This window comes from Mercenaria mercenaria, chromosome 8 (genome assembly GCF_021730395.1).
Source record: "Mercenaria mercenaria strain notata chromosome 8, MADL_Memer_1, whole genome shotgun sequence".
NCBI classification, from domain to species: domain Eukaryota; kingdom Metazoa; phylum Mollusca; class Bivalvia; order Venerida; family Veneridae; genus Mercenaria; species Mercenaria mercenaria.
In genome coordinates this window covers 31,174,012-31,246,100 of record NC_069368.1, presented here as the reverse complement: position 1 = coordinate 31,246,100, position 72,089 = coordinate 31,174,012, and the positions used below count along the sequence as shown (strand labels likewise).

The following is a 72,089-nucleotide window of genomic DNA, read 5'->3' as shown; positions in this document are numbered from 1 at the left end:
AGTAGTTGTGGTAGTGGCAGTGGTAGTGGCAGTTGCAGTATCAGCAGCAGCAGCAGCAGTAGCAGCAGAGGAATAAGCGACAGCAACAACAGCAGCAGGAGAAGAAGAGGTAGATGTACAAGACGTATTAGTGGAAGCAGGTATAGTAGTATCAGTAGTAGCAGTTGTAGTAGTAGCAGTAGAAGTAGTAGCAGTAGTAGTAGAAGAAGAAGTACATGTAGTAATAGCAATAGAAGTAGCGGCACCAGTAGTAGTAGTACAATCAAAATGTTAACTATTGGCCTTGGAGGGTATTAGAGTTGTAGATCTAGTAAAATTGTCCGTTAGGTTTGGTGGGGATCACTTTTTAATAGATATTATCGTCGAAAGTCTTTTTAGGAGCCGGTGTTTTACACGGAAAGAGTAACTTTTTTAAATAGAATAATGTCCGGGAATCGATATTGTACGAGAGTTCGAATGTAGTAATTTCGGCAGTGAGTATTTTACATGGAAGGGGTCACTTTTTCTATAGAATAATAACCGGGGTCGTTATTCTATGAGATTCGAAGGGAGTCATCTTTAAGGAGTCAGTATTTTACTTGGAGGGGTCAGTTTTTCTATAGAATAATGACCGGGGGTCGTTATTCTATAGAGTTTTCAAAGGGAGTCAGTTTTTTATAAGGGGAGTCAATATTTTACAGGAAAGGAGTCACATTTTCTATAGAATAATGACCGGGGGGTCGTTATTCTATGGGGGTCGAAATACTTCATTACACCGGCACTTGCATTTAATTTAGTTTCATTAGTTATACAGTATTCACATCCGTGCAGTCAGATAAAGGTCTGCACTGTTCGCTAAGCAGTCAGTATCTTTTTGGAAAGCACCCCTTTTAACATTTAAAGGTACTGCTCAAATTGAAAAATGGACAAGTTCTTTGTAGAAATTTAGCATTTGGGGTTAAAACGAGCTAAAGATTGAAGTGCTAGTCCCTGTCTAAGCTAGTAATTCAAATTCACTAGAAAAGTGAAATATTTAAGCGAAGTGATTAAGCCATTTAACTTCAGGAACGCTAAAACTTGTATTCAATAACGTTTGTAAATTATTATTAAAGGTTGGGGAAGGAAATTGTCAAGTGGATAAATTTATTTCACAGGAAAGGGAAGTTATCTTGAGTATGTGAAAGTATGTGTATCTCGAAACAAAGATGCATACTGCGAAATATAAAATGTTAGCAATAAAATGGTTTCAGTTTACAGTTGAACCCGACTAAGTGACCACTTGAAAGAAGCAGTCACGTACCTTTAGCATTCAATCAGCCAACCTCCCAATTAATTTGTTCTAATTTTAGCTTGTCTTAAACAGCCACCTGCCTTTAGCAAGCACAATGTGTCACTCTCTTTTCTGGCTGCTTAATGCCAGTTTTACTGTATTCCCTTCCTCCCTGTTTTTTTTTGTTTTGTTTAGATGTTAATACTCTGAAGTCGTTGATTTACTATGGATTTTATAGCTTTTTCGTGTAATGGGAAGGGGATGAGAAAATATCTGCGTATGAAGGGAGATGCTTCTACTCAGAGGTATTGGTAAATGAGATTACATTTGTATTATAGTTCTGTTTAATATCCAGTTCTGCAGCACGAAATCCAAGTCGAGACAGCTTCATTTGTAGTTCTGATCTTTGTTCTGATTTGATGTATTCATTATATTGTTGTATCAGATATTTCTGAATGACAGGGGCTTCTTAAGGTCTCTGACCTGCAATCTTTTACCCCTCACCGACGTGGGTTCGAGCCTCACTCGGGGCCAAAAAATTTTCATGTGAGGAAGCCAGCTGGCTTAAAGGTCCGTGGTTCTATCCAGGTTCCCACTCATGATGAAATTATACACGAAGGGGCGCATGGGGTCTTCATTCACCAGCAAAGCTGGAAAGTCTCCATATGACTTATCAACAAAACAAAACAGAAAATTTCTACATGGCCAAAATGTGGCTAAATTTACAAACAGTCTAATTACGTGAGGTATAATGTTCACGTTAGCTGTAAACATTATGTTTAAACATAGCAAGATTAATTTAAACGAAGTAATTAAAGACTTTAACTTAATTAAGAAATAATAAATATGTGCCTACGCACTCGTGATTTAATTATTACGCATCCGAACTCCTGCCCATATTTTATTAACTGATAAAATTATTGGAACATATTTATTATTTCGATTCTAACCACGCAAATTCTTCGCATTTAACAGCACTATATTTTAGCTCGATATGTCATTCGGCTGGCCATATGCTATTATAAAAACCTCCCCACGAATGGAAAGCGTTGCATAAAACGGAATTTTCCGATATTCAGCAAATTTTAATTAAAGTATTAAGTAGTTACTGGTGTAAAAATGTTATTTTCAATAACGTTTAAGGTCGGATATAGAGATCAGAAGTAAATATTTCATTCAAAGTTTATATATGCAGTTTCTAAAAATAGTGCACGTCACCTATATGTCAGAAGGCACTGAAACATTCACGCCAGAACATTGCGGCGGCACATAAACACGTAAACACTTGAGTCTGGAAGATTGGAACATGAATATTATAATTTATTTACTGTCAAAGTAGAATCTAGTTGACATTTGTGGTGCCTACAACGCAGAAATTGTAAACTACACACACGACCAGACATAGATGCACTGGTGTTGAAGTTGAAACTTATCGGGCTGAAACATTTTCTTACGGTAAAAATATAAACAAATAAATTCATCAGTTAGAAAATTAATTGTTTGTTTAAGAAAATTTGATGTACTTTTTATTACTACTACATAGCACTGATAAAGGCGAGTATTTAGTCGGTATATAACAGAAGCAGAATAGAATCTCACAATCGTGTTACAATCGTAGGGTGGAATGGAAGAGCTATATTTTATCGTAGATTCATGTATAGGCGATTTCGCTATATGTTTATATAGCAACTGCTGCGGATCGTGTTAGAATGGTATATAATTACTTGTTGACAGTCAATGAATGTTTGATGTTTTATTTCAGGTCTGATTTGTTTCTGTGTTGGTTTCTCGATATTTCTCAGCAAGATGGGAAGCCGTGGCAAAATTACAATTGACTTCTCGTCATGAAACTCATTTTACTTGTTATGCGGTATTTGTTTCAAAAGTTTAAACTAACTGACAAACCTATAAAACGATCCACTCGGGAGAGTTTAAAGTTAGTCTTTATTTTGAGGTGGTCTTAGTTCACAGGTTATAGTTAACTGCAGATATCAGGATCAGAAATCTCGATTCATAGGTGGTCTTTAACATATTTATTTAACATTGAATGTAATGAAAGTTCTTACAATCTTTTGTTAAATAGGCTATATAACTGCTTCTTGGATTTTCTGACCTGTACTCATGACAGGATTTTTTGGGTTATGAAGCCGCGACCTGTGGGAAAGAAATCAGATTCTCAACCGCACCTCTACTGGCGAAAATCTTGCATTTGTGTTCATTTAGTAAAAGATATTTGGATCTTATGCTGAAACAGACAGATATCCTCTTTGAATTACAATATCTAAATCTTTCCCCAATTTTTCTATTGAAAAAAAAAAGAATATGCTCATTTTTTTTTTAACAAACAACGGCTTGAAAGTTTGAAAGCTACAAGAGCTTTTGCATTAGTGTTGGCCTTGGTATCGTGTAGACATCATGTTAGACACCTTGTAAACGATGAGTTTTCTTCTAGTTATGACAGCTTGAAGACCTGAACAAATTTGTCATCTTTGTCCTGTTCAGTAAGACAGCTGAAGTAGAGTTTACTTGTTTCAGCACACCAACAGACAAAGCGGGGACTATTGAGGCCCCTCAACACAACATTTCCTGTGGAACAGTCACCTGCTATCTCTTCTATAACGTTTCTGCCATAGTCACACACAAAAACAGAACCATCATCTGACAGTGCCATACCATAAGGTCTAGCCATACCACCATAACTACCAATCACCTCACCCTGCCAGTTTAACCTTGTAATTGTTCTCATTACCGAGTCAGATACATAGACAGAATGAGTGTTAGTGGTAAGATATTCTGGTTTCATTAAAATATCTTCTCTCCTGACTGTTGTCAGTATAGTACCATTGGTATCAAGAATTAGGAGTTTTGCAGGGTCAATAAATGACACAGCAAGTTTCCCCTGACAGCAACTTATACCATGACATTTTCCATCAACCTTGAAAATTTGTTTCTCCTTGAGTTTGTTTGAGGTGACTGATATGAACTGAATATTTTGTTTTTCAGGAAGTGTGACAGCAAGCTCTGTACTAGTAACTGAGGTGACATCCCTGGGCTCAGTATCTAGTTGTAACTGATCAGTAACTGTGTGACTGCAGGTATCCACTATTTTAACAGCACAGTTGTACCAGTCAGTGATGATAAGAAGATCAGGAAAAAGGAAAATCATTCCTGTTATCCCACATCTGACTTTATCTTTTGATGTCTTTACACAGATTTTACCCTGTTGTGAAGTTTGTCTGGATTTTATATTAACAGTTTGAGGTGGACTTTGTTGTTTTAATGATTTCTCTGTGATTGTACCCAGTGACCTTTCCTTGTCAAATAGGGTTGATATTGCTTTGTTTGGTTTAAAGATGTACTCTTTGATATCACATGCTGCTAGTTGGTGGACACATTTCTCATAATCTTTGATCATTTGCTCGGCTAATTTCAGCTCCATGAAAAGTTTGTCTGCTTGTTTGGTTGTGTTGAGATGTTTAATGGAGTCAGATGATGTCTTCAGAGATTTTGTTACATCATCACAAATTGTTTCTACTGTCTTCAGGTTCTTGTCTTTTTCTTGTTGGATTGTCTTTGCTGCATCTTCTGCTTGTCTTTCTAATTCATCTAGTCTTTGATTTATTTCTTTCCGAAACTTATTTATATCAGCCAGTACATCTGCCAAAGAATTGTTGAACTTTGCTGTAATGCTTTTAACATCTTTTGAAATCTTGTGATATTGCTCAGAAATGGTATCAATAGCTTTCAAGATATCTTGATGTTCTTTGCTGTTTATGACCTGGTCAGAAATATCAGGAATGTAGTTGACTTTGCAAGATGTGCCTATGTGTTCAAGGGTAACACATACACTGCAGAGTAGTGCTTCATGGTTCTGACAGTAGAACTTGATAATTTCTCTCATGTGCCTAGGGCAAGGTTTAGTAAGGCTGTCAGGCCGGCTTGGACGAATAGAGGCTGAAGACATAGTTTGTGGCATGTTGTTATCATCTAGAAGAGTATGGTGCCTTGAAAGGGTATGTCTCTTGTGAGCCGTCAAACAAATGTCGCACAAGTGCTCCCTGCAGTCAACACAGTAGCCATGGGCAGGGAGTCTAGGACCATCACGGTCACAAGGCTGACAATACACTTGAATGGTTTCATCAGAGCCCATTGTTGACGATGATGAAAATGTTTTGGGCGTCTTTTTGCCTGGGACAGCCATGTCTGAACTTAAAAGTAAAATAAACATGTTCCATTTTAATCATTTCAATACTTCATAGCTGTAGGTCCACTAGCTTTGGTAATAATCACCGTAGACAAATTTGACTATACATTTATAGACCTCTTTCAAGGGACTGGCGTCCAGATTTTGGCTAAAATGATTTTTCTTTAAAAACTGAAGTTTGGTAATTTTAGGAGCATCAGATCATGAGTCTTTGTTGCTAAACTATTAAAAAAGCTAAATCAAGAAGAAGAAGAAGAAGAAAAAAAAAACATGTCTGAGTCAGGAATTTAATACGAGTTGCCTTGGCAATAAAACTTCCCTACCATCTTGACCAATATGCCACGGAGGAATTCGTACTTATCAGTCGTTTATATGAAGCTCTATAACTAAGGCACTAAGGCACTTTACCTTTGGTACCCTGTGATAAATGCTTTTCATTTTTGAATGAAAAAAAAATAGTAAAACACCTAATTCTCCTGTGTTTCTATCATATATAATCTGTCAGTAACTAAGCTTTAAAGACTTCATAAGAAATATAGCAATAATTTCCTAATATCTTTTTTCTTTTTTTCCTTGTATTCATACGTTCTGGTCCTTCTGGAGGTCAGTCACTTAAACATTACATACAAAGGTTAACCACACTTACAGCCAAAGGTCTAACAAGTGTTGCAGAGATCGTTAATTATATCTGTGGTGCCAATTTCCAAAGCCCAGAGTTTTGTAGTCAATGTCCTAAAGTTTTGAACAAATGAAATTGTTTAAATAACTTGCTAGTAAAACATGTTAAAGGAACGTGGACAGTAATTTGTTCCAAAATTACTCTGTTATGTAGTATGAAAACAGTGCAAACAAATGAACCCTAAGTATTCTGATTTCAACCTTTACCCTGCCAAATTTCTAAAATAGGCTGGTCCATCATTGATTCTGTGTAGTACCATTTATTATTTAAAGGGGTGTTCACCGAAAATTTACTGACTGAATAGCGAACAGTGCAGATCATGATCAGGCTGCATGGATGTGTAGGCTGATCTTGGTCTACAAGAGTCGCAAAAGGCAGAATCACTTGTGGCCAGGAGGCTTAAGGTTAACGAATTATCTGTACCCTTGCAAACAAAGTAAGGATGGGTATAAAGGAAACATCTGACAGTTGGCTGGTTAATTAAAATAAATTTGCAGGAATAACTTTCTTACTTTTAAAGGGATTCCAAAAATACTACAGTAGTTAATACAAAATAAAGATTAGATGTGACTTTTTAGCTTAATTGACAAAGTATATGTCAGGAAAGTTATCCTGCTAACCCATGTGGCGGCATCCACATCTGAGTCCAAATACCTGATTAACGTTTTGATGTACTTTCACTTTATCTCTATTATTACAATTATATTCAATTCTAGGCAGCATTTCTTTATAATTTTTCATTCTTTCTCTTTTAATTTCTTGATGGTTTTGATTCAAACTAAAAGTAGTGCCACATCACGCACATCATATAACCCATTAATCACTCCCGTGATAGCTCTAGTTTCCCCAGATATGCTGTATTTCTCTATCCAGCATCTAAATAGTCTAGCCTGCCTTCTCCTCTCACATAATTTGTTATTCAGGATTGGTACAAGCATTGTAGAGTTACTTGCCAATAGACATAGACAAAATGTGTAAGCTGACACAAATTTGTAAATAAAATTGACATTAGTAGCACTTATGCATTTGTGATGCAAACTGGTTTCACAATTTTAGATGGATTCCAATAATGCTTTGTACACACGATAACCATAAAGTGTACATCTATGTAATTAATTAGTTCACCTGAACACAAAGTGCTAAAAGAAATTGTAATCGCCTTCTGTCCTGATCTTCTTGAAACTTTGTCAGAACTTTGGTCTTTGTAACTGCGACCGTTTCAAAGGTCAAATTATAGAAAACCTCGTTTACATGCAACATTTTTTATGATTTACATAAAAACATGTTCAGAATATTTGTCTTAAGTAAGTTTTTGGTCAAGTTGAACAGTGGGTTATTTTGCGTAAACAACTAGATCAGACAAGTGACTCAAAACCTTCACCATACCCTAGACAAGTGACTCAAAGCCTTCACCATACCCTAGACAAGTGACTCAAAGCCTTCACCATACCCTGTTTCTTACATTGTCATAAAATAAAACTGTTGCTCAAGTCTTAAGCTTAAACTTTGATCACTTGAACCTTGCCCTTGTTTAATTGGTATTTAATTATAAAGCATTGTTTTGTATTACATACCAGTAGAGAAACTTCCTGTTCTTCAAAGTTCATAATCCTCTTACTATTGATTATAATCATATCAGTTTACTTCCTTGTCATGTGACAGATTTACAATGTTATCTGCAGACTTCAGAGCAACAGCAATTTAGGTCATTGCAGTTAAGCAACAGTGGTTTAGGGCATTCATTGTAACAACAGTCGTAAAGGTTATTTCATTTTAGTAACAGTGGTTAAGGGCATTTCATTTTATCAACAGTGGTATATAGGAGATTGGAATTGAACAAGTGTTGTTTTGCTTATTTCTGTTAAGCAAAAAGGGTTAATGTTATTTCAGTTAAGCAACAGGGGCTTAGGTTATTTTAGCTAAGCAATAATGGTTTAGGTTACTTCACATAAGCTACAGTGGTTTAGGTTATTTCAGATAAGCAACAGTGGTTTAGGTTATTCAGTTAAACAACAGTGGTTTAGATTATTCAGTTAAACAACAGTGGTTTAGATTATTAATCCCCTATTGGCTGAAAACCAGTTTCGAGGACTAAAGGATTACGCCTTTTCGTCCGTCTGTCATTCCGAGCTTACATTTACATACTTAGGTGGCTATAGGAACAATAGGTAACTGTACTTTTTATACGCCCGTCTGAAAGACGGGTCGTATTATTGGAAAGCCCCTGGCGGGCCGGAAGGCGGACTTCCTCCATGGACTTTGTCCGTAGCATAGCTTCTTCATGCATGGAGGAATTTTGATGTAACTTGGCACAAATGTTCACCGTCATGAGTCGGAGTTTCATTCGCAAGAACAAGGTCCCCAAGTCTAAGGTCAAGGTCACATGTAGAGGCCAAAGATCAGATACAAGAATGACATTGTCTAGAGCATTTATTCTTTAAGCATGGAGGGATTTTGATGTAACTTGGTACTCATGTTCACCCCAATGAGACGGATTGTCATGCGCAAGAACCAGGCCACTAGTTTTAGAATTACTTTCCCTTGTTGTTTATATAAATAGCTTATATTATAACTTTTTTATTACTGGCCGTAGGAAAAATCGAGACCACTTTTCTGTGGTACAACATGCATGTTATATCCAATTTTTAGGTGCGTTTTGACCATCGTTACATTGTAAGGACTTTTGTGTGGACTTAGAGTTTTTAAAGATTATCTTCGCTTGATGTTTACTATAAATAACTTACATTGCAACTTTTTTTTATAATTGACCGTAGGGAAAAAAACAAGACCACTTTTCTGTGGTACAATATAGATATTACTTTCAAAGTTTGATCTCGGAGCTAGAGGTCTGGGTCTTGTGCATGACACGTAGTCTCATTATTGTGAACATTTATGCCAAGATATTTCAAATCACTTGCTCCTCATCGATGTAGGTTCGAGCCCCACTCGGGGCGTTGTGTTCTTCATGTGAGAAAGCCATTCAGCTGGCTTACGGAAGGTCGGTGGTTCTACCCAGGTGTTCGCTCGTGATGAAATAATGCACGGAGGGGCACCTGGGGTTTTTCTTAGTTAGTAAACCAATAATAAATAAATGTTTTAAGTTACATACCAGAAGAGAATTTATTTGATGTTTTTCATAAATATTTCCCTCTGTATTGGTGACAATATTGTCATTGTTTTCTTCCTTGTCATGTGACTGTGATTAAACAAGTTTAAGAAATTATTTTTTCGAAATAATTTCTACAGATTAAGATTTTGACTTGATCAGTTTATAACTTTTTTAAAGGATTGAAAAATATTATATAAGGGTTTAAAGACATGAAGTAAGCCTATTAAGATTTACACTACTAACTATACCGGCTGTTGGCTACACAAACGGCATACGACATTAAAACAATTGATGGTCGTTTAGTTCAAGACATACGACATACGTACGGAATTCCGTTAGGGCCTTTAAGGTCAGAGACCACCAATTCAAAAAAGTACAGGGAGCTTACTGGGAATGAGGTAAGTGTATACCTGGGAATAAGGTAACATATGTGCGTTCTGATTGGTAAGTCATGTAAACAAACCCAGGAAGTGATTATTTTTTCTAAATTGATATTTTTTTCACTGCATTTACAGTATTTTATTATACATTTTGACAAAATTTGCTATATTTTATGTGTATTGAAAAAATGTTTTATCAAACGAATTTCTCCCGCCATGTCAATGATGTAAACAGGGGGTCATCTCATTCACACGAAAATTACTTAAATAAAGTATCACTATTCATATGTGTTTCGGATGATATTTTGGTAGATCTAAGATAGTTTTTGAAAAACTTGTAATTAGATATACATGTTTCGATGTATGGAAGGCCGTACACGCCATAATGTTACAATGTAAGTCTATGGGAAAACAATTGGTGGTCTCTAACCTTAAATGAATTGATATAAAACGCGATATTCAATAGTACGATGATGAAAACTCGAAATAACGAAACTACGATAACGAAAACGCGACAACATGATGATGATAACGCGATATTACCATAACAAAAGCGCGATAATACGATAGTACGATGATGATAATGCAATATACTATCGCATTTTCACCATCGTACTGTCGCGTTTTCACCATCGTACTATCATATTATCGCGTTTTCGTTATCGTAGTATCGTGATTTCACAATTTCATTTTCGTACTATCGCGTTATCACCAACGTACTGTCGAGTTATCACCATCTTACTGTCGCATTATCACCATCGTACTGTCGCGGTATCACCATCAAACTGTCGCGTTATCACCATCGTACTGTCGCGTTATCATCATCGTACTGCCGCGTTATCATCATCGTACTAACGCGTTATCACCATCGATTTGTCGCGGTATCACCATCGTACGACCGCCTTATCATTATCGCACCATCATCTTCCGGTGCGCATGTGCATGCTTAAGATTAGAAGATTAGAAGGTATGGTTTTAGAACTACAGCTCCCGCTTTCGCGATAGGGCGATCAGTCCGGAATTCCGTTATATCCATCGCCTTTGAATGTGTTATCTGAAACGCAATACCCGAAAGTACGATGATGAAAACGCGAAATCACGAAACTACGATAACGAAAACTCGACAACACGATAATGATAACGTGATAGTACGATAATGAAATTGCGATAATACGATAGTACGATGATTATAAAGCGATCTATTGTCGCGTTTTGAATTATTGCCACTTATTTGTGACAAATGCACAAGTGGGGGGCGGGGGGGGGGGGGGCACACCCTGTGTCCTACACACACATTCTAGTTTAATTTTTTAAACCTTCCATGAATATTTATCAACAAGTAATGTTGTAAACCCCCACCCGAATCACAAACCACCTTCCAAATTTCTTACTTGATTGTGCTGTCTTCAGGACTCCTGCTCTTTTAAGTTCAAAGTGTAATGAAATGATTTGCTTCTTAGTAACATCCTTAACTTTCTGTTGGTATATTTCTTTTCCATTCCTCAACACAAACCTATTCGGCGGGGGATGCGAATTCATCGAATTTGCTTGTTTCACTTGTCATGACCACAGAGTTTTAATAAAAGCTTTTGTTTAAATTTCATTGTGGATGTATTTTTTGACATTTTGGTAGGAAAAAACGGGAGAGAAGATTGTATCTGGTGATCTTAAAGACACTTTTAGCATGAATCAAACTACCAGGTCACAGCAGTATGAATTTGCTGTAACTCTACACAAAGGAAATATGACAACAGAAACTTCTCTTAGGAAAATAAATGACCATTTTCCTCTTCAGTTTATTTCAGTTTTATTATAATTCCTTTAGATAAGTTAAGCATTTGTTCGGAATGACTACTGTGTCCTTTACGATAACGTGAGAACACTTCCACACAAGTAATTAATTTTAAAATTTTCAACGGAAGCTAAGAAGGCGCACAAGGTGGTGAGGAAATGTTTTCTCTCCATTGAAGAGAGAAAGAATGTCATCATACTTAATTGAGCCGTGCCATGGGAAAACCAACATAGTGGGTTTGCGACCAGTATGGATCCAGACCAGCCTGCGCATCCGCGCAGTCTGGTCAGGATCCATGCTGTTCGCTTTCAAAGCCTAGTGCAGTAGCGAACAGCATGGATCTTGACCAGACTGCGCGGATGCGCAGGCTGGTCTGGATCCATGCTGGTCGCAAACCCACTATGTTGGTTTTCTCACGGCGCGCCTCATTTATCATTTAAAAGTCCCACAAGAGAGTTTTCCAGCTAGATGGCATACTGATTGCACTCTTTTAAAAGATATTTTAGAAAAATATCATTAATATTCTTAGGACTCAACACCACTATATCCGGCTGTCTTTTATTTAATATAGAATCTACTTACTTGATAACGTTTTTATGACAGTTTCTCGCATATTAGAATTTCAGGGACTTATACGTATTTTCACAAAGAACTAAATAACTGTTATAGAAAAAGCAAATGGAACCGCCCCGGAAGCCTAGTGGTTGAGCGCCCGCTTCGGGTGCTCGGTCCCCGGTCGCGTCATACCAAAGACGAAAAAATGGTACTAGTAGCTTCCTCTCTTGGTGCTCAGCATTAAGAGGATAGTGCTAGGACTGGTCAGCCCGGTGTCAGTATAACTTGACTGCGTGGTATATCATGGCATGTGTCTATGGCGTGATATTCCAGTGCTCACTGCTACAAGTAGACAAAGTTGTTTATCTGACTGAAAAATTGATGAATAAAAGATGTTAACCCTTAGCCTGCTGGCGGCAAGTGATTCTGCCTATGCACTGTTCGCTAACCAGTTAGTAAATTTTCAGTGAACACCCCTTCGAATAATAAATGGTATTGCCCTAATTGAATGATGGACCAGTCCATTTTAGATATTTAGCAGGGTAAGAGTTAAACGGGGTTTAAATGCAATAAGGAACAAGCAGATTTCTATAGAATGCTACATATACGAACTGAAACGCAGTAGCATAAAAAAACAGGATGCTACTGAGAACACGGGGAAAGAAATTAAAATTGGGACTATGCATATTTGGACTGCCGCTTTTAAATTTTGATGACTGTATACTAATAGAGATTTTCAGCTTACTTCGACGCGTACTGCAGACCACGGACTGCGAACTCCTTCTCAAACTGTATATAAGTTAGTTATGCGTAACTGAACAGCAGCATATTTAAGTGACAGGGGCCAGTTTCGCATTTGGCCCGGGTGCGTTTTTTAAATACAATAGACAGATGCACTTTAAAGGCATTTATATTCAACTGGTTATTTATGATGTTTATAGAACTGAGGATTCCTGCGTACGAGTACGTTATTGTGTAAAGTACATGTACTTGAGGTCAGAGACCACCAATTCAAAAAAGTACAGGGAACTTACTGGGAATGAGGTAAGTGTATACCTGGGAATAAGGTAACGTCTGTGCCTTCTGATTGGTCAGTCATGTAAACAAACCCAGGAAGAGATTATTTTTTCAAAATTGATATTTTTTCACTGCATTTACAGTATTTTATTATACATTTTGACAAAATTTGCTACATTTTATGTGTATTGAAAAAAAGTTTTATCAAACGAATTTCTCCCGCCATGCCAACGATGTAAACAGGGGGTCATCTCATTCACACGAAAATTACTTAAATAAAGTATCACTATTCATATGTTTTTCGTCCGATATTTTGGTAGAACTAAGATAGTTCTTGAAAACTATGTAGTTAGATATACATGTTTCGATGTATGGAAGGCCGTACACGCCATAATGTTATAATGTAAGTCTATGGGAAAACAATTGGTGGTCTCTACCCTTGAATCGATTTTCCTAGCTCCGTGTAGATGGCCTGGTCTAAAGTCTTACCTGAGGTAACGGAATTCAGACGAAATGGAAACGGTCATTCATCCATCCAGATTCAGCTCAAAATAGTGGAAAAAGTAAACGGTTATGAGACACTTTTCTCCTCACCATTATTTTCGTCTGGCCACATGCTTTAAAAATATGCATGTGTTTTAGGTCAGTCATTTGCAGATAATACGGTACAGGTAGCGCAAGGTGTGCATTTTGGGTCATTTTTGCCTCAAAATTTAGTGTCCCGAAACCTGCGTTTTACTCGTTTTTATCAAAGAAGCAACAGAATCGGTAGGCTGAAAATGTCACACAATGAAGTGCTAAGTCTATGCAATACATTCGCTCAACACTTGCCTTGAATTTATCAAAACTGGATTTTTCATGATTTTTTTCGCACTGGTATCTTAACTGTTCCTTGCCCCCATAAGCATCCGATTCTAACGCCGTAATACTGTTTCCATTTAAAATATCCGAGAAAAGACAGTTTTAAGATTGATTAATATCCGTTTTATTGTATATATGAACAGCATTTGTTACAAGTTAGTTGAATATTTGGTATCAAAGAATGTATATAGTGATTTTGGAAACATGGAGTTTCGTGTCGCTGAAATGTTATTGTACGACGCGCAATTTTGAATATGCACGATATGATATGTTACAGTTTAATGCACCGCGGTAAAAATGTCTTACTTGGTATTATACATGTATATCCTTAACAAATTCATTTTTAAACGGCACTGAATTTCGATTCAGTTTTCCCGGTCACGTTATCAGGGTATACATGATGGCTACATTATAATTTTTACACCTTGAGTTTTCATGAGTTTAAATCTTTGTCCAAGTTCCCCAAAGGCGAGTATCTACACATACCTTATGTATGCATGTGTTCGAAACGGTACTCGACTAAAAAGGCATTGTCAGTAATGATAAAAACGAGTCTCAACTACTAAGCGACCACACAGAGTTGCTCAAATGGTGTCAAAAATATAATTTCGTTGACAATTCTATGCAGCACTGGCCATAAAACATTTTTGGAATATGATCGGAATTTTGACCTTGGACGCTTCCCATGCCTAACGTTAAACAAGACAATTTTCGGTCTCAACTGGATTTTAGATTGACATTTTGACAGCCAGTTTTAATGGTACTTAAAGATTAAATTCCAGTTGAGACTGATAATCCATACTGAATAGTCACTTGAAGATAGTCAATTTAAAACTTAACTTTTAACATGCAATTCTGATATCAGATTATGAAAATACGAAGTGGCTATTTCCTTTTTGTATTTTCAAACTTACTGATACATAACTAATTCAAGATGGTTAAGCTAAAATATGATAATGTATCGGATCTCGTTTCGACGGGGTTGAAAGATACATGTATGAGAACTTCCTGTATGTTTAGACAAAGTGTTGAACTAAATCATTCAAGATATTTCATTGAAGCTTCTATTCTATCGAACAAAGATACAATTATCAAAATTAATGAAAAACAATGACCCTTTTCGTACAAAAGTCTGCGAGAACACAGTTTTTATACGATGCAAAAAAAAATTAACGGACTTTCATTTCATTCAGAATATTTTGTTTTGTTTGTTTTTGTTTTTGTTCTTTTCTCTCTCTCTCTCTCTCTCTCTCTCTCTCTCTCTCTCTCTCTCTCTCTCTTCACAACAATATTTTGTACTGCGTTTTTATTTTTTTTCTTATTTTGTTGCTAGGAAAAGCAAGTCTAGGAATCGTATGGATGGACACAAATTAAAACAAGGAATCGCCGTTATCTTCAAATCCATGTTTCAAGCTGTATTTTTAATGCATGAACATAGTAAGGTGAAGTATTATCGTAGTACAGTGGGTTCGAAACTTCATGTCGTTCGATTCGCGCGAAGGTTAAGTAACGCCAGAAATGTCTCAAAATATAAAAACAAAATGTTAAAGCATACGGATACTTGAAGATCCTGCTTAACGCATGTAAACTGTGACAGAGTATTTAGATGGCATCTGAATATTGCGATTACGTGTTTTAAATGTAGCCTGTTCAATATCCATACTTGACATTTTTTGGCAGTATAAAACAGACATTGCAACCAAAATTTATTTTACAAGATGATCATTATATATTTATATAGATGTGCCCTAGAAGGAACTTTTGGTATGCTTTAACTTGTAAAAAAACATATAAAAGACACAAACTGTTACGTAATATCGACATCAATATTTACAAGAACGTTGCATAATATTTGTCCAAACAGTAACTGTTGTTATGTCACTCGAGAATTCGACGAGACTTTGCCGTTGTGGCAAGTCCCTGACCCTCCTCCTCAGCAGTTTCTACACATGTTCTATGGGGTTAAGGTTAAAGTTCTCAGTTGTTTTACTTAAATAATTTGTCCTCACTTGTATTAAGCCGAGCTAATATAAAATATCAATTGTTTACCAAATTAAGACCGTCATCCTGACCTAACAACTCAATCATTTTGGCAGCGAATCTCCTCAAACTCGAGTTCAGAGCCTTTACAAAAGCTATTATTTTCAACAAACACTTGTGCTGCAGTGCACCGATGTTTTTTAGGCTTGTAATATCCTGTGCTGTCCTCAGTTGCATTGAGCCGTGCTTATGTAAAATACCATTTGTTTTACCTAAATAATTTGTTCTCACTTGTATTAAGCCGAGCTAATATAAAATATCAGTTGTTTACAAAATTAAGACCGTCATCCTGACCTAATTACAACTCAATCATTTTGGCAGCGAATCTCCTCAAATTCGAGTTCAGAGCCTTTACAAAAGCTATTATTTTCAACAAACACTTGTGCTGCAGTGCACCGATGTTTTTTAGGCTTGTAATATCCTGTGCTGTCCTCAGTTGCATTGAGCCGTGCTTATGTAAAATATCATTTGTTTTACCTAATTAATTTGTATAAGGACTCTAACTCGAATCTGAGGGGATTCGCTGTCAAATCAGTTCAGTGGCTGGGAAGAGCACAGGACAAGCTAAACGGAGATAGCTTTTATTTGTCGCTAAGCAAAAGTAAATGACCAGGACAGCCTAAACACTCTCATAATTACGGAGGTGAATTGATGATTGTAATCTTGTTCTTGTAAATAAAGTATTTTGACCTAATGAATTACAAATTATGAGAAAATCTGTTTCATTGACTGTGCGAAATTCCACTTTTGTGTCGACTTTGGCCTCCCGGATGTTTTGCGTGCATTTCGTGCTAGGACGGTCCTAGAACACCAAGTACTGACCTACTTTCAAATATAAGTACGGAGACGGCCAGCAAAGCTTCCCTTAGGGTATTAGATCACTAATAGTAATGTTTATAAAATGGCCTTTGCTTGGCATATTCTGAAAGGTAACCGTGTATTGCACTATTTTGCAATTTTTAAACAACTTTTACCGTGCCGTTTTTTTTTATATTAATTTTGTATAACTTACGGTATCTCCTCAAGCTCAAGTAGAGACAAATTTCAAAGTGATAGCCACTATCCAAAACGTTTGGAGAGAACTCATTTTACCATTAATTTTAATAAAAGAAACATCAAACTATTGGTAAACAATTATAAAACACAAAATAAAAATGTCAGTATAATTTTTTCTATGGTACCTCAAGTAAACGGATTTAATGAGACAGAATTCATACTTCAACATTGAAAAAATAAAGTTGAATGCTGTGTTTCTGTTTTGACTTTTGCTTACTCCATTTAAAAATAACCTTAGGGCAGACGTAAAACCTACCTAAATTTCTTCCACAATATATAATCTGCGTGTAACTCAATATTTATAAAGATGTGTAACTCTACCCCTTCTGATTAAGTAGTAAATTCACTTTGAACACCAAGAAATCGCTTATAAGATTCATCTTTTTCAATTTTTGTACAAGAAATCAATTATAAGTCTTGAAAGAAGTAAAAACTTACTAGAAAAAAAAAGAAAATAAGGAGAAAAAAAATGGTCGCATTAGGGCTTGAACCTACGCACCCCTAAGAAATAGTAGTAATTGAGTACTCTTCAAAAAGAAGGTTCTCTATTAGTGATCTAATACCTTAAAAACCGTCGTTTCGCCACAGGTAGATACCTGTGCAAAATTCCACTTTTTGGGCAACTTTAGCGACCCAGATGTTTTGCCAGCATTTCATGCTTGGACGGTCCTAGAAAACCAAGCACTGACCCACTTTAAAATATTAATACGGAAACGTCCAAGAAAGCTACCACAAAAAAATCATTATTTCTGCACATGTGTCAACCTGTGCGAAATTCGACTTTTGGGTCAACTTTGGCCATCTGGATTTTTTGGCTACTTTTCATGCTAAAACGGTACTAAAGCACTAAGTACTTACCTATTTTCAAATATAAGAACGGAAACGGCCAGGAACGCTACCCCTAAAAATCGTCATTTCTGCACAGGTAGCTACCTGTGCGATGTTCGACTATTGGGTCGACTTTGGCCACTCTGATTTTTTACCTTTACGTCATGCTAGGAAGGTCCTAGAACACCAAGCACTGACCCATTTTTAAATGATTATTAGTATGGAAACGGCTAGGAACGCTACCCCTGTGCAAAAATCGACTTTTTGATCGACTTTGGCCACCCGGATTTTTTGCCTGCATTTCATGCTAGAACGGTCTTAGAACAAGAAACACTTACACACCTTCAAATCTGAGTACAGAAACCGCCAGGAACGCTACGCTCAATAATCGTCGTTTCTGTAGAAACGAAATTCGAGTTTAGGGACGACTTTGACCACCGGAATTTTTTGCCTGCATTTCATGCTAGGACGGTCCTAGAACACAAAGCACTTACCCACCTTCAAATCTGAGTACGGAAACGGCCAGGAACGCTACGCTCAATAAGCGTCAATTCTGCAGAAGCAGAATTCGAGTTTTTGGGACAACTTTGACCACCGTGATTTTTGCCTGCATTTGATGCTAGGACGGTCCTGATTCTTTTTCAAATAGAAGCACGGAACGGCCAGGAACGCTTCCCCCCAAAATCATCATTTCTGTATAGGTATTTTTCGGTCGAATTTGGCCACCCGGATTTTTTGCCTGCATTTCATGCTAAATCGGTACTAGAGCACCAAGCACTTACCCACTTTCAAATATAAGTACGGAAACGGCCAGGAACGCTACCCCAAAAATCGGCATTTCTGCACAGGTAGCTTTCGGCGCGAAATTCGACTTTTAGGTTGACTTTGGCCACCCGAATTTTTTTACCTGCATTTCATTCTAGGACGGTCCTAGACCACAAAGAACTGACCCATTTTCAAATATAAGTACTAGAACACAAAGCACTGATCCACTTTCAAACATAAGTACGGAAACGAGTAGGAATCCTACCCCAAAAAATCGTCATTTCTGCACAGCTGGCTACCAGTGCGAAAATCAACTTTTGTGTCTACTTTGGCCACCTGCATTTTCTGTATGCATTTTTGGCTAGGACGGTCCGACAACACAGAGCACTGACATACTTTCTAATACAAGGGTATAAGTACGAAAACGACTTTTGGGTTGGCTTTGGTCACCCGGATTTTTTGCCTGCATTTCATGCTAAAACAGTACTAGAGCACTGACTCACTATCAAATATAAGTACGGAGACGGCCAGGAACGCTACCGCCCCCCCCCCCCCCCCCCCAAAAAAAAAAAAAAAAAAAAAAAACAAAAAAAAAAACAAATCGTCATTTCTGAACAGGTAACCACCTGTGCGAAACTCGACTTTTGGATAGACTTTGGCCACCCGCACTTTTTGCCTGCATTCCATGCTAGGACGGGCCTAGAACACGAAGCACTTACCCACTGTCAAATCTGAGTACGGAAACGGGCAGAAACGCTCAATAATCGTCATTTCTGCACAGAAGCGAAATTCGTGTTTTTGGTACGACTTTGGCCACCCGGAGTTTTTGCCTGCATTTCATGCTCGGACACTCCTAGAACACCAAACAGTGATCCACTTTCAAATAGAAGTACGGAAAACTCCAGGAAAGCTACCCCCAACAATAGTCATTTCTACTCAGGAAGTTACCAGTGCGAAGTTCGACTTTTGGTCCGTATATGGCCACCCTGATTTTGTGCTTGCATTTCATGCTAGGACGGTCATAGAACACCTAGACAGACCCACTTTCCAACATAAGTACGGAAACGGGTAGGAACGCTACTTTCAAAAATGGTCATTCTACACAGGTGCGAAATTCGAGTTCACTTTGACCAGACGGATATTTTGCCTGCATTTCATGTTAGGGCGGTTCTAGAACACCAAGCACTGACCCACTTTCAAACAAAAGTACGGAAACGGGTAGGAAAGCTACCCCCAAAAACCGTCATTTCTGCAAAGGTTGCTAACTGTGAGAAATTCTACTTTTGAGTCTACTCTGCCCACTCGGATTCTTTTGCTTCTATTTCATGGTAAGACGGTCCTAGAACACCAATCACTGACCTATTCTAAATATAAATACGGATACGGCCAGGAACGCTATCCCCAAAAATCGTCATTTCTGCACAGTTAGCTGTGTGAAACTCGACTTTTGTGTCGACTTTGACTGCCCGGATTTTTGGCCTGAATTTCTTGTTAGGACAGTCCTAGAACACCTAGCACTAACCCACTTTCAAATATAAGTACGGAAACGGTCAGGAACGCTACCCCCAAAAATCGTCATTTCTGCACCTGTGCAAAATTTGACTTTTAGGTCGACTTTGTCCAACCTTTTGCCTGCATTTCAAGCTAGGACGATCCTAGAACTGACCCACTTCCATATATAAGTACGAAAACAGGCTGGAACGCTTCCCCTAAAAATCGTCATTTCTGCACAGGTAGCTTTTTAGGTCGACTTTGGCCACCCGGATTTTTTGCCTGCGTTTCATGCTAGGACGGACGTGAAACACCAAGCACAGATCCACTTTCAAATATAAGTACGAAAACTGCCAGGAACGCTACCCCAGAAAATCGTCATTTCTGCACAGGTAGGAAGGAACCTGTGCAAAATTCGACTTATGGGTTGACTTTGGCCATCCGGATATTTTACCTGCATTTCATGCTAGGACGGTCTCAGAACATGAAGCACTGACCCACTTCAAATATAATCATCATTTGTGCACAGGTAAGTACCTGTGCGAAATTCGACTTTTGGGTCGTCTTTGGCCACCCGGATTTTTTTGCCTGCATTTCATGCTAGGACGGTCTCAGAACACCTAGCCTTTACACTCTAAAAGTATGGAAGCGGCCAGGAACTCTCCCTCCCCCCCCCCCCCCCCCCCCCCCACCCCGAAAAAAACACGTCATTTTTGCACACGCGGATTCGACTTTTGGGTCGACTTTGGCCTACCGGACTTTTTGCCTGCATTTCATGCTAGGACGGTTCTAGAACACCAAGCACTGACCCACTTTCAAATATAAGTACGGAAACGGTCAGGAACACTACCCCCAAAAATCGTCTTTTCTGCATGCATTGGTAGCTGCCTGTGCGAAATTCGACTTTTGGGTCGACTTTGGCCACCCGGATTTTTTGCCTGCATTTTCGGCTAGGACGGTCCTAGAACACCAAGCACTGACCCTATTTCAAATGTAAGAGCGGAAATGGTCAGAAACGGTACTCCCAAAAATCGTCATTTCTGCACAGGTGCGCAATTCAACTATTGGATCGACTTTTGGCCGGAATTTTTGGGCGCATTTCATGCTAGGACGGTCCTAGAACCCCAAGCACTGACCCACTTTCAAATATAATTACGGAAACGGCCTGGAATGCTACCCCCAAAAATCGTCTTTTATGCATAGGCTGCTACATGTGCGAAATTCGACTTTTTGTTCGACTTTGGCAACCCGGAATTTTTGCGCGTACACATGTTAGGATGGTCCAAGAACACCAAGCACTGACCCACTACCCGCTAGGTAGCGTTCCTGGCTGTTTCCGTACTTACATTTTAAAGTGTTCTAGGACCGTCCAAGCATAAAAAATTGTGCATGTTATACATGTTCACTGACAGCTGACAGCCAACAAGTTCACACCCTGATACTGGTGAAATGGCAAGCTGGGGGCTATTATTGTCAAATATATTTGGTAAGTATTTAATTCATGTATATCGGCTGGAGCAAAACAAAAAAGTTTCATATGTATGCTGTATCCCGAATCCCGTACAAAATAAAAAGTCGTTTTGTAGATCTCATCACTTAAAGTTAACATACGACCTCATTTGCCCCATGTTCTTTTTTTTCTTTGTGTGTGTGTGTGTGAAAGACGTAGTTTGCCGTCAATCTGAATTGATGGCCTTACAATCTCATATTACCCAAGTGGGTCAGTGATTGATGTCTATGACCGTCCTAGCATGAAATGCAGGCAAAACAATCCGGGTCGACAAAGTCGCCCCAAAAAGTGATAGCTGCTACATGTACCTGTGGCGAAATGACGGTTTTTGAGGTTAGCTTTCCTGGCCGTTTACATACTTATATTTGAAAATGGATCAGTGCTCAAGGTGTTCTACGACCGTCCTAGCATGAAAAGACCTGCAGCGAAATGACGGTTTTTAATGGTAGCTTTCCTGGCCGTTTCCGTACTTATATTAAAAGTGGGTCAGTGCTTGGCGTACTAGGACCGTCCTAGCATGATATGCAGGCACAATATCAGGGTGGCCAAAGTCGCCCGAAAATTGGAATTTCGCACACAGAAATGGCGGTTTTAAGGATAGCTTTCCTGTCCGTTTCCATACTTGTATTTAAAAGTGTCATTAGTGTTCTAGGGCCGTCTTAGCATGAAATACAGGCAAGAAATCAGGGTTGTCAAAGTCGCCCCATAAGTGGAATTTCGCTCAGGTAGCTACCTGTGGCGAAATGACGTCTTTTAAGGTAGCTTTCCTGACCGTTTCCGTACTTATATTTGAACGTGGGTCAGTGCTTCGTGTTCTAGGACCGTTATGTCATGAAATGTAGGCAAAAAAAAAACTGTTGCAAAAGTCGCTTTCCGTACTTATATTTGAAAGCGGGTCAGTGCTTGGTGTTCTACGACTGTCCAAGCATAAAATGCAGGCAAAAAATCCAGGTGGCCAAAGTCGCCCCAGAAGTGTTATTTCGTACAGGTAGCTGCTACCCGTATCGAAATGACGGTTTTTAAGGGTAGCTTTCCTGGCCGTTTCCGTACTTATATTTGAAAGTGGATCAGTGCTTCGTGTTCTAGGATCGTCATGTCATGAAATGTAGGCAAAAAAAGAGAAAAACTGTTGCAAAAGTCGCCCAAATAGCGGAATTTCACACAGGTAGCTAGCTGTGGCGAAATAACGGTTTTAAAGGGTAACTTTCCTGGCCATTTCCATAGTTATATTTGAAAGTTGGTCAGTGCGTGGTGTTCTAGGACCGTCCTAGAATTAAATGCAAATATATATAAAATCCTTCAAAGGATTTAGGAGATACAGAGCGAACATAAAATGGAAGGCTCAAACCTTTGACTTTGATTTGTAGCCTTGACTTTGAGTCAACATGGCTGACTCCTAAGTTCTGCAAAATGTGCTTGATGAGGTGATCATTTTACCCAAGTTTCATGAAAATCGTTCAAGGGGTTTAGGAGATACAGGGCGGACACAAAATGGAAGGTTCAAACTTTTGACCTTGAGTTTTGACCTTGGCTCGACATGTCAGACTCATAAATTGTGCACATCGTCTTGATGTTGTGATCATTTGATCCAAATTTCATGAAAATCATTTGAGGGGTTTACGAGATACAGAGCTGCACAGAATGTTACAGACGGTCAGAAGGACGGAAAACGGAAGAACGGACGAAGACTATTCCTATAACCCACCACCACTCGTGACGGGGTATCAATGAAAATTTACGTGCTGTCGCATTTTTGTTAACAACAGGTAATTTAATGTTAATTGTTTTCACTAAAGATATCAGCATATTTTATATCCGTGTTGAAATACAACTACTGTATGTCCGTCACCTCGGATAGTGCCGATAGACATCAAATGAAGTTACCGAACGTTGTATGGCTCAGTTACTCGACATTGTTCGGGTAACTGAGCCATTTCTTAAAATATGTTAAGTATATTGGCTAATTCGTAATAAACTAGAAAATACTGTTATATTATATCAACAATAACGTGCGTTGGCTCAATCCAGAACAAATACACCCATTGCTCCATTTTATATAGCAAAACACCCATCAACCAAATTTGATATATTCGGCGTAATTTTCATAATTCACACAAACGTTCTTTACGTTTAAAAGAGTAACAATAGCGGGTAAGAGAAATTAGACCAAAACTAACAATTTTGACCTTGGTATGCGATCTCCCTCATTTTCATTAATATAAACGATGTATATTTCCATGTGCACAACGGTTTGGTTTTGAAAGCCTCTGTGAACCTGTCTAAAGGCACCATTAACATTTGCAAGAATGTTCACGATGTTTCATATCTGGGCGAATTTCCGCATTTGTTGTACTGGATAAGACTCCGGGTATATAAAATGATTGCTTAAAGCTTATTTGCAATATGGAATATTTTACCAGCATTTGAAACGGGTTGTTTACATTTCTTGCAAAACATAAATATTTGATTTTATCTGAACTTATACTCTAAATCGCAGTTTTATACAGCAGGTATATTCCACAATTCTAACATGAGATATTGATGTGGTACTAACCAGACTACGTTCATTTATTTATTCCCGCTTTCAGAGATGATAATTCAAAAATTTAATTTTCCCGCCGGCAAAACATTGTTTTATTCTCAGAAAGTAAATGGCAACTTATTATATAGGGGGCACAACCGTTATCGGAAAAATTCGGGTATAATCGGTAACTGGCTCAGTTGCCCGGGTGGCTCAGTTACCCGAGTTTACCTAATATTGAAAATAGTGTTTTTTCTAAGCATTTTATTATGCATATTCTCTATCTGGACAGCTGCTTCATCTGTTTTACCAAAACATAAAAAGCCTTATGGAACTTAAACTTTTAATCGCTGGAATCCTACATTTTTAAAAGAAAATTTGATCATTTTGATTTTTGAAGAGGTTCTCTGCGCCTTATTCGACGTTCGAAACAGAAATAAGAATAGGGAACCAGTAGAACTATTTCTATTTTTGGATTTTCCATTCCTTATTCAGCGATTTTTCATATTTTTTTTTTCTTTTTTGCCTCCACTATTCGGAGAATAGGGGTGCTATTCTACTCGCACCGGCTTCGTCGTCGGCGTGTCACTTTCTTGGTTAAAGTTTTTCGGCAACCTTTGTTTTTCTGTCATATCTTTATTACTGTCGCTTATATCTTACTTATTTCTCAAATGGAATTTTGATTTGCTGTGTTTCTACTACTCTGGTACATGTATTGGACCGGGTGTAAGGGTCTTTACATAGTTTTCTCCGAATGCGGAACAAGGAATTATTTGCCCCAGTATACGAGGATATTTCTCTTAAAAACAAAAGAACACCTTTCAGTGTAAGACAGCCATGAATGTCAAAACAAATTGTTCCAATAAAACAACAAAATTTTAATTGAAATAACTTTTAAAACAGAAACAAGAACAAAATGTAGTTTAATAATAAAACGTCACTTCCTGGAACCATCACACAGAGCCGTTGACTGCTGTAGCGGAAAGACGTATTATACAATTTATGTATATTATCTTCCTTTAATGAAGTTTCGCGACGCACTTTTGTCTGTCACGTTTTCTTCAGTACAAAGAAATATTACTGATTTTTCATCCCCCCCACCCCCAAATTTACAAGCTTTAGATGTGCTGGGATAATAATTCACCCTCTTAAGAAACACATGACAGTGTCAGAAATACTTTATTTCAAATTGATTTTATGGTTCAATATTCAAACTTGTTTCCTTATTTTCATCTCCACTTTTCTGATAGAATAGCGATCTGAGTCTTTAAGTGTGTACCAGACGACACCATCCGCGAACGCGGACTGTGTAGGCGAGTACCAGCCAATATGGTAGGCGCCATTTAAATTACTGAAGTAGCATCCACTAAACCACCAACCTCCTTTATTGTCCGCGGCACAATTCCGGTCAGAAAGGTCGTTGTCATGATCAGCTGTGCTGAATTTCATTCCGTCATGGTAAGTAAGGGAATCCCCAGCGTCTCCTTCGTAACCACTCACGTGCAATGCATACCGGCTATCTTCACCACCGATGGTGAAAACATTGTATTTTGCAAAAGTTTTATTCCCTTCCCAATCCCAAATCTCGATGAATAACCCATATTCGTTATCTTTCGTAAGCGCGTGAAGAAATTCGTTTCCAACCCAAAAGTCACCATACATATTTCCGAAGCCGATCTTATACTCGAGCCAGCCACGGTTGAAGTCTTGGAGACCATCAGCTCGTCTCTGCACCACGGTGTAGCCGATCCCGTCGATTATTTCACAGTAGACATAGTCAAGTAGCATGTTTTCAGCAGGTTTTACTTTATACAGTCCAGTCATAGTATATCCTTGGTCGGCGATATCGCCACAGTCTGTTAACAAAATAAAAATACAATTACTCCATTATTCATGTAAAAATTAAAAAATATATATATATATACTGTCTAACTATGAAACCAGTGATTATGAGCTCAATCCCCTGCCATTGGTAGTGTCCGACTAAAAATTACAAATAATGTAAGTACGTACTTTACATCGGAATGGAAGCTTCTGGAATCGGAGCGTTTTCTTATCTTGCACTGCGCTCCACCCACTAAAATTACAGTATTCTGGAGCAGTCGCCCATAAGAGTTACCAGACTCGGACCACTTGCTCACAGCCACTTAAGTTTTAACCTGGCCAGAAGTCAATTTATTTTACGGCGAGGTAGTCATCTAGGAATCTTTTCGAAGAATTCTCCTAAGGCAATGAAAAAATTAATTTCTAGTTCTCCAGAACGCCTTCATACCACTGAAAATTTCATCTTTTAGAAAAATAAAAATAAAATTCACTCACTCGTATGTACAGTGTATATAAAATTATGAAAAAAAAAAACAAACAAAAAAACAACTTTTTAAAGATTGTGCTGTTGATTAATAACAACAAAATGACCAGTAGGTGGTATTTAAACCCCATACTTTAACTTAAAATGAGCCGACATGTTTAAAATACGGCCCTCTACTTGGGTTGGAGCTATTTCTATTCTTTCAAAGGTTAACATGTGGAATCAGATTTTATAGCAGTTCGCTTGGACTTGAAAAATCAAGGCAGTAGTACCTTAATTTATACTCCTTTCACAGTCTTACATAACACATTGTTTAGTAGAACCAGTCCTAACTTTACAAAGTAATCACTAGATAAACATGTCACCTAAGAACAGAAAATTTCTTGAAAAAAATATTCTAAAATTTCAAAAACCTGAATTTTTTTTTTTTTTTTTTTTTTGATTTAACGCGCACCGACACATGATAGGTCATATAGCGACTTTCCAGCTTTAATGGTGGAGGAAGACCCCAGGTGCCCCTCCGTGCATTATTTAATCACGAGCGGGCACCTGGTTAGAACCACCGACCTTACATAAGCCAGCTGGATGGCTTCCTCACATGAAGAATTCAACGCCCCGAGTGAGGCTCGAACCCACATCGATGAGGAGCAAGTGATTTGAAGTCAGCGACCTGAATGAAAATATTTCTTATGAAAGAACAAAAGAACCTGAACATTTAATAAGTAAGACCTACATTGTGTTAATTATAGACCTTGACATATTGGATCTTCAAATTTTAGTAAATTCAATACACCCAAGTCTGTAAATTACGGTGGCATAGAGGGGACATAGGAAATATTTTATTTATCACGTTCGCATAGGAAATATTTTATTTATCACGTGCGCACGTGTTAGTTAACACGTGCGAACGTGATAGTTATCACGTGCGCGCGTGATAAATAAAATATTTCCTATGCGAACGTGTTAACTAACACGTGCGCACGTGATAAATAAAATATTTCCTATGCGAACGTGATAAATAAAATATTTCCTATAAGAACGTGTTAGCTATCACGTGCGAACGTGTTAGCTATCTCGTGCGAACGTGATAGTTATCACGTGCGTTCGCACGTGGAAGCTAACACGTGCGCACATGATAAATAAAATATTTCCTATGTCCCGTCTATGCCACCGTGGTAAATTCATACATTTAAAAAATATATAAGTTTATAATAAGATTATTACAGACTATCTGTAAATTACGGTGGCATAGAGGGGACATAGGAAATATTTTATTTATCACGTGCACACGTGTTAGCTAACACGGGCGGACGTGTTAATTAACACGAGCGCACGTGATGACTATCACGTTCGCACGTGTTAGCTATCACGTGCGCACGTGATAGCTAACACGTTCGCATAGGAAATATCTTATTTATCACGTTCGCACGTGATAGCTATTATGTTCACATAGGAAATATTTTATTTATCCATGCGTACGTGTTAGCTACCACGTGCGAACGTGATAGTTATTACGTGCGCACGTGTTAATTAACACGCTCGCAGGTGTTAGCTGTCGCGTGCGCACGTGATAAATAAAATATTTCCTATGTCCCTTCTGTGCCACCGTAGTAAATAAACCACTTCCGTATAAAGTGGTTAAAATACTTAAGATAAGTATAAGAGAAATATGAAAAATATACACGCCTCTAAAAAGTCAAAAGTGAGAAAAAAAAATGAAATAAAAATTTCTCTCTGTCGCTTCACCTTTTTTTTTTTTTTTTTGAAAATGTTCCGAAGAACAATTAATCAATTTGGAGTGGCCTAAGCCCCAGATTTTGAATATAGAAATAAGATGGACCTTTGCATATTTTACTTAATATCAAAAATACTAAAATATATCATATATTATATAGCAATGGTCAGGGGTTCTACAATTTAGGAGACCACTTATGCGTGCAATAATGGTATCCGAAGTATCACCATATTTAAACAAAAATGAAATAATATGCGTTTCTTTCATGAGCAAGAAAAAATACTTTACTTTCTTTGATATTGAAAAGCCAGCTTCGCCCTTGGTTACTTAATTCCTTAGAAAATAATGAGTCGAAGCTTGCCTGGGTGCTATACAACACAAATTTACCTTTAGGTATTTTGTCGGATTCCTGTTTCAAATTACTGTCCTTTTCTACGTGCACGGGAATGCTATCATCCACAGTGACACGTGCAGACTGCACACTAGATCGCATGCCCGTGCCCTGTGTTTGTAAAGCGACAATCGTTCTACGCATGTCGACCGTGACAGCTTGAAGGGCCGACAGTCTATTCTCTGTGTCCAGCACATCGCTTTTAACTGTCTCTTGCTTAGACTTTATTCCAGACAAGTCTTGGCTCAAGCGCTTAATATTAAATTGGATACCCTCAATATCATTTTCTATTCGTTTGTCCGTCTGTTCAAGCTTCCTATTCAGCTCGTGCAACTGAGTGGTTTCCGCGTGGCAGGAAACGCTCGAATTATACAAACTGTTCTGAATCCTGTGTAAGTTTTTGTTGTCCCCTCTCATATCTATAAACTCTCGCTTTAGGAGAATCCATTCTGCTTTCAGGTCAGAGACCATGTTCTTTAAGCTATCTACAAGCTGCTCTCTGGGTGTGTCCGATTGAGACCCGTACGTAGGAAGCATTCTGTCTTTTCGCACGTGCTTCTTGCGCCCGGACCGGTGATTTGCAATACGGTATTTTGAGGTTTCGAAATGATCTTTCATTTCTTCCAATTTCATTTCGTATATTCCTACCTTTACTCTCAATTCTTGAAGTTCTACATATTTTTGAAGTTGCTCTGTTTTCAGGTCCATAAGTGACTTATCGTACATTATCGTCCAGTTCCGATATATATCGATATCGTTGGCCCGTTGAAGTTGAACTTGTAAAAGTTCTTTGTCCACGTAGTTAGTAAAGTTTGCGTACTGTACTTCCAGTGTACGCATGCGTTGCAATTCGTCGGCGTCGGGCTGCCAAACATTAAATTCATACCGGCAATCTCGATTTGAGAATTGTTCACACTTCAGCACGTGTAACATGCATGTAAACAATACTAGAAACAACATGGTGTTGCACAAATTCTTTTTTTATATATTTTCCATGAATATTTCTTCTTCCCAAAATGAAAATGAATTACACTTCACTAAATCCATGCTAGGAAAGAAATTCCAGGGAAATTAATTGAATATGAAATTCAGAGATTTCCACAATGCTTTTATGGTGCCAAAGACTAACACTTTGTTATACCAAATGGACGTCGTTACGCCGTCTCGTGCAATCTTTATCAGATCAATTTCCGAAATAATCATCTCCGCGAGCGATTTATTCCCATGTCACATACTAAATATTTCAATTTCTGTCGAAATTATACGCTAGTCGCTTATTTAATAACGTCCCTGTCATAAACAAGAACTTTGGGAAACGATTAATTTCACGGTAATAGTCTGCAACTCAGCTTCTTGTGCAATATTTCTCGGCGAAATTGAAAAAAATCGATGTCACCTATCATTCAAAAGATAACTACGGAGTAGTGAAATTGTTCGTGCATGTAACGTCAAGAAGTTTTAAAAAGATAACTAATGTCTTCACAGATCTACAACCGTGATTGCTTACAAATTATAACTCCTATATCATAAGACGAGACAGGTAATCGATGATACAAAAATCGATGGGACCTTACTTGGAAAAAAGTACATTTACTGAGAAAATTCAAAATCAGTCGTCCTTTCAAAATATTTTAAACTTGCCCGCGGAGAGATTAGAAAAATGGTATTTATGTCGTTCGGTGTAATATATATATAATAGATTTTTGTTGGAAGTCTGAAAGTCTGAAGTTTTTTTGTTTGTTTTTTTTGTGGTTGGGCGTGGGGGGAGGGGGTGGGGGGTTAACGCCCTTTTTCAACAGTATAACAGTATTTCAGTTATGTAACAGCGGGCAGCCTTACCAGTGTTCCTGGATTCTGTACCGGTACAAACGTGTTCTCCGAAAGAAACTGCCAACTTTCCGACAATAATCATAGGTGGAGGACGAATGATTTCAGACGATGTCTTTTATCAGATCGTCACGGAGAACATTTGCCCCACCCGGGTATCGAACTGCCAAAAGATATATCTTCTAGGGAGAGACTAATGAAAAGAAAAACAAAACAAGACTGTATTGTGACCAAGTTGAGAGTGCGCACAATGTTAAAGTCGTCCGTATTAAAATTCATAACAACTATTGAGAATGTAGTGAACTCGTAATTCATCGGAAGTTTCCGTTCCATTACGTATACTCAGCATGCGACTTCGGCATTCTTCGGCTGTTTGAAAAAGCAATGTCCTGCCATATGGCAGAAGGATGCCGGAGTAGCAATCACGTGCAGAAGTTGCAATCACGTGCACATGCCGACTGCCATAACAGGTTTAAGAAAAGAACTTTCAATGAAAAACAAGCAGCTAGTTACATAAACAATTTGATTCAATAAAATATGTAAAAAGATCCTTTGGAAGCAAAGATTGCAACCAAGCAGAATAAAAATAAAAGAAATGACTTGGTTTGATTGAGTCAACGTAAGCTTAAGGCTGTCGGTCACCTGAAGAAATGATTTCTGACGAGCCTGCGTAACGTTCACTGGAACCGAAAGTAGGTCGGAATTTCGTAGACTGTTGATTTGTCTGTTCAATATTAAACTTATTTTTGACAATAAAGTGTTATTTTGGCACAGATAAGTGACTATCATTGAATAGATTATGCAAACAGCAAAAAAGACCTGATGTCGTTTTTTTCTTTAATGCGCGAAGAGAAAATGCGCAGTTATTCCCGCTGTTAATGTCAAACATATATTTTCAACTTACTGGCAATTTCAAATCAAGTTGTGTATGGGTGCCAGTAAAATGTTTTCAACAAAATTTGGTAAAAATATCAGTGAGAGAATTAGTTATCAACGTTAACTAAAACTTCGTGATTTCGACTTTCAACATCGTATTTTCGTGTTTTCGCCATCGTGAATTTGACTTTCACCATCTTGGTTCCGACTTTCATCATCATAGTTTCGCGATTTCGACTTTCGTGGTATGGGACTCAGAAATAAAAATCTCGACGGTCCAAACGGAACACCGTCATTTCCTGATACGATATTTTTAAGTCGATTTTAGAGATATTTTACCATTTTCAGTCTCTGCTTTTCTATGATTTTCATTCTTTCCAGACATTTTTTCTACAAGGTAGGCCCCTACGTGTTAAATGTTTTTGGAAGTAGTAACGGGCACTTCGATTGTTTCTTGGTTTATTGTCTATAATATTGGCAAGTGCTATTCTGTTATCAGTTTGTAAGTAACTGTAATATTGGTCGATATGTGTCAAATGAACAATCTTGAGAGGAAGTAATACTTTGACATTTATAAAAGCTGTAAACAATTGTAAAAGGTCTGAGACATTTGTAATTTGCAATATTTTGTAAAACAACAATTACAGCAACAACAACCACAACTTTGTGTCTGGAAATAAGTCTGATCTTGAAGTTTCAAAATGTTCTACACTTAAAGTTATATAATGCTAAAAAAAATATCTGAAAAACAGATGAAACATCTTTTCAAATAGATGTTATGCGTACATACATGGTTAGAAAAACACTACTTTTAATGTTATAGTTAGAGTCATAAAGGGAGGTAATAAAAACAGTAGATTCAATAAAACATAATACCTGTATATTCAGCAATATTCAGACCTTTGACAAAATGTTAATGAAAGTAATTATCAGGTATAGGATTTAACAAGAAGTTAATGTATTTAATGTTCATTACGGAAAATGTGGTAGCCACATTTTATACAAAGGCATTATGAGCCAATCTTCTCTATCCTAATTTTATTGTACGACTGAGAACAACAAACATCAACAATAGTATCAAATTTCAAATTCATTAAGCGTGTAAACACTGATGACTCAAATCTTAAACAGATCGAAGATGAAATATTAGGGCTCTTGACTTCCCTTGTGAGATGTTTACACGTACAGACCTATAATGTTTCAACAAATGCTTAATTTATTAGCCCGACCACTCGAGGTACATTGAAAATCAAACAAACTCGGCGCACAAGTCTTCATTGTTTCCGCGTTGATGGCGGTTGCTAGGCACAAATCAAAATATGTTATAAAAATGTGCACATGTTTATTTAACTAGAGCTTACGTTGTGAAAAATAAGCGATTGTCGCGTTTAAAGTCAGTTGAAAACACAGTAGTCATATACAGAATTTTTGTTATTAGATCTACTTTATGTAATGACTGGTAATGCGACAAAGAACGGCGATTAAATCTGTTATGGATAATTTGTGAAATTTCAGACTCCAATAGAAATATTGACTGGATTTTATTCTGTTTATAGACTAGAGAAGATGGCAGGAACACAGCCGTCGTATATAGAGCCGCCTTGGGATAGAGGATTTGTTACTGTAAGAGACTTCTGACATTTTCTTGATTTTAACATTTTCAAAACTTTTCTTTTCACATATAATTCACATAATAAGGCCTATTTGGTGTTGTAAGCTGATAGTCACGGGATTCATTTTAATTCTTTTGAGTTGCATGATGCGGACAGTATACGTGTAGCGACTGCAGGGAAAATATGGTAGTTTTGGTATTCCATATACTACAGTGTGTGCGCGGCCGGGTGTGGGTTATGGGGGGGTGGGGGGGGGGGGGACGTGGGGTGTTTAAGATTACCAACTTCGAATGTAACATGTCCCTCGCTGAATTGCGTTCGAAACCTCGTTTGGATGTATAATTCTTCGTATAAGGAAGTCATACAACCCGTGCCCGCTCACGTCTGAAATAATGCCCGGTGGGCACCTAAATTTTAACATGGAAAGTCCTCATATGATTTAAAAAAATATACTTAACTTATATAGATAGTAGATAGTTTTATTCAGCAAAAAAAGTCCATCATACAACATTACAGATACAGCTAAAAAAAAACAAACAGACATAGCACATATCACATATCACAGAAATATCACAGAACCCCTAGTCGAAAACGAATAAATATCACCAAGAAGTTAAGACGATAAAATGTACTTTTTGCCATACTAGTCTAATTTTAGTTAATTTTTTATTTTAAATTTTAACTATAATTCTGTTGACTGTAAGTAGTGACTAGACATTTTGCTTGGAAAGCCATTGAAAGTCAAAAAAGACTTTTTCCCAATGGGGTCCATGACTGGGTCTAACAGAACATATACATTTACACATACAAACAGACAAACAGACAACAGAGAACAAATAGGTGAAGGGCACGGTCAAGACGGCTGCATAATTGAAATTCAAGGCTAATAAAAAAACTAAACATGAAACTCTACCTAAGCAAATATCTTTTTACTTCCCTTTTAAACCTGTGTTGTACTGTAATAGATTGTACTCTCTCAGGAAGTGAATTCCATACTAAAATACTATTATAATAAAAAGTATCGGCTATAACCGAATTTACGTATGGCACATAAAAATTAAAACTGTTTTTCCTTGTTCTGTATGTATGCACGTCTGATTTCTTAGTGAAATGTTCACTTAAATATTTCGGACATTTACAATAGTATATCTTGTGCACATGATTAAGGCTCAATTGTTTGACCCGATATTCAATTCTTAAAATACCAATCTTCTGAAAATCTAAATTTGTGAGCGAAGTCCTAGCAGACACATTCGGCATACACTTATTTGTGGAATGGAATGAGATATTCATTCCATTCCATTCCATTCCAGTATTTCATTCTATTCCATTCCATTCCAAAACTTACTGATTTGTTTACATTTTTAGGTCATATCTCATTGCCCTTTGTAACAGATTGTCAAACCAAAGTTCAACTTCAGGTAGACTGAATTGGTTCATTGAACTGTTAGACAATCTCCAGGGTTATGACTTGCAGAAATTTATCTCACAGTCATGTTTTTGTTATATTTGAAATTATGCAGATGGCTGTGTTATTGCTGTTTTGCCAGGAATAACAAGGTCATTAGATTCCTTTTGGGTCTGATTTTATTTGATTAAGGAGGAAGAGGGGGTGCGGGGGGAGGGGATAGGGAGTGATTTTAGAATGGATTATTTGTTTTTCATTGAAACATAGGGCCAGGTTGTTTATTCTGATATTCATTTGGAGCGCTGGTCCCTCCTGTGGAGGACCTGGGTCCGATCCCAAATCCGGGTCGGAGCATTTCCCATGGCGTTTAGTCAGGGAGTTTCTTCTATGGCTACTACCCCCTACCTCTGTTCCAATAAGAGAAATTGTTACTTCGTATGGGAAATTGTGAACAAAGTACTGGTAAACTGCGGTAGCTTGCCCAGAAACGGTATGTCACTAAACTAACCGCCTTGATATGACTGAAAAAAAGTTGAATCAGGGCGTTAAACTCCAAAACACAAATCACAACACACTCATTTGGATCCAAAGCCAGACATTTTTCATTGTCATATCTACAGATAGATCTACAAACATGCATGGAACAAGAGTGTCCACATAGTGTATACAATGCAAAATGAAACGAAATGTATTTAATGTTATATTTTTCTTATTATTCTCACCTGAATTATTGGAATAACTATAATTATAACCCACAGAATGTTTGTTATGATTATTTATATGAATGTAGCAGACGGAAAAATCCACAATGAAACACAACACAGTGACAAGGAATAAAACTCACATCCTCTTACTCTCAAGGTGAGCACTCTACCATATTGCCATAAAAGCTAGCTCAATGTCAAAGACTTAGGAATGCCAGTAATCATATGTATACTGTTTACAAGGCAACTAGATGTATATATATAAGGGAGCCTAGTACAGAAACCTCCGGAAGCTTTTATATATCAGAGCCTTTGCTTTGCTAGAAAGAGCTCAGTGTTTTTTTACATACGCCACGGCACCAATGTAGCAGATGTGAAAAATCCACAAAGAAACATATAGCGCCAGAACAGGGATTTGAACCCACATTCATAAGGCAAGCACTTTACCTCGCCATAAGGCTGGCTCAGTGCTTATTATTTACAAGGCAACTATACATATATAAGGGAGCCTACTACATGAATAATACCACCTGCTTCAATATCAAGAATGAAAGAAGTTAATGGGATTGTTGAATGCAGCCAAACCTGCAGTGTTCCTGAACTGTTAAATGAAGGAGAACAAAAGTTCTCGTTTCCCATAAAAATATATATAACTATGTTCTACACTTCATCAATGCTGATGACCCCTGACACGACATTTAGCTTTTTAGATCCTACTGGGACAGGAGAGATTTTTCTTCATAACTTTCTTCACATATATATAATCTTAAGATCCTAGAAGGGTGAAACTGATAATTTTTGTGCCTTTCATCAATTAAGATTTTTAGTTTTCCTAACTTTATGTCACTACTGCGCTTTAATAATAGACGTCAGTCATACCTGTGGAGCCAGCTTGGAGCTAGACGTAACAGAAAGTGATAAATGTGCCCCGCTACAGGCCTTGACTGAAAACAGTAGCAAATGTTTCCAGTGGAAGGTATTTTTGAGATGAATAAGAATACCAAATTAGTTAGATTTTTGATAAAAATGTGGTGTCAAGTATGGCAAATATATTTTCTGCTATTTGATCTGCTAACTTCGTTTCTGGTCCCACATGATTAAGTTTCTAACTCAGCCAAGTGTTAATGCAGGTCATAATTCTGCCCAAGCTTCATAAGGATCCAATGAAAACTGTGGCTTCTAGAAGGCACAGACATGGTTTTCTTAAGATCCGACCCTGTGACACATTTTTGACTCAAGGTGGCCTAGTTCTTGTTTTCCTCCAAGATACGGCTAAGATGAACACTGTAATAAGTTAGATTTGATTAAAATATGGTCTCCAGAGTTAAAAATAAATTCCTCCGTTATCTGACCTGGTGTCCTTGTCTTTGATCCCAGATGAGATCACCCAGGTCCCGTTTCCACAATGAAAATTACGGATCAAGATAAACTGATCCCAAAAATTATTTCTTACCTTTTTGTAACGGGATGCGACATGCATGATTCCAATTGAATATTCTGGGGCATTACAAGCATGAGATACTGGAATGGAATGGAATGGAATGGAATGGAATAAGTATCTCATTCCATTCCACAAATAAGTGTATGCCGACACATTCAGCATAAATCTAGCGACTTTATTCTGCGTAACCTGAAGCTTAGTTTTAAGGGTTTTACACAAACCATTATACCGTGCAGAACAGGCATAGTCAAACAAGCATTGTATAAGAGAATTACACAGAGTCTTTCTCATGTTAAAGTCTAAGATATTCTTTTGCCTGTATAAGAACTTCAGTCTTGAATTAACTTTCTTTATAATATCATTTGCACAAGTGCTACCAGACAAAGTATTGTCTAAAACATGACCTAAATATTTGACAGATTTCTTTGACTTAATAACACTATTACCACACTTGATAGAAAATTCTTCTACTTGTTTTAACTTTCTCTTACTCCCAAAAAGAATACATTCTGTTTTCCCTAAATGAAGAGAGAGTTTATTATCAATAAGCCACTGATTGCAATTTTCAAGTTCCATGCTGAGTTTTTTACTAATTTCATTCAGAATTCTATTCGAAAAAATGATAGCACTATCATCCGCATACAATAGTAATTTGCATTCATCATTAATACTGATTGACATATCATTTACGTAGCATAGAAACAGCAGGGGACCCAGGATACTACCCTGGGGAACCCCACACGTAATATTTTCTAAATTTGAAAAAGTACCATTTATATGAACCTGTTGTTTTCTACCAGTTAAATATGAACTAAACCATTCAACAGATTCCACCCCCATAGCTTCTAGTTTGTTACATAGTATAGTATGTTTACAGTGTCAAATGCTTTTTGTAAATCAAGCATAACCATGCCTGTATATAAGCCGTTGGCAGTCTGGGTTCTTATGTAATCTGTGAGATGAACTAGGCAGGAATCTGTCGAATAGTTTGTTCTAAAACCCGACTGAAATTCGTACAACAATTTGTTTGACACCAAATAAGATTCTAATTGATTATAAACAGCTCTTTCTAAAAATTTTGATACATTACACAAAATACTAACAGGTCTATAATTTCCAACTTCAGTTTGACTATTTTTCTTATGCAATGACTTTACATGGGCAGACTTTAGCTCGTCGGGCACTTGATTTTCGACAATAGATTTATTAACAATAAAAGAAATGGGTATTTTAAGAAAATATTGAACATGCACCGTCCTTTAAGAATCGTGCAGGTATCTCATCTAAACCTGTGCTCTTAGCAGGATTCAGAGCACACTAGTAATTCTTTATACACAAATTCCTCACTGACAGTATGTAGTGTAAACCTAGCAACAGGCGCCTTACTTTTATAAAACTGTTTAAGAATACCAGGCTGTATATTAAAAATATTGGGACACGGGGGAAGCTTCTCTACCAAGACAGAAGGCAACAGGGACGGAAGCAACTTGTTTCATAAAAAGAACAGAAGAAACTTGGCGGCAATAATGTTAGTTAACAGCAGAATGCATAACGTTTATGTAAAGCAATGCACATCTATTCACATTGCACGGAAGCAGAATAAACTGAGTATTCCCGTTATTTAGACAGTAACAAGTAAGTTTAATTTTTAAACGTATAAGAAAAAATCCAATTATTTTTTAACCAAAAAAATCCAATCATTTTTCTCATAAAAAAATCAACTATTCCCCCTATGTGTATTCACTTATAACATGGCTATATATTCTTAGTAAAAACATGTATATAACATATCAATACTATCTCTATATGGTCTTTATTTAGTGGTATTTGACCTCAAATTAGCCTTTTTGCACTGTAAATAATTTTACACAACACCGGACTATTTTAATTTGTTTACATATGATACCAGTTCTTCCGCAAAATTTATTATACTTGTTTCATAAAAAGAGCCTTAATTGTTTTAAAAATATATTGTTCGACACAAAAGATATGTGCTAATAAAATTTCATTCTTTTTGTTAATAATTTTCAGGTGCTTTTTATTTGCAAATCATAATTTACTTATCGAATTACTTTTTTATCCTGTTGATTGTTTGCAATTCGGCCAAAGCAACGGAAGACAGCTTGTGTGTGGCGCTAGAAAGGCTCTGCTAAAAAGAACAAAATGAGTTTACAAACGGCACTTCGATTCGAAGCAGACCACCCTACTAATCCAAATCTCAAAAAGGCTTTTGAGGCCCAAGTTGAACGCATAAAAGTACGAATAACGCATTCGTTTCTGTGTCGTTAGTTTCGTTCACAACACTCTTCGTATCATAAAATGATAAATATTTTAATTCCTCAGGGAATTACCGAGAGTCTTATATTCAGCTGGCTCTCTTCATAGTAAAATCAGGGTATTAAAGTGTAAATTTGACTCTGTTGTCTAAGATATTTATGTCTTTGCTTCAGACATTTTGTGAATAGTTTTAGACAGTGGTTAGAGACAACTATATATAGACTTTTAGGACCTATAGACAACCTATACCGGGCTAGTCTAAATAATGAGACCTTGGGAAGAGCGATTTTACATTTTGATATTTTACGTTGTCTACCTAGAGACGGATATCGACAAGTCAAAAAATATTAACAATATTCAACTCTCGAGTACAATTATTTGGACTAATACAGGGCTGTCTAGAGGTCCACCAATCAATATGAATACTGAAAATGGTATTTATTAACAGAAGACTATATTATATATATTGTTTTTAAGGGAAGACAATTTCAAACGTTTAAGTATGTTGCGAGTGACAAAAAACAAATATTAATAATTATTTAGTTAGAGGGGTGGGGGGGATAGGGAATATGATCACTAATTCAATAAATGATACAGAATCCAGGAACACTGGTAAGGTAAACTGCCCGCCGTTATATGACTGAAATACTGTTGAAAAATGGCGTTAAACCCAAAACAAACAAACAAAACAAACAACCATGAAAATTAGTCCTTCAAGAAAATCTATAATTTCACAGTTCTATTTAAAGTCTGTGATTGTATGTAGAGAATCTTAACAATAAAGTAAATATGCTTCATATTTTGAAATATTTTTCAAGAATTCTGCATAGTGCTGCTGTTTACTTAAAGTAAGGTTTTGTCTGATTTCAGTATGATGAGGTTATGGCTGACAGAGAAAATGTTGTGAGATTGTAAGTATAACTTGACTGTTCGTACAAAAATGTATGTTGGTTAAAATGTAATCTTTTACCACTGTAGGCCCGAGCGTATTCTCTAGTTACTGACAAAAGGCAGTAGATCTGTGAATTACCAGTAAGCTAAACAGTCCTAGGCTGAAACCATAACTGAAGTGATGGAGCAAAACTGTTATCTATCGAAATGTCATTCTGGTAACTGATCAAAGCCGTTTTCAGTTTGAGGGTCATTCTGACCTATTACCTACTCACCTCTAATTCTAAAGGGCACATCTAGTAAACACAGGTACTTGTACTATGAAGTCTGTATGCCCAAGGATTCTCCTGTTGTTGATCAGAAACTGTTTTCAGTCTCGAGGCGACTTGGCACTGGTGGCATTGTGGCTCTGCTTTTGCCACCAGTGCAGACCAAGATCAGCCTTCACAAATATGTAAGGCTGATCTGTGCAGGCTGATCTTGGTCTGCACTGTTCACTATTCACTCAGTAAATTTTCAGTGAACATGAAGTTTAACATTGACAAGCTACCAACGCCTAAGCAGAAAGGGTCATCTGCTGCCCACAAACAGCCCTCCTATGAAGTTTAACAATTGTAGGCCGAAGTATGATATACATGTAGATACATAGTTATTGACCAGAATCCAAGTTGTAGGTCTACAAAAGGACTGGCCAATCAATTAGCATGAGCAATACACTTCTTTGAAGAGAAGCATTATTTCAAACTTGTACAGATTAAAAAGAATACTTATGTGCAGCAATTTTTGAAACCATAGAAACTTGTCCATTTTTAGTTCACCAGAGCCAAAGTCTCAGGGTGAGCTATTCTGATCAGTCACCATCCGTCATTCATTGTCCGTCCGTAAACTTTTACTTTAAATGACATCTCCTCATAAACCGCTAGGCCAGTTTCATCCAAACTTCACAGGAATGTTCCTTTGGTGAAGCTCTACAAAAATTATTCAAAGAATTGAGTTCCATGCAGAACTCTGGTTGCCATGGCAACCGAAAGGAAAAACTTTAGGAATCTTCTTCTCAAAAACCAGAAGCCCTAGAGCTTAGATATTTGGTGTGAAGCATTGCCTAGTGGACCTCAACCAATTTTGTTCAAATCATGGCCCCGGGGTCAAAATTGAGCCCGCCCCAGGGGTCACTTGATTTTACATAGGAAAATCTTAAAAAATCTTCTTCTCAAAAACCAGAAGCCCTAGAGCTTAGATATTTGACATGTAGCATTGCCTAGTGGACCTCTACTAAAGTTGTTCAAATCATGACTCCGGGGTCAAAATTGAGCCCGCCCCAGGGGTCACTTGATTTTACATAGATTTCTATAGGAAAATCTTCAAAATTTTTTTTAAAAATAAACCAGAAGGCCTAGAGCTTAGACATTTGACATGTAGTATTGCCTAGTGGACCTCTACAAAGTTTGTTCAAATCATGATCCCCGGGGTCAAAATTTACCCCGCCCCAGGGGTCACTTGATTTTACATAGGGAAGTCTTCAACATTTTTCTAAAAATAAACCAGAAGGCCTAGAGCTTAGATATTTCACGTGTAGGATTGCCTAGTGGACCTCTACAAAATTTGTTCAAATCATGACCCCCGGGGTTAAATTGACTCTGCCCCATGGGGTTACTTGATTGTACATAGAAAAATCTTCAAAATTTTCTAAAAATAAACCAGAGGGTCTAGAGCTTAGATATTTGACATGTAGTATTGCCTAGTGAACCTCTACAGAATTTATTGAAATCATGACCACCGGGGTCAAAATTGACCCTGCCCCAGGGGTCACTTGATTTAACATAGGAAAATCTTCAAAAACTTTCGAAAAATAAACCAGAAGGCCTAGAATCTTAGATATTTGACATGTAGCATTGCCTAGTAGACTTCTACAAACTTTGTTCAAATCATGACCCCCGGGGTCAAAATGACCCCGCCCCATGGGGTTACTTGATTGTACATAGAAAAATCTTCAAAATTTTCTAAAAATAAACCAGGAGGCCTAGAGCTTAGATATTTGACATGTAGCATTGCCTAGTGGACCTCTACAAAATTTGTTCAAACTCGACCCCCCCAGTGTCAAATTGACCCAGCCCCAGGGGTTACTTGATTGTAGATAGGGAAATCTTCATAAATTTGCTAAAAATAAACCAGAAGGCCTAGATCTTAGATATATGATATGTAACATTGCCTAGTAGACTTCTACAAACTTTGTTCAAATCATGACCCCCGGGGTAAAATTGGCCCCGCCCCATGGGGTCACTTGATTTTACATACAATGTAGGAAAATCTTCAAAATTTCTAAATATAAACCAGAAGGCCTAGAGCTTAGATATTTGACATGTAGCATTGCCTAGTTGACCTCTACAAAATCATGACCACCCGCGGTCAAATTGACCCCGCCCCATGGAGTTTCTTGATTGTACATAGAAAAATCTTCAAAATTTTCTAAAAATAAACCAGTAGGCCTAGAGCTTAGATATTTGACATGTAGCATTGCCTAGTAGACCTCTACAAAATTTATTCAAATCATGACCCCTGGGATCAAATTTACCCCGCCCCATAGGGTTACTTGATTGTACATAGAAATATCTTCAAAATTTTCTAAAAATAAACCAGAAGGCCTAGAGCTTAGATATTTGACATAGTACATCGGAAAATCTTCCAAAAAATCTCTAAAAATCATCAGTTTGACATTTGAAGCTTGTAGCTCATATTACTCAGGTGAGCGATCCAGGGTCATACTGACCCTCTTGTTTATGAATGTTATTTTTACTGAGTCCTATCAAGGGCAAGTTTTACTGTTTCAATATAAGTATCTGAATCTCTAAGCAGCAGATTTTTGAAATATCAAATGTTTTATACACACTATTAGAGGATAGTTCATCTTTAACCTTGTTTTATTTAAAGATAGTTAGTCTTTAACATTGTTTTTGTTATTTAAGCTGTTGCTCTTTAATATTTTAAACAGGATGAAGGGTCTGTAGAAGGTGACAGACCAGCTTCATAAATATCTGTATCTCAAGTTTAAATGTGGCCAGTTTTCTAAACCAGTGATGTTTGTTATAAATACTAGTAGTATAAGAAAATTGTTTTAATTAAATACGTTATTGTATGCATTTGTACATTGCCATAGGCATAGGAAGCTTTCAGAATGGGTGTGGAGTTGGGGTTGGAAAAACCTACAACACTACAGTGCTTTGATTTTCTGCAAAATATTTGAACAACAAATAAAAGGATCTTTCCATTAAATTGACAGCTGGAATCTAATTAACCCATAGCCTGTTAAATTTCTATAATGAGCTTGCCCATCTTTCTATTTGGACAGTAATTATTTATTATTCAAAGGGGTGTGCACTGAAAATTTACTGACTGAATAGCGAACAGTGCAGACCATGATCAGCCTGCATAGATGTGCAGGCTGATCTTGGTCTAAAGGCAAAATCACTTGCTGCTAGCAGGCTAAGGGATAAATAAGACCCCTTTTGCCTTTTCTTCCTTTGTTTACTGTAAAAACATAATTTCTGTGGCAAAAATTAAGTTGGATGGCTGCACATGGTGCTCTCTGCTTATTATTTCGTATAAACAGCTTGAAACAGCAAAAAGATATATGAAATTGGTCATTTAGATACTTACAGATTTAATTACTGATTTGCCCCTTGTCTGTCTGCCGGTCTGGAAATTTTTACAGTTAAAGAAGAACATGATTGTGCAATTCTTTTGTGTGTCTAGAAACTTTTATGCAGCTAAGATTAGAGCAATAGATGGAAAAAAGGAGTAGTCACCTAGAATCCTTCTATGAGAACTATCATATGCCTGTTTATTTATCCATGTATCTGCCCATCCTACAATAATGTGGAAACTAAAGTATTCCAGTGAAATTTGGTATGGTGATTTATAAAAGGAGATAATGTTACATTGCAACAAATACTAAAAAATTTGAAATTAATTAATGATTTTTTTTTTCATGAAACTTGGTACAAAGATGGACATTTATTTTGTGCATAAAAGTTATCATGAAATTTGGTACAAAATAGACTAAAAGGCAAAAATTATTGAGCTTATATGCACCTAATTTGGTTTAAAAAACATTTAATCTGATAGATTGAGTGTAATATGGAGATCTGTTTTGCTATATCAAAAAAGGGTTTGCTTGGGCAACAAAAACTTATAATACTCAGGCAGGGGAAGCAATTAATGCACCTTTTTATGCCCCCAAAGGGAGGCATATTAGTTTTCAACTGTCCGTTTGTTAGTTTGTTCGTTCGTTAGTTCGTCACAACGTTAACTTTTTGCATGAAGGCACTTTACTCGCGAACCACTGCACCCAGGACCTTCAAACTTCACATGCTGATAGTACTTATTGAGTACACTACCCCTACTGACTTTGGGGTCATCAGGTCAAAGGTCAAGGTCACAGGGGCCAACGTTAACTTTTTGCATGAAGGCACTTTACTCGCGAACCTGCACCCAGGACCTTAAAACTTCACATGCTGATAGTACTTATTGAGTACACTACCCCTACTGACTTTGGGATCACCAGGTCAAAGGTCAAGGTCATAGGAGCCAACGTTAACTTTTTGCATGAAGGCACTTTACTCGCGAACCACTTCACCCAGGACCTTCAAACTTCACATGCTGATAGTACTTAATGAGTACACCTACCCAACTGACTTTGGGGTCACCAGGTCAAAGGTCAAGGTCACAGGGGCCAACGTTAACTTTTTGCATGAAGGCACTTTACTCGCAAACCACCTCACCAAGGACCTTCAAACTTCACATGCTGATAGTACTTATTGAGTACACTACCCCTACTGACTTTGGGGTCACCAGGTCAAAGGTCAAGGTGCTGTGGGGGCATTTGTCACCATTAGTGACAGCTCTTGTTCATTATGCTATAGTAAATGATACAGCTTTTAAAAGGATTTATTTGTTTTGTGAATTCAAGCTTATGAGATTAAATAATAATTCTGGCATAATTATGCTTTATTTTCTTAAAGGGGTGTGCCTGCAACTAAAATTTACCCCATAGTGTCAATTATAAAAAGAAAAGATGTGATAAAAAACTTGAGATGATTCAGTGAAAAAACACTTTCCAACATATTTTATTGGCAGAGTGTTTTCTAAATAGATACTGATTTAAACTAAATACAGTTTTTAGCTCGACTATTCGAAGAATAGTCTAGCTATTCTACTCAACCTGGCGTCGGCGTCACACCTTGGTTAAGTTTTTGCATGCAAGTACATACAGCTATCGTTTAAAGGCATATAGCTTTGAAACTTATTTATTCTTTTTCTAGGTCAATTACCAACCTAACTGTGTCAAGTTCCATAACTCTAACATGTATTTTGAGTAAATTATGCCCCCTTTTGGACTTGGAAAATTCTGGTTAAAGTTTTGCGTGCAAGTACATACAGCTATTACTAAAAGGCATATAGCTTTTAAACTTATTTTTTCTTTTTCTAGATCAATTACCTACCTCACTGGGTAAAGTCCCATAACTCTGACATGTATTTTGAGCAAATTATGCCCCCTTTTGGACTTAGAAAATCCTGGTTAAAGTTTTACATGCAAGTTACTATCTCCAAAACTAATGCAGATATTAAATTGAAACTTCACATGTGTCTTCGGGGTTATAAAACTAGTTGATAGAATAAAGTCTCATAACTCTGACATGTATTTTGGGCAAATTATGCCCCCTTTTGGAGTAAGAAAATCCTGGTCAAGTTTTGCGTGCGGGTACATACAGCTATTACCAAAAGGCATATAGCTTTGAAACTTCTTTGTTCTTTTTCTAGGTCAGTTACCAACCTCACTGGGTCAAATTCCATAACTCTTAACATGTATTTTGAGCAGATTATGCCCCCTTTTGGACTTAGAAAATTCTGGTTAAAGTTTTACATGCAAGTTACTGTCTCCAAAACTAATGCAGATATTGAATTGAAACTTCACATGTTTCTTCGGAGTTATAAAACTAGTTGATAGCATCAAGTCCCATAACTCTGATATGCATTTGGTCAAATTATGTCCCGTTTTGAACTTAAAACTCTTTTGATATTTAACATTTTGGGTAATAATTTCCTGCTTCTGTGACAATATTTCGAATAGTTGAGCTTGGCTGTCTTATATGACAGCTCTTGTTTTTTATAACAACCAACACATAAATTCTTTTCTAAATTTAAATTAAAAATGCAGAAATCATGTGGCATCATACCTCTTTAAATTATTATGTCTCCCCCAGGAGACATATTGTTTTTGCCCTGTCCGTCCGTCCGTCCGTCCGTACGTCACACTTCATTTCCGAGGAATAACTGGAGAACCATTTGACCCTGAACCTTCAAACTTCATAGGGTTGTAGGGCTGCTGGAGTAGACGACCCCTATTGTTTTTGGGGTCACTCCGTCAAAGGTCAAGGTCACAGGGGCCCGAACATTGAAAACCATTTCCGGTCAGTAACTTGAGAACCACTTGACCCAGAATGTTGAAACTTCATAGGATGATTGAACATGCAGAGTAGATGACCCCTATCGATTTTGGGGTCACTCTGTCAAAGGTCAAGGTCACAGGGGCCCGAACATGGAAAACCATTTCCGATCAATAACTAGAGAACCACTTGACCCAGAATGTTGAAACTTCATAAGATGATTGTACATGCAGAGTAGATGACCCCTATCGATTTTGGGGTCACTCCATTAAAGGTCAAGGTCACAGGGGCCTGAACATTGAAAACCATTTCCGGTCAGTAACTTGAGAACCACTTGACCCAGAATGTTGAAGCTTAATAGGATGATTGGTCATGCAGAGTAGATGACCCCTAACGATTTTGGGGTCACTCTGTGAAAGGTCAAGGTCACAGGGGCCTGAACATTGAAAACCATTTCCGGTCAGTAACTTGAGAACCACTTGACCCAGAATGATGAAATTTCATAGGATGATTGGTCATACAGAGTAGATGACCCCTAATGATTTTAGGGTCACTCTGTTACAGGTCAAGGCCACAGGGGCCTGAACATGGAAAACCATTTCCGATCAATAACTTGAGAACCTCTCGACCCAGAATGTTGAAACTTCATATGATGATTGTTCATGCAGAGTAAATGACCCCTAATGATTTTGGGGTCACTCTGTTAAAGGTCAAGGTCACAGGGGCCTGAACATTGATAACCAGTTCCGATCAATAACTTGAGAACCTCTCGACCCAGAATGTTGAAACTTCATAGGATGATTGAACATGCAGAGTAGATGACCCCTATCGTTTTTGGGGTCACTCCGTTAAAGGTCAAGGTCACAGGGGCCTGAACATTGATAACCAGTTCCGATCAATAACTTGAGAACCACTTGACCCAGAATGTTGAAACTTCATCGGATGATTGAACATGCAGAGTACATGACCCCTATTGATTTTGGGGTCAGTCTATTAAAGGTCAAGGCCACAGTGGCCTGTTCATGTAAAATCATTTTTTGGAAATAACTTGAGAACCACTTGACCTACAATGTTGAAACTTAATAGGATGATTGGACTTGCAGAGTAGATGACCCCTATTTATTTTGAGGTCACTTGATCAAAGGTCAAGGTCACAGAAGCCTGAACAGTGACTTGAGAACCACTAGGCCAAGAGTGTTGAAATTTAGCGGGATGATTGGACATGCCAAGTAGATGATCCCTATTGCAGCCAACCATCAGTGTCTCCTTGACTTTTGCTCCTGACCCCTATTGACTTCTTGCCTATAGGACTTTGCATTGGGGGAGACATGCGCTTTTTTACAAAAGCATTTTCTAGTTATCTTCTATATTGCACATTGTATTTTTAGCTCTACTATATGAAGTATAAGGAGAGCTATCCTACTCACCCCAGCATTGCTGTCTTTCCGTGTCCCCACCTTGGTTGAAGTTTTTTACACTTTCTCTTTTTTATGCCCCCGAAGGGAGGCATATTAGTTTTCAACTGTCCATCCGTTCGTTCGTTCGTTAGTTCGTTCGTCACAACGTTAACTTTTTGCATGAAGGCATTTTACTCGCGAACCACTGCACCCAGGACCTTCAAACTTCACAGGCTGATAGTACTTATTGAGTATACCACCCCTACTAACTTTGGGGTCACCAGGTCAAAGGTCAAGGTCAAGGGCCAACGTTAACTTTTTGCATGAAGGCACTTTACTCGCGAACCATTTGACCCAGGACCTTCAAACTTCACGTGCTGATAGTACTTATTGAGTACACCACCCTTACTGACTTTGGGGTCACTAGGTCAAAAGTCAAGGTCACAGGGGCCAACGTTAACTTTTTGCATGAAGGCACTTTACTCGCGAACCACTGCACCCAGGACCTTCAAACTTCACATGCTGATAGTACTTATTGAGTACACCATCCCTACTGACATTGGACTCACAAGGTCAAAGGTCAAGCTCACAGGGGCCAACGTTAACTTTTTGCATGAAGGCACTTTACTTGCGAACCACTGCACCCAGGACCTTCAGACTTCACATGCTGATAGTACTTATTGAGTACACCACTCCTACTGACTTTGGGATCACCAGGTCAAAGGTCAAAGTCACAACGTTAATTTTTTGCATGAAGGCACTTTACTCGCGAACCACTTCACGCAGGACCTTCAAACTTTACAGTTGATAGTACTTTATGAGTACACCACCCCTACTGATTTTGGGGTCACCAGGTCAAAGGTCAAGGTCACAGGGGCCAATGTTAAGTTTTTGCATGAAGGCTTTTTACTCGCGAACCACTTCACGCAGGACCTTCAAACTTCACATGCTGATAGTACTTATTGAGTACACCACCCCTACTGACTTTGGGGTCACCAGGTCAAAGGTCAAGGTCACCAGGTCAAAGGTCAAGGTGCTGCGGGGGCATTTGTCACCATTAGTGACAGCTCTTGTTTCTCCTTATCTCTGTAATTACTTGATGGATTTGCTTTAAACTTAAAATAGTTATTCCTCATCATCAGCCACAACATATAGCTCAAGGGTTGTAACTCTCACACAAATTATTTTATGAATTATCCCCTTTTTACTTAGAATGTAAGTTTTGATGCGTTTTCACTCTATCTCGGTTATTCCTTAATGGATTTGATTCAAACTGAAAGTATTGTTCCACATCATCTCCAGCATCATAATATACTTGAGCCGTGCCATGAGAAAACCAATATAATGACTTTGCGACCAGCATGGATCCAGACGAGACTGCACATCTGCGCAGTCTGGTTTGGATCCATGCTGTTCGCTTTCAAAACCTATTGCAATTAGAGAAACTGTTAGTGAACGGCATGGATCGTGACCAGACTGCGCATATACGCAGGCTGGTCTGGATCCATGTTGGTTTTCTCATGGCACGGCTCATATGACACCAGGCCCATAACTCTGGTACCAGTATTTAAGGAATTATCCCCCCTTAACTTAGAATTTCAGGTTAAAGTTTTGAAGTTTAAAATTACTATTTGGATTTGATTCAAACTTGAAATTGTTGTTTAACATCATCACTCACATCATATGACACAAGGGACATAACTCTTGCACCAATATTTCATCAATTATCCCCCGTTTTTACTTAGAATTTCAGGTTAAAGTTCTGATACACTTTCACTCTGTCTCAGATATAATTACTAAATGGATTTGATTCAAACTTAAAATAGTTGTTCTACCTTATCATCCACATCATATGGCACAATGTGCATAATTCTTGCACCAATTTTTCATGAATTATGCCCCCATTTACTTAGAATTTAAGGTAAATTTTGATGCATTTTCACTATATCTCAGTTATTATGAAATGGATTTGATTCAAACTTGAAGTGGTTGTTCCACAATCCACATCATCACCCGCATGATATGTCACAAGGTGCATAAATCATGCACCAACATTTTATGAATTATGCCCCCTTTTTGCTTAGAATTATACTTATATAGCGTTTTGATACACTTTTTCTTTACCTCTCTTATTATTTATTATTTTTGACTCAAGCTATTGTGCAATATCTTTTAATCCACCATTGGATTCATTAACCCTTAGCCTGCTAAATTTCTATAATGGACTGGTCCATCATTCAATTTGGGCAATACCATTTATTTTTCGAAGGGGTGTTCACTGAAAATGTACTGACTGAATAGCGAACAGTGCAGACCATGATCAGACTGCACGGATGTGCAGGCTGATCTTGGTCTGCACTGGACGCAAAGGCAGGATCACTTGCCGCCAGCAGGCTAAAGGTTAAACACTCCATTGACAGCTCCAGTTTCCTCAGATGTGCCCAGTTTTGCTATCCAGCATTGAAATAGTCGAGTATGCTGTCTCTTGTTAGACAGCTTTTGTTAGTTCATTGTTCATAAAATATGTGCATTCCTTTTACACACTTACATAGAGTTTATTAGAGCTAAAGAAATTTTTTGATAGATTATGTAATACGTTTATACATTCTTATTATACACATGCATACGGTATGCAGGTAGTTTTCACAGAAATTTTTTATAAATCTAAAAAGTCCAAAACAGTGGTTTTATTTTTGAATAAAATCATTGTTTAGAGGTCATTGTGCATTCAATGGAAATTATAATATCACGAGAGTGCAGTTATTCACACATTCAGTTGTTCAGCAATTTAGCATTGAGTAAGCAAGTCTATTTCAATGTTTGTGCAAATCACATAGTTAATGTAGATTAATCACAGATTGCTGGTGACAAGTGATCTTACCTTTGCGACCAGTGCAGACCAAAATCAGCATGCTCATCTGCACTGTTTGCTATTCAGTCAATAATTTTCAGTGAACACCCATTTGGATAATAAGTGGTACTGCCCAAATTGAATGATGGACCAGTCCATTTTAAAAATGTAGGTTAATATTATTTCACATATTTTGACAGGGAGAAGAATGTAAATCAGAGAGCAGCTTGGAATGAAAACCTTGAAGAAGCCAGTTGGAAGAAGCGTATCAGGTCTGAAGGAGACATTATAAAAGCCGAGTTGAGAATGGCTGCAAAAGCTGCTCTCGCAGTAAGTTGTTAGAGTTATTTATTAAGTGGCGGCATATTCTGATTTTGATTGTCCGCTTTGTCAAGAGTTATTTTCTACTTGTCAGTATGCTGGTGATATGATAAGATTAATTGGAATTATTCAGCTTGACAATATGGGCTCTGGGACAAGCTGGGCCAGTGTGGGGACATTGATTTTGCCTTCCTATAAACCTTGGTATAAAGACTTCTAGAAAATTCCCACTTTATAATTATGCAGCATTGAGTTTCAGCACGATAGATATACTTTTAGTGTTATGACTTTTTAAAAAAAGAAGATTAATTTAATTGCATTTACTTGACATGTTCCCCTGCAATATTTTTTTCTTAATTGGGCCCCTAAATACAAGCTCTCCTTATACAAAATGCAATTTCCTTAGGTTGTTTATTGGAGTGTTTACAATTCTTCTAACTTGCTATAAGTCTCTCCAATATTTATGAACTAAACACTAATAGACTTTCTGAATAAAAATATGTTTTAACTAAACAGACTTTATGACTGGTATATTATCAAAACTTAATGTTTTTCATTAAGATTTAAGTTTAATTTATCACATTTCGCTTCTAGTTGTCCAATTTTCAAAAATCGTAGCTAATTTGTTACTGCTCGCTTTCTTTCTTGTCAGTTTCCCTTAAGAGCTAATATTGTCACATATTTTACACAGGGGTAGATAATTGAATTTGTGATTTATATCTTATTGAAAACAATTTTAGGCAGCTGCATTGTAACATCTTCCCAATAAGTACAGACTCTCCAAAGTTAAGGAAAATATTAAGTAGTTTGGTAAAAAACCTAGTAATTTAATCTTCATGCAAAACAAGAAAATAAAGAAATATTATGTCTTAAGATGCTACGTCTGAAATCTTTACACAGACCTATAATTTATTCGCTTTTATTCTGGCAGATTCTTCATCATTTTTAGGAGTTTCAGAGAATTTTCTTGTCTGAATCTACGGAAAACATGTAATTATCGTCACAGCTTTAATTCTATGGCTGTTCTTCCAATTTCAGGTTAGACGCGTCGCTCTGAAACAGTTATTGGAAAAGGAATTGGAAATGTGGGAAAAAGAACTCAGTTTACAAGGAAAGACATTCTATAAACAGAGAATATAGATGTGTGTTCATTAATACAACTAAACATTAATCAAAATTTTACTGTTTTACTATGTTTTCATTTGTTGTCTCCCTTGTCCATGAATTTAAACTAGCTCTTCATCTGCAAGATATCTTTCTTTCATTATAGAAAGTGCTAGATACTTTATTCATTTCAGAAATTGTTACTAGTTTTGGATATGTATTTAAAACAAAATAATAATAACATTAAAACAACAACAACAACAACAAAAACTGTGTTAAATTTTATTGACACATTTTTTTCTGCCTATAAAGTTTTTGAACAAGTAAACACATCAAGAGATTTCTAATTATTAAATTTCATTTCTAAGAAATAGCTTAAAATGAAACATTGCATGGTATTGTTAAAATGCGTAGTTACTTCCCATTATTTCCAAGAAACCTGTATATTTAAAACGCTAACATTGCGAAAATTCACTTTCTGTAAAATGTATAGATTAGTTTTAAAAAAATGTTCATTAAAAATAATGATATTATAAGATTTTCAGCATTATGTTTATGAAAGTATTATATATATATATATATAAGGCAAGATTACTAAAATAGTTATTTCTTTCTTACATTTTGCATTTTCTTTGTTCAAACAAAATGTAGATGGTTGTAGTTCATTTACTGGACTTGCTTTTTTGTTTTGTTTTGTTTTCAAACAAAAATATAAATAAGTGGTTTACATCAGTTTAAGTATATATTTTTGTCATAGGAAATTACTGAAGACAGGATTAAGTTTGGATGGAAATGCAATGTTAATGAGCATTTTTAGCTCATCTGATATTTTGAAAAAAAAAAAGAGATAGGTTATTGTCATCATTTGATCAGCATTGGTGTTGCCCGGTTAAGTTTTATGTTTAGGTCAGTTTTTCTCCTAAACTATCAAAACTATTGCTTTGTAACTTGCAACACTTGTTCACCATTAATACTTGACTGTACAGGAAGAAACATAACTCCATCCTGCTTTTTGCAAGTATTATGGCCCCTTTTGGACTTTTACATAAATATTACATTGTACGATAATTGTGCATGCATTTATCATTTGCAGTTATTTAAGCACTGTCTTAGAGTCAAAAAATTTTATTTAGTGGAATTGTATATTTTATTGAAGCAATCCGTTTTTCGTGATTGAAAAGTCTGTGATAAAATCAAATAGGAAATCAAACTGTTTATTTTAATGTTGTTTGATCAAAATTTATGCATATTTAACTCTGTTGTCTGTATTTACTGCTGTGTGATGATGTAAGTAAAGTTTCAACTTTAGTAAATTTGTTTTTATTTTACTTTTCCTTCACTTATCATTTTTAGCTCACTTGATCCAAAAGTCAGCTGCTAGTATTGACCAGTATTAGTGGATCGTCTGGTGTCTTTTATTTATTGTTGAGTTTAGTGTAAACGCGTGTAGTTACAAATTTAATCCAGTCTTAACGAAATTTGGTCAGAATGTTTATGTTAATGAAATTAAAGGACAAGGGTGATATTAGATTGTGTTTGATAAAGAAGAAGGTTCGAGCCTCACTCGGGGCATTGAATTCTTCATGTGTGGAAGCCATCCAGCTGGCTTACGGAAGGTCGGTGGTTCTACCCAGGTGCCCGCTCGTGATGAAATAATGCACGGAGGGGCACCTGGGGTCTTCCTCCACCATTAAAGCTGGAAAGTCGCCATATGACCTATCATGTGTCGGTGCAACGTTAAATCCAACAGCAACAAAAAAATAAATAAAGAAGAAAGTAGATCACATCATAGTAAAACACTGCTAACACTGGAAAAGAGACCACATTTTCTTCCTAATCAACATAAAATCTAGTGAGATTGATTGTGTATAGGAAACCGGTTTGGTCATCTTTTGTAAAAAACAGGCCAATGGGTCAAATCATGAAAACCTTGTTTACAGTATAAGTGTCTCCTTGTTTTTTACCACTTCAACATGAAAACTTGTTTGTCTTTATGAAATCAAGGTCAAGTTTGAAACTAGGTAATTGTGATCAAAATCCAGGTTACTATATCAAATTATGGAAAAGTCTCGTTAACACTTTGGGGCTACTTTTTAGCTCAGGTGAGTTTTTGTGATCGCTCGATGTCCGGCGTCTGTCTGTCTGTCTGTCGTCTGGTGTCTGTCAACATTTAGCTTGTGTATGCGATAGAGGCTGTATTTTTAGCTCGACTATTCAAAGAATAGTCTAGCTATTCTACTCACCCTGGCGTCGGCGTCGGCGTCACACCTTGGTTAAGTTTTTGCATGCAAGTACATACAGCTATCATTTAAAGGCATATAGCTTTGAAACTTATTTATTCTTTTTCTAGGTCAATTACCAACCTCACTGGGTCAAGTTCCATAACTCTAACATGTATTTTGAGCAAATTATGCCCCCTTTTGGACTTAGAAAATTCTGGTTAAAGTTTTACATGCAAGTTACTATCTCCAAAACTAATGCAGATATTGGATTGAACCTTCACATGTGTCTTTGGGGTTATAAAACTAGTTGATAGCACCAAGTCCCATAACTCTGACCTTCATTTTGGGCAAATTATGCCCCCTTTTGGACTTAGAAAATTCTGGTTAAAGTTTTGCGTGCAAGTACATACAGCTATTACTAAAAGGCATATAGATTTGAAACTTATATTTTCTTTTTCCAGGTCAATTACCTACCTCACTGGGTCAAGTTCCATAACTCTGACATGTATTTTGGCCAAATTATTCCCCCTTTTGGACTTAGATAATTCTGGTTAAAGTTTTGCGTGCAAGTACATACAGCTATTACTAAAAGGGATATAGATTTGAAACTTATTTTTTCTTTTTCTAGATCAATTACCTACCTCACTGGGTCAAGTCGCATAACTCTGACATGTATTTTGGGCAAATTATGCCCCCTTTTGGACTTTGAAAATCCTGGTTAGTTTTACATGCAAGTAACTATCTCCAAAACTACTATAGATATTAAATTGAAACTTCACCTGTGTCTTCGGGGTTATAAAACTAGTTGATAGCACCAAGTCCCATAACTCTGACATGTATTTTGGGCAAATTATGCCCCCTTTTGGACTTTGAAAATCCTGGTTAAAGTTTTACATGCAAGTAACTATCTCCAAAACTACTACAGATATTAAATTGAAACTTCACCTGTGTCTTCGGGGTTATAAAACTAGTTGATAGCACCAAGTCCCATAACTCTGACATGTATTTTGGACAAATTATGCCCCGATTTGGACTTAGAAAATCCTGGTTAAAGTTTTGCGTGCAAGTACATACAGCTATTACCAAAAGGCATATAGCTTTGAAACTTATTTATTCTTTTTCTAGGTCAATTACCAACCTCACTGGGTCAAGTTCCATAACTCTTAACATGTATTTTGAGCAAATTATGCCCCCTTTTGGACTTAGAAAATTCTGGTTAAAGTTTTACATGCAAAACTAATGCAGATATTGAATTGAAACTTAACATGTTTCTTTGGGGTTATAAAACTAGTTGATAACATCAAGTCCCATAACTCTGATATGTATTTTGGTCAAATTATGTCCCCTTTCGAACTTAAAACTCTATTTAACATTTTGGGTAATAATTTCCTGCTTCTGTGACAATATTTCGAATAGTCGAGCTTGGCTGTCTTATGGACAGCTCTTGTTCAACTGATCTTCATGAAATTTGGTCAGAATGATTACCTTGATAAAATCTAGGCCGAGTTCGAAAATTAGTCATCTGGGGTCAAAAACTAGGTCACTAGGTCAAATTAAAGAAAAACATTGTATATGCGATAGAGACTGTATTTTTCAATTGATCTTCATGAATTATGGTCAGAATGATTACCTTGATCAAATCTAGGCCGAGTTTGAAAATGGGTCATCTGTGGTCAAAAACTAGGTCACTAGGTCAAATCAAAGAAAAACCTTGTGTATGCGATAGAGGCTGTATTTTTCAATTGATCTTCATGAATTTTGGTCAGAATGATTACCTTGATCAAATCTAGGCCGAGTTTGAAAATGGGTCATCTAGGATCAAAAACTAGGTCACTAGGTCAAATCAAAGAAAAACCTTGTGTATGCGATAGAGGCTGTATTTTTCAATTGATCTTCATAAAATTTGGTCAGAATGATTGCCTTGATGAAATCTAGGTCGATTTTGAATAAAACCTTGCGTATGCGATAGAGGCTGTATTTTTCAGCTGATCTTCATGAAATTTTGTCAGAATGATTACCTTGATGAAATTTAGGCCTAATTCGAAAATGGTTTATCTGGGGTCAAAAACTGGGGTCAGGTCAAATCAAAGAAAAACCTTGTGTATGCTGTAGAGACTGTATTTTTCAATTGATCTTCATGAAGTTTGGTCGGAATGATTGCCTTGATGAAATCTAGGTCGGGTTTGAATATGGGTCATCTGAGGTCAAAAACTAGGTCACTAGGTCAAATTAAAGAAAATTCTTGTGTATGCGATAGAGTCTGTATTTTTTAATTGATTTTCAAGAAATTAAGTCAAAATGATTGTCTTGATAAAATCTAGGTCGAGACTGAATATTGGTCATCTGGGGTCAAAAAGTAGGTCACTAGGTCAAATCAAAGAAATATCTTGTGTATGCGATAGAGGCTGTATTTTTCAATTGATCTTCATAAAATTTGGTCAGAATGATTGCCTTGATGAAATCTAGGTCGATTTTGAATATGGGCCATCTAGGGTCAAAAAGTAGGTCACTAGGTCAAATCAAAGAAAAAACTTGTGTATGCGATAGAGGCTGTATTTTTCAATTGATATTCATGAAATTTGGTCGGAATGATTGCCTTGATGAAATCTAGGTCGATTATGAATATGGGTCATCTGGGTTCAAAAAGTAGGTCACTAGGTCAAATCAAAGAAAAACCTTGTGTATGCGATAGAAGCTGTATTTTGTGCTCGACTATTCGAAGAATAGGGGAGCTGTCCTACTCGCCCCGGCATCGGCGTGAGCGTGAGCGTCACCAAATGTTAAAGTTTGCGTACCACCCCAAATATTTTCAAAGTCCACTGAGATATTGCTTTCATATTTTGCATACTTATTTACCATCATGACCCCAGTCTGTAAAAAGGAGGAGGCAACTCTATCAAGCATTTTGACTGAATTATGGCCCCTTTTTGACTTAGAATAAATGTTAAAGTTTGCGTACCACCCCAAATATTTTTAAAGTCCATTGAGATATTGCTTTCATATTTTGCATACTTGTTTACCATCATGACTCCAGTCTGTAAAAAGGAGGAGGCAACTCTATCAAGCATTTTGACTGAATTATGGCCCCTTTTCGACTTAGAATATGCTTATTGTAATGTTAAAAGTTTTACTCTTAGCTTATATTATACTATCAAACACTGAGAATAGTCGAGCGTGCTGTCCACTGACAGCTCTTGTTTAATTGATCTTGATGAAATTTGGTCGGAATGATTGCCTTGATAAAATCTAGGATAAGTTTGAATATGGGGCATCTGGGGTAAAAAACTAGGTCACTAGGTCAAATCAAAGAAAAACCTTTTGTATGCAATAGAGGCTGTATTTTTCAATTGATCGTCATGAAATTTTGTCAGAATGATTTCCTTGATAAAATCTAGGTAAAGTTTGAATATGGGTCATCTGGGGTCAAAAACTAGGTCACTAGGTCATATCTAAGAAAATACTTGTTTAAACTCAAGAGACCATATTTTTAGTCCAAATCTTAATGAAAATTGGCCAAAATATTTGTTTCCGTGAAATCGCTAGGTTAAACATGTTTACACTGTTACAGTGTGTTTCTCAGGTGAGCGACCTAGGGCCATCTTGGCCCTCTTGTTTACCTTATCTACCTGAAACCTGGTCAGACTGTACTGTAATATCTAAGTCAGTCAGAAATAAATCACAAAGTGAAATTGTAGAAAGATTTTGTTTTTGTTGACTCCTTGTTTTCACCAATTCAACATGAAAGATTTTTGTCTTCGTGAAATCAAGGTCTTGTTTTGAAATTTGTTCATCATGATCAAGAACTAAGTCACTATGCAAAATAGCTGAAAAGCCTTGTTAATTAACACAAGAGGCTACATTTTCTACTCAATCAGAATTGAGCATGTTGTATGTGTAAAATCTATGAAGGTAACTGTGTCAAAAATGGATCACAAGGTCAAATATAGGTCAAGTTTGAATCTGTCATCGTGGCAAGAAAAACTTGGTCACTAATGCTTGTCATAATGAGAACCGCCTGAAATCTTTCAGTGGAATCAATTTTAACCGTATAAGCTTGAAAACTGCTCTGAATGTTTTCTTGAAATTTGTCGTAATTGGGAACTTGGGTGATCTTGTTATTGGTCTCCTACTGGTTGTTACAAGATTCAGGGCCTATAAGATTGGGCTGTTCAGTATCCACTCTGTCATTCTGTCCATCTGTATGTCCGTAATTTTGTCCCTCATTAAGGAAATCCAATATTCCTTGGAACAAATGTTCATCATGATGAGACGACATGTTATGTGCACAATCTGGAACCCTAGCTCAAAGGTCAAGGTCATTCTTGGAGGTCAACAGCTTTTCCCTGTCCCGTCTGTAACTCGACAGTTCCTGATGGAATTTTAATATTTCTTAGCACAAATGTTCACCATAATAATACAATATGTCGTGTACAACTTTCAGACTACTTGCTTAAAGGTCAAGGTCACATTTGGTGGTCAAAGGTAAACATTGCATGAGCAAGGCCTATTTGGTGTCTGGTCCAGAACTCTGCTATCCATTAAGGGATTACAATACTACTTGTCAGAAATGTTCCCCATGATAGATGACATGTCAGGCGTAACACCCAGACCCCTTACACAAAGGTCACTCTTAGGTGAAAGGTCAATAGGGATTTTTTCCTGTCTGTTCTACAATTACAATTATTTAGGGATTTTTATATGAATTGCTACAAATAATTACCTGGATGTAACAACAGGTAAAGTGCAAAACCCGGACTCCTAGCTCAAAGGTCAAGGTCATACTTGGAGGTCAAAGGTCAACTGGGTTCTTGTCTGGTGTGAAACTGGACAATAGATGAAGGGATCTTTATATTACCTTGCTAAAGTGTTATCTATAGTAAGAGGACTTGTCACACAAAACAAAGACCCTTATCTCAAATGTCAAGGTCACACTTGAAGGTCAAGTTTTTTTCCAAATCTGGTTCGTAACTGTCATCCATGAAGATCTTTTCATATAACTGGGCACAAATTTTCCCCATAATGAGACGGCATGTCTTGTATAACTCATATTCCTTACTCGATCAAAAGTTAAGGTCACAGTCAGAGGTCAATAGTATATTTTGTTATCATTTTTTTTAACGTCGCACCGACACATGATTGGTCATATGGCGACTTTCCAGCTTTAATAGTGGAGGAAGACCTCAAGTGCCCCTCCGTGCATTATTTCATCACGAGCGGGCACCTGGGTAGAACCACCGACCTTCCGTAAGCCAGATGGATGGCTTCCTCACATGAAGAATTCAACGCTCCGAGTGAGGCTCGAACCCACATCGATGAGGGGCAAGTGATTTGAAGTCAGCGACCTTAACCACTCGGCCACGGAGGCCCCTTTTGTTATCAAAGGAGTTTAGTATTTTTGGCACACATGGTCCCATAATAGGACAATTTGTATTGCACAAACACAGGTCCCTAGCTCAAAGATCAAGATCAAACTTGGAAGACAAAGGTCATTAGGTTTTTTTTTCTGTCCAGTCCATTAATCTGACATCCATGAAGGGATTTTATTATTACTTAGCACACAGTCATGTTCCCAAATGTGATATAACTTGTAATGCATAATTCTCAGACCCCTAGCTAAACTTTCTTGGTCACAATTTGAGGTAATAAATCAATATTGATCTTTACCACTCAAACCACTAAAATATTTTATTTTAAGTTCATGTCACATGGACCCAATAAAAATATTGATGTATTCCGTTTAGAATTAATTCCCTTTTGGTATCATGAATCTTTTACATTTTTTCTCGTATTCACCCAACCAAAAGGTGAAGTGTTACTAGTATCAAAGTTGATAACAATGAAATGAAATACTTTTGTTCAAATATATTTTTAGATGATGTAATATAAATATAATCAATCAACAACTGTAGATTTATATAAATGCAGATGTTGATGAAAACGTTGCCTGTTGTAACATATTGTGTAATGTATATACATGTAAGTACAATGTGCAATATTGTATAAAAATATGATCGTATCAGACCTTCGTCTTGTCATAAAGTGTGTCAGATTAATTTGTATGTTTGATATATTGATAACGTAACACATTACGCACAGATAGTGCTTGACTCCCATTTGTGGCTGATTTGGGTTCATTATCTGGATGACTGGGTCCCAGCTTCGCACATTATGTCATATACAAAAGTTAAAGGGAACCAGATATTTGATAGAGCAAGTACTCGTTATAAAACGTTATGTTAAAATTTGGACCAATCAGAAACAAGTTCTAAAAATAGCACGTCTGCTGGGGGTATAAATAGGTAGATGGATGACAGAGAGCTCATTCGGTATCCAGCGGTTGAAGAAGACACATCGAGGATTCAACTAATAATTTATCCCAGTACCTTGATAAGGAGACTGTTGCAGTTACCCTGTCAGGGCGGATACATTATTAAAAAGAAGACTTTGGAAGTTCATAGACTAAAGAAGAGTTGCAGAATTTCAATAAGGTTTCGAGCTATAGGGCCATGCTTTAGACGATAGCAAATATAGGCTGAGCATCGGAAAGCTGAGACCCAGAGTTTGGTAATCTACTGAGATAGTAAGAGAGTTCCAGCTTATAGACGGTTCAGCATTACTGGCGAAGTACAGCCAAGGCATCGGGGATATACCTATATGGTAGTTGAATGCTACATGTAATAGCATATAGGCGCTGAGCATCCAGGAGTCAGGGCAAACATAGAGTTTGAGAGGACAGAGGCCGAGCATCTATGCGATAGGACTCGTATGTTGTTGATTCAAAGACACTGCCTGACGGGAACTTCAACAAAAAGACCAGTCAAGTATAGAGTCTCCAGCCTATAGGAGTTTGAGCTAATCATTTTTAATTGAAAATTGTTAGTTTGAAATATTTAATGATTTGCCTGATCCCTGATTTCAATTGTCTAGCTCATAATTAAAATCATTTAAGAATCATTGGTACACGAATAATTTAGGCGAGGTAGCCAGAGGAGAATTCTATATACGAGATACTTGGTCTCACCAGCTATACGTTTTAACAAAGGACATTCTATTTCGTTTGTCAGCTAGTGGACGGATAGCTCAGTGGTTTGCACACTGGCCTTCCAATCCTGAGGTCGGGGGTTCGATCCCCGGCAGCTACTCGGGAATTTTCAGAAACGCTTTTCAGTGTTTCCCACCTAACTAGGGGTGTACTGGTCAGGAACCCAGGCAATCCTTGCGTGTATCAGTGCTATACACTGGGCACGTTAAAGAACCAGGCTGTCTATTCGCAACGAGCTAGGCTAAGTTAGCCGGACAAGCCTGTATCTGATTTCTGATCTCTCTGTCGTGGGGGCTTTGTCTCACTCTGTCCCTCTGGTCAGATCGCTCTGTGTCTGTACTAGTAGAGGATGAATTATGCGCCCTGTGTGGCTGCATTTGAACTATGTAAAGCGCCTTTGAACGTGAAATTGATCATGAAAAGGGCGCTATATAAATCTGGTATAATAATAGTCTAAGACATAGTCACCTTAGCGATAGGACCCATTTCATTGTTCAAGATACTAAAGGCGTAGGCACTTCCCTGGGTCATATAACCAGTATCCTGACAAAGTGCAATAATACTCTGGTAAACGACTGCGAATCATCATTGCCCTTTATCCATTTAGAGAATAACAAGCTGCTGTTATCATTTTCATCGGATTGAAACAGAGGAGGGAAGAGTATTACCATTTCTGATGTCTGCCAAATTTGAACAATATTCCACCTACAATGTATAAACAATGACAATAACCAATTTTCCTTGACTTCACCTTATTTTACCAGTGCTAACATTTTCTCAGCATAGAGATAAAAACTTTCACAGATGGAAAAGGGCGAAGGAAGAATAACTGTCAGTGTGTGTCTATATTCGGGTTTTGAGTATTTTTTGACATTCACGAATCTATTTGTAGCTGTGAGCACAATTAATGACATGATACCCAACCCAGTCACATTATATTAACACCGGACTGACCAGTCGTAGAGCTATCCTCATCGCCAAGCGAAAAAGCTACCAGCACCATTTTTATGTCTTGTGTGACCGGGCAGACATTCACTTGCTTCATGAGCACTTGTGATGTCCGTCCTATTTGTTCACATATTATTATTAGGGTCGTCTGTGATGGTGTGTCTGACTTTGTTACACTTACTTTCCCACTGTAGTTTTAGCTTAGCTGGCCTTTATAAAGTATAGGTTAATGTTTATAAGGGGGGCCATTACATCAACGTGCGCTGTTCCGTAATACCGTGAAGAATGTAAATACTTAGTCGAATGGGATTATTCTAACATCAAGTACATACAAAAATTCCAGAAAAGTTATTTTTCACGCACCCTTCTTGGAGAAATATAGCGATAAATTGTTTGAACTGTTTCTATCGCAAAGTATGTAAGTTCTTGAAAAAGTCAATAGCAAACAAACATCTGGGTCCCGAAATTCGGTCAAAGCAGCTGTTTTCCATGTACCCAAACCTTGAAAAATATGGCGAACTTTGGGTGCCATTTCGGGTCGTTTGAATAGCTTCATCGCAATGTCTGTTAGTGCTTAGTCATTTGTTCAAATGGATCTATCCTTGCATTAACTACAAACAAACTACCGGTCCGATATTTTATTCGATGTTTCATTAGTTCCAAAAATCTCCATATTTCTCTAGGAGTGGGTACCCGTAACAAGGGGTTTATTTTATCAAATTTTGTTAAATTTATTTCTTTGTTATTGATGGAAGGATATCCCAGATGATCATTCACTATTAAACATTATGATATCACAGAACACCATCCTTAAGATCGTAACTTTTGAGTCAAATTTCGGCCGTGAATATAGTTTTCCTTACGTTCATTGGGCTCTCTACCTTGCTGAAACACAAGTTTAAGATATCATATTATGGCTTGTTACATACACTTACCAATGACACTATGCTATTGCACTGACATTAAACGCAATACCATAAAAGTGTGTTTCTGATATAATTATGTGCATAGGGGAATATAAACTCAAAATGAACGAATAAACATAAGATAAAAGACGCCGCCGTTCGTTTTCTGTGAAAAGCTTCTCTCATTTGAATCTGTATCTGTATGTTGATACGTCGTAGTAACCAATGCTGGCTTTTACACGACGGGGGAATACGCATTTAGTCAAAATGAGAGTTTGAGAGTCTATTTCTAAAACTGTTCACAGTGTCTGCATTGATCACACTATCGTCAAGTCTATTCCAGTCATAGATGGTTCTGACAAAAAAAAATCCTATAGTTTTCTGAATCAGCCTGAATTGGTTTGAAGCACTTAGAATTATTCCGAGTAACGAGTAGCCCGTATCGCTCGTCTCGTCTGTTTGTGGGGTTGGATGTAGTGGTCCTTGTTGATTGCCGGTACCAGCCTTTCCGCCACCTTGTATATCAGCGTCAACCTCTGGTCTTTACGGCGATCTTGAAGAGTAGGCAGCTTCAAGCGGACGTTAAAGCATTTCAGTTACACTCCCTTCCTTTCTCGATTGATAGTCCTTCATGATAAACCTGGCCGCGGAACGCTGAATGTTTTCTAATTTCTCAATTTCCTGCTTGATATAAGGATCCCAAATCACTTAGTGCATGTCAATTTGTGGGAATATGGGCCGCCGTGAGAAAAATATTGAGAAATATAGAGACCTATACCACATTGTTTATTGAAGTGAGTTATCGTAATTTCCCATGTATCTCTTTCCAGACACGCGACTGGAAAAAGTTATGACGTCATAAATATGGCGGCTTAAGAGAAAATAAAAAAAAAACGTAGGCTGCTGAATAATTACAGGTGACAATGTCTTTGAAAACTATGTTATGATTGCAAAATTGATATATTTAGTGAAGGTAATGTTTATTCTAGCAGATAAAACACTTTTATGGAAAAGGATGGAATTCATTATGCTTAAAATGAAAAAAAAAATCCATAAATATCAAAAATGACGAAAACGACTGAATAACGATATTAAGTGAGCAAATGTCTATTTAATGGCGCAGATTGTTCGATTTAAAATAGAATTAGTCTGATAATATATCACTACAATAGTCGATTAGCATAATTATATGTATCTATATACCCTTGTTATCTGTATGAGTGTGTTAGATCAGCTTAATGCCCGACACTGTGGTCAGAATTCAAAATCAATAGAAAAAATATGTTACAATTTTAAAAATGCTTTTTCTAATGCATTTACAGCTTGTTGTAAACTATTTGGTAGTGCAGATTCTCCTATTGAAATTGATAAATCCAATCAATGAATACATACTTCCCAGTAAAACTAAGTTAAAGACTTCTACGAAAGGAATCATCAGAAGATTTCTCTAAGAATGTTTTTGTCCAGCATATTAGCGGTCTATGATGTCATCGCCGTTTAGCGCTACAGTATATTTACGTTTTACAGAAGAAAATCTATAATACTAAAAACTACACATTGAGTCCTTTCAATGAAAAGGATTTGGTCACTAATCACATTCCTTCATTTGTATTTTCAAGCAAAGCTCGCATATATGATCAGCAATTATTATTTTTGATTCCTTAATTGCATATACAATTAGATTATGCTCGTTTCATAGATAATTTAACCTCTAATACATGTACCACTTCTAATTTATTAAATCGTATAACTTCATGTCGAACTGATATTTACCTCATGTGAAAAAAAAACATACTGCGACAAAGAATATGCAGATTCTGAAAAAAACATTCCCAGAAAAATTAAAATCCAGCAATTACAGGGTGTTCTGTTCCGTCGTTTCATATGATTCCTTTACTCTTTATACCTATTTACCAAATAATCCAATGAATTACAAAGGAACTGCTTTAATAAAACGCTTTTTGTTGTGTATTTAATTTCAGTTAAGCCTTTTTCTGCTTGTAACATTGCTAAAAATAATTTCCATATGAACCTGTGAGGCAGTTTGTCAAAGCATCTCCTTATTAAACGATGTCCGATAAGGGAATGCAGTTTTTCGAGAGATAATAAGTAATCCATGAGAACTACTTCTGCCTAGCTTGTCGTATGATTTAGAAAACGTTAAACACAGTTATGTGTTGCTACTATATGAAAAATAATTCACGCATTCTTGATGAAGTTTTAAGACACAAACAATCAGTTATTGCTCAAATAGTTGACATTTTTTTTTATGTCGGGGAGGTATAGTTATTAAATGAAATTAACAATTCAAAGACTACAATACTGCATCGCTTGGGATTGATATATCTCCATGTCTTAAATTAAATTACACTTTCAAGTTTATTTACTAGAGTTTTTCTCTATTCAGATGGCGATGTTCCCCATACAATCTTCTGCAATATTTCAGCTTAGATAACTATCTGTTACTAGATACGTAGTTTGTCACAATCAGCTGTAGGTCATGTTGTTTGTCGGTTATATGCGACGTTTAATAAATACACTTTCCTTAACTTTTATATAATCTTCATATATTTGCAAGAGCGACCTTCAAGAATTCAATGAACGTTATCAATATGTCCTTTTGCAGATATACTGCTATTATCAAGTGCAAGAATATTCTACTAAATTTCACGATTGTAATTCAGACTTGTGTGGGTTATTTTTTTTTTAAAGTTTAATAGCAATTTAAAAACACTTCTATTACTAAGTGTATCAAAACAGTAGTTATTTATCAATTTCAATGAAAAGGTTCACAAATGATGAAATGTTTTATCATATTCGGTTCTGACCCTCTTATTTGGAGATATGTTGCATATTCGGTGTTCATTCTTTTGTCAGTTGGACGCTAGACTTTCCTCTTTGATCGTGACCAACGAAAGAGGCGGACCACGTCATGACTGGTGGTTCTTAAAGGCCACTGGGACTGAGCTGCTTTGGTATATTTCTACTTTCCTGATTTGTCGGATCCTTAATAATGTTCTGCTGGTATTCTGCTTTCTGTAACGGCATGTAGAACATGCGCAAATGATTTGTTAAAAGCTTTAAGAAGATCCCATGAAAGTATAGAACGCAGATAATCAAGATAATAGAAGACTTGGTTTGACTAAGTTTGTTCCTGAGAGGTTTAGAAAGGTGAAAGAAATCTCATGCCCTTTAGCACCAGCTTAAGCTGAATTATATTATAATGATATTTAACGAACTTCATAATACTAAAGGACCAGAGGCTATTTACATATTTAGTGTAGATATTTACTCGATCATTTTTGTTTCAATTAATAGCATGCTCTCAGTTTCCCTTGCGTGACTAAGACACTCAGCAGTCTGGGGATTGAGTTTACGTATAATGTTCTATAACATTGGAATATGGTGGAGATATAGAGTGTGAGCATTATTGACAAACTACTGTTTAAGCACACCAGCATTGTTTTGCAACTGACCGTTCCAAGGCTTTGCCGCACTACGTTCCTTTATTTTACGTTTTAAGCTTTCTGTCTATTGGCTTTACTTAGTTCATCTATTTATCATGTTCTAACCTATACATGCATTGCTGCAGAGTTTTACGGTTCAAAGATGCGTTGCATTAACATGAATCAGTTTATCACAAATTGAGAAATATTTTCAGTTTCAGAGAAAGAATGATGAAAGAAAGAAAATGAAATGATTATCCTCTGCCCCTGAAGCCCCTCCTCCTGCAGTTAGCTAAACATAATTACGGAAAGCCCATAATAAACGTTTAAATGCAGGTTTGATAAATAATATTGTTTATAGATATTTTTGTTATCGCGGAGCTGAAGACGAGTTAAGTAAAACGCTTTCAGTGTTGATGTCAAGTTTGAATGCATATGATTAACCAGTAATTCTGAGTAATTAAGTCGACTATTATGAATCTAACTTTAAGAAAATATCTGTTAAATTTCCACCGGGATAGTCGTCTTGATCGTACTTAAATCTTGTTTAAATAAAATTGCAAACAATGCATGTAATATGCACATGTTCTAATAATAACAGCATAGACAATTACTTGTGCCGACATTGATTTGTATTGCATTTTCGAAAAAATCCTTTCCTTCTAGGTACTGATTAAAACTAGATATTAATAACGTATTTTCCCTTATTGTATGTTATATTTCTTGTAACGTTTGGAAATAATCTTATTTCAGATTCAACGTCATAAGATTAGTCGAAAATATTTTATTTCAAGAGGTAGAAGCGACATGTAAAAATGCATTGTAAATTAGGTGGGTGGGGTACAAAATAAACAATTAAAATAACTTAAATATAATTTCTACTGAAAAAGTGCAAACATAATATATTTGATATGTCCAAATGGCTTGTTTAATAACATCATATCCGATATTATAAGCAATTTTACTAATATTTTAATCATTATTCAGCAGTATTATTTTCGTAAACAGTCGCCATATTGATGACGTCATTTCCGGATCCAGTCGCGATCCCCAGAAGAGATACATACATATTATTTTTGTCTTGGACCAAGGAATAATTTGGTATATGCGGCTATATTTCTCAACTACTTTCGAGCGGGATTACGAATGGCCGTGGACTAACTGATCCATATTCCATTTTTGATCTCACTAGCGCTAAATATGCGTTTTTTCCTGCAAGATTGAGGAGTGTGATGAAGATTTGTCCTTAAAAAGCCAAGAGTGGAATTTGCCTTTTTTCTCACTTGATATATGTGTGTGTTCCATTTCATTGTTTCTGAGAAAGATGTTTCTGATGCCCAGGTAGGGATTATCCTGTACTTGTTTGAGAATTTGTCCTTTCATGGTGTAAAAGTGAGAGGAATTTTGCTTAACACTCAGATGGTAACACTTTTTCACATTGAATTTCATTCCCTACTTTTCTGCCCAGTTTATCAAGTTTTCAAGATCTTGTTGAAGTTTTATGTGATCACTAAAATTCTTGATTTTTCTCTAAAGCAAGCAATCGTCTGCAAATAACCTTATTGTCGACTTAACACATTCTGGCATGTCATTGATATGGCAAAGAAACATTAACGGCCCTAACACAGTTCCCTGAGGCACGCCTGTTTCAACATTCACTTCATGAGAAGATTCACCCTCAACAACTACCTTCATTTTACGTTGAGTAAGAAGGTTATTAATCCATTGGAGAATTGATCCGTGTATGCCATATGCATCAAACTTTGTTAGAAGTTTTCTGTGAGGGACTGTATCGAAAGCTTAACTAAAGGTTAGTATCAATACATCTGTCTGAGTGCTACTGTCAAAGGATTCTAACAAATCATGAGCTGTGACCACTAACTGCGTTTCACAGGAATAACCGGCACGAAAACTCTGGTTAAGGGATGTGAGACGACCTTATGCTTGTCTAAATGATCTAGCAGATGTCGACAGATAATATGCTCCAACAGTTTCGAAGCCACACATGTGAGTGATACCGGGCTATAGTTTTCCGGCAAGTGCCTATCACCTTTCTTAAACAATGGAGCGATGTTTGCATTTCGCCAGTCTCTGGGCAACTCTCCAGAATCTGCAGACTTCTGAAAGATAACTGTAAGCGCGGGAGCTATCTCTGAAGCTCACTCCTGTAACACACGGTTTGGCAATTCATTTGCTGATTTTGATATTCTGAAGCAGCTTCATAACTCCCTTTTTATCGATGGTGAGAGATGGAATGTTACTTTTCAAACGCGTATGGAAGGACGGGATGTTGTCATCATCATCCTTTAAAAGCACTGACTGGAATTGTTCAATCAATTTCTCAGCTTTCCCTTTACCATCTGTAATTAAGTGGTTACCAGGTTTTAAAGATGAAACTCCAATATTGGCACTGACGGTAACGCGTCCAATTTTGAGTTTTTCTAGCCATTTTGTATAATCTAGCTTTCCGTCTTAGAACACGTTTGACTTTACCCCTAATCCATGGAGTTGAATTACTTGATCTGAACATTTCAGATGGTACATTTTCATTGACAGTTTTCATTAATTCAGTCTTAAATGTATTCCACATTTCATGAACAGATTTTCCAGATTCATAGAGCTCAATTACAGTTTTTGAAATTTCATTGATCTTAACTTTCAATTTATTCCAGTTTGCTTTTGAATAGAAAAACACCTTCTTGGCTTTTGTTTTGTGTAGAAAGGTTTGGTATCGGAGTCCACAACCACTATATTATGATCGGAGATGCCAGGCGTATTTATAGAAGTTTTTATCAGAGATGGGTTGGTAGTAAAAACTAAGTCCAATAAGTTTTCTTCACGTGTGGGTTTATCATGAATTTGAGACAGATTAAAATCAATCGCAACATTCCTTAGAGCTTCTTGCATTTCTTTATCAGGAGCATTTTTGTTAACAGTCCAAGTTTGCCAATTTACATCAGGGCATTTAAGTCCCCTGCTATAAGAATCTGATTATCTGTACCAGCAGTGGCCAGTTGAAGAGAACGACGGAGTTCTGTATATCTTTCATGTTTCTACGCGGCATATTAAATGACGAAATCAGGTTTTTTCTATCTTTCAATTTCAAATTAGTCCAAGTAATTTCACATTCAGTCACAAGTTCAGGTCGAGTGCTTCAAGATCTTTATACACCAAAATGGAAACACCACCCCCTAAGGAGCTTCTGTCATTTCTAAATGCAGTGTAATGACTAGGGAACACTTCAATGGATTTAATAGCGTCAGCAGAATCCGGTTTGCCAGGTTTGACCCCCCTCCCCCCCCCCCCCCCCCCTCTCCCTGAGCCACGATTCAGTGCCACAAACAATGTCAGGTTTAATGTAATTCAATGCAGTTTGAATTCCATCCGACGAAGATAGACGAGATGTCCTAATACTTTTAGAGCTATTTTTCACAGAAGGACTGCTGGTATAGAGGGGGCGAAAAGGTGCACTTGATGTTACTGAGTCAATTGATTCATCAGTATAAGATAGGGGATTATATACATTTGCTGTGCATAATTCAAGAGATCTAAACGTGAAACAGTCAATATTTACGCTTTCACATTTACAACATAGCCATTGAATGTGAGTGTCTAGCTAGCAAATCGTAATCTGCCGAGCACAACGCAATGCACGATCTGTGGTACCATATCGAACAGCCATCACATGCTATACCGTCTAGATGCTCCCAAGTGACTGGCATTTCACAAAGACCACAGGGATATATACGTGAATCACCAGATGGTCTTGGGTTTGTTTGAATATCACCACTCAGTAATAATAAGCAATCAAAAAGTGTCAAGTTTTTGTTTTCAGTGTTGATGTTTTTAGGCATTTTGAAGTAAAAACGTCTGTTTTTAAATGAATTTGTATGTATTAGAATATATTTTGCTAATGGCAAATGAAGAGCACATTATTTACAACTTCCAAAATGAACGTTCTTTACGTATTTGTAGAAAAAATCAAATTAGGACCATATCATGGAATAATTAACTTTTCCGTGAAAATGTAGGTACCGTTAGGGGGCACTTTTCGTAACAACAAAAGATCAGTCGTGCAACATCGGGCATTTCCGTATTCTCCGGTAAATACGCAATTGTGCAACATCGGGCATTTCCGTATTCTCCGGTAAATAGGCGTCTATTGCGTAGCATAAAGGCCGAGGTGATCAGATTGTCTGTTGCGTAGCATAAAGGCCGAGGTGATCAGATTGAACAAAAGATAGGAATTATGCGAACATATCTGTGTTTTCTATAAATCATGCGGCAGCCTTCAGTTTTTATTCAGATAGAATTTCATTTCTGTGCGTTAATTTTTGGTATTTTTCGTCTATGGTACGGAGCCACTTTAAGACATGCATGGGGCGTAGAAAGGATTGTACAATCCGCAAATATGTCGATCAGTAAGAGTGCCAGATCAATTATGTATTTCAAAATAATTAGGGGTTTTGCACTGAGTCTTGAAGGACACCAGATCTGAGTATACACCCGATTTTTGAGAGGTGGTGGAGGAGGAGCAGGTAGCGTTCTTTAAAAAAATAGGATGTAAACCACGATATATCCGGACTCATCAAACTGATATGATTCTAATTCACATAACAAAATAGTGTTGCTAACCAGATCGAATGCTTTGAATTTAAACAAACATTTTCAATATTTTCAACAGCTCTAATCAAGTCGTCCAAATGTTTAGTTAGGGCTATGTGACAGGAATAATTGAATCCTAATTGGCGATGTAGGGTAATTTCTTTGTCTTAAGATTAATGATAATATCTGTCATGTGTTTAGGAACCGGATTAATAATATCTGTCATGTGTTTACGAATCGGATAGAAATATCTGTCCCGAGGGCACCTGCGCATTGGGCGGTAATGAGGCTTGCGGAATTACCGCCCATGCGCAGGTGGCCGAGTTTACATCCTATTTTTTCTTGCATATCGTATACATGTTTGCATTTTATTCTGGCAGATTTGTTTTTTTGCATACCGTATTTTACAAATAACAGGTAGAAATACTTACGTAGCACTCTTCCTTATAGTAGAGATTGAACACAAAGCGCGGGAAATTAACGTCCGTAAGCAGAAGTGACGTCATGATGTTTTGCGTTACGCACAATAACAAAGTTCCACTTTAGTATTATCATTTGTAGCGTAACGTTTTGTTCTTATGGTAAACTAACGTATTTTGAATCGAGAAATATACTATAAGGAACGGAGAGAAACTGTCAAGGTACCTGCTTTTTTCGTATTTTACATAAGCAATATATTATCAGGGCATGAACCACTAATGTCATTAACAGCACGAGAGTCATCTGGCATGGGCGTGGGGGGGGGGGGTGCCAGATGGGTTTTGCCGGCATGGGTAAAAACACCGGAAATGCCAGTCCGGTGTGCAAGAAAGAAATATCCGTCCCGAGGGCACTTGCACATTGGACGATAATGAGGCTTGACGAATTACTGCCCATGCGCAAATGGCCAAGGGACGGATATTTCTGTCCGATTCGTAAACTCATGACTGATATTTTTCTTGCATATTGTATACATGTTAGCATTTTATTATGGCAGATCATTTTTCTTGCATACCGTATTTTACAAAAGGTAGAAATACAAACATTTTAGCACTTTTTCTTACAAAGAGAATGAACACAAAGCGCGGGAAATTAATGTCCCTAAGCAGAAGTGACGTCATGATGTTTTGCGTTACGCACAATAACAAAGTTCCACTTTAGTTTTATCGTTTGTAGCGTAACGTTATGTATTTACGATAAACTCACGTATTTTGGATCGAGAAATATACAATAAGGAACGGAGAGAAACTATCAAGGTACCTGCTTTTTCGTATTTTACATAAACAATATATTATCAG

The 72,089-nt window shown here is 37.1% G+C and overlaps 3 protein-coding genes across 4 annotated transcripts; 1 reads left to right on the top strand and 2 right to left on the bottom strand.

The window, feature by feature from the left end:
* Positions 1-3,176: 3,176 nt before the first annotated feature.
* LOC123547125 (uncharacterized) lies at positions 3,177-9,324 on the bottom strand. Its single transcript, XM_045333965.2, has 2 exons — positions 9,242-9,324; positions 3,177-5,457 (listed from the first exon to the last, which is right to left on the bottom strand). The coding sequence occupies exon 2, from the start codon at positions 5,448-5,450 to the stop codon at positions 3,702-3,704; it is 1,749 nt and encodes a 582-aa protein (XP_045189900.2). The 5' UTR covers positions 5,451-5,457; positions 9,242-9,324; the 3' UTR covers positions 3,177-3,701.
* Positions 9,325-24,904: 15,580 nt separating this feature from the next.
* LOC123547126 (angiopoietin-related protein 7-like) lies at positions 24,905-29,981 on the bottom strand. Its single transcript, XM_053549674.1, has 2 exons — positions 28,488-29,981; positions 24,905-25,913 (listed from the first exon to the last, which is right to left on the bottom strand). Exons 1-2 carry the CDS (start codon positions 29,449-29,451, stop codon positions 25,267-25,269), a joined length of 1,611 nt encoding a protein of 536 aa, XP_053405649.1. The 5' UTR covers positions 29,452-29,981; the 3' UTR covers positions 24,905-25,266.
* A 2,509-nt stretch (positions 29,982-32,490) lies between these two features.
* Positions 32,491-52,972, top strand: LOC123547127 (cilia- and flagella-associated protein 141-like). Of its 2 annotated transcripts, none has more exons than XM_045333967.2 (4): positions 32,491-32,817; positions 39,508-39,548; positions 50,420-50,549; positions 51,579-52,972. In XM_045333967.2, the coding sequence occupies exons 1-4, from the start codon at positions 32,761-32,763 to the stop codon at positions 51,678-51,680; spliced, it is 330 nt and encodes a 109-aa protein (XP_045189902.1). In that variant the 5' UTR covers positions 32,491-32,760; the 3' UTR covers positions 51,681-52,972. The 2 variants fall into 2 exon arrangements, with proteins under 2 accessions (XP_045189902.1, XP_045189901.1); XM_045333966.2 differs by lacking the exon at positions 32,491-32,817 and adding an exon at positions 38,446-38,616.
* The last annotated feature ends 19,117 nt before the right edge of the window (positions 52,973-72,089 follow it).

Bases quoted from the DNA above. Each gene is read 5' to 3' on its own strand.
- LOC123547125 (XM_045333965.2), bottom strand. From the start codon at position 5,450: ATGGCTGTCCCAGGCAAAAAGACGCCCAAAACATTTTCATCATCGTCA.
- LOC123547126 (XM_053549674.1), bottom strand. From the start codon at position 29,451: ATGTTGTTTCTAGTATTGTTTACATGCATGTTACACGTGCTGAAGTGT. The intron at 25,914-28,487 runs GTAAATTTGTGT...TTTTGTTAACAG, and splicing joins ATCCGACAAAATACCTAAAG to ACTGTGGCGATATCGCCGAC.
- LOC123547127 (XM_045333966.2), top strand. From the start codon at position 38,524: ATGAGTTTACAAACGGCACTTCGATTCGAAGCAGACCACCCTACTAAT. The intron at 38,617-39,507 runs GTACGAATAACG...GTCTGATTTCAG, and splicing joins CCCAAGTTGAACGCATAAAA to TATGATGAGGTTATGGCTGA. The intron at 50,550-51,578 runs GTAAGTTGTTAG...TTCCAATTTCAG, and splicing joins CTGCAAAAGCTGCTCTCGCA to GTTAGACGCGTCGCTCTGAA.